The following is a 72089-nucleotide window of genomic DNA, read 5'->3' on the forward strand; positions in this document are numbered from 1 at the left end:
TGCAATGGGAGGAAAAGTTTGCCTGGAATGAAAAAAACAGGAAAGTTTGGCACTAATTTTCATACAAGAGTAATGCCTCACTTTTGACAGTCTCTCTTTCTCTTTATCTTCCTTTTTCTTTTGGTGCCCAATCATATTTACAGCTCTATCAGTCTCCATATATTTCTTCCAAACTGGCTGCGTGAAATCAGGAAAGATTGCATCAAGGTTTAACATTTTACGGGACTTTTCTACGTGAGGCTGCTATCCCACATCATCTGCATGATCAGAGATAGCAGCAACTTAGGCCCCATCTATACGGACCATTTAACGTGGTTTGAAGGTAGTTTCAAATGGCGTTGGCCAGATGACAAACTCTCACAAAAACTCTTCATGTGCATTGGTGCTATGTGGTTTGTGTAATCACCCTCTGGGCCTCAAATTGGTTCCAGAGCTTCCTATGTAATCATCTGCATAGCAATTTTTTTGAATTTTTTTTAAAGAATCCCACTGGAGCATCACAGCACACCAAAATAACTGGGAGTTACTCTGGACCATGCTCTTACTTACAAAAAGCACAGCCTGATTATCAAAAAAAACGTGGATGCTAGAAATAGTATCATACAAAACCTGACTGGCACAACCTGAGGATCATAACCAGATACAGCGAAGACATCTGCCCTTGCGCTTTGCTACTCTGCTGTAGAATATGGATGCCCGGTGTGGAATACATCTCATCACACATAAAACAGTGAATGTGGCACTTAATGAGACTTGCTGCATTATCACAGGATGTCTATGCCCAACACTGCTGGAGAAATTATACTTTTTAGTCAGTATTGCACTACCTGATATTCGCCGGGAAGTAGCAGCCAGTAATGAAAGGACCAAGGCATTGACATCTCTGGCCCATCCTATGTTCGGATATCAACCAGCAAACCGAAGCCTTAAATCAAGAAATAATTTTCTAAGATCTATAGAGACACTCGCAGAAACATCTCAGTAAGCAAGAGTCCAAAAATGGTAGGCTAAAACTTGGAACTTCAATCACTGGCTGAGATCGGGTGAGAAACTCCCTCCTGGGCACACAGAAGAAAGGGTGACTTGGAAGGCGCTGAACAGACTGCACTTTGGGACCACGAGATGCAGAGCCAACCTTAAGAAATGGGGCTTCAAAGTGGAGTCCACGACACACGAGTGGAGAAGAGCAAACAACAGACCACTTACTATAATGCAGTCTGAGCCCTGTCACAATGGAGGACCTTCTTACAGTAACATCAGAGGCACGCCAAGTGACCAGCTTCTGGTCAAAGAACATTTAGCATAATGCCAATTTTTAAACTTTGTTTGTGGGCTTTTTTATACATTATAACTGTAGTATCAATTTGTTTCTGACACGATAAATAAATAAATCTGCATAGCGAAATCATTTTCTTCAATACCAGTTTGAAATTGCATTAAATGGCCAGCATAGGGACATAGTGTTGTATGACTATGACACTTCGGCAGTCCGATGTCCTGTGGATACATTTTTGAATATGCCACTTTTGATCAATTATGCTAGATGTTAACTTAGAAACGCCCCACAGGGCACCTTTATGTATACCTATACAAAGAAATGTAACTGCATCATTGATCTTTCCAGTTTCCTGGCATTCACAGCTCCCCTTGTGTCCTTTCTTTCCTATTTTTCTTCTTTCAAGTTTTACTTAGTTTTCCAATATAAATCATTTCTTTTGAGATCAAGAAACATCTGACTATTGTCTGTTTGCATTTAAAACTGCACCTTTCAGAGGCTGGGGTGACAAATCCACCAGTCTTCCAGCTGTCAGTTGTTTGCCATTGTTGTGAGCCTGGCAATCTGATTTGTTTCGTGCTCAACAAGCCACAGAATAAATCAATAAGAAAGCAGGTGTTACTTCTCAGACTTTTTAGAGAGGGAAGAAAGAAGCCAGCAACTTGGGACTGGATGTAATGACAGGCAAACCATAGAAGAACCATGAGTTGTGCAGCTGTTCCCACTGTCAGGAGGAATCCTGGAGGCCACTGGTTCATTCCCAATAAGCCAGAGATATGGTTCTCACCAAAGCCATCTGGCCACAACTATTACAAAACTATGAAGCAAAACTTGATTTTTGTTCTGTTCCTGATTTGAAAGTGTCATTTCCTGTTTAATTGTGTGGTACTTACTTTGTATCTAGTTGTTATACCCCAGAAACTTTTAGTTTTTGTGGCTGCCACAAACTATGTTGAATTGGTTGAGACTCTATGAGATATTCACTGAAAAACTATATCAAAATGTGCTGCAGGATGTCCTGCAAAAATAAAGTGTTTGCAGTTTAATAAACCTTTCCCATTTTTAATGATAGAACCAATTAGGAAATGATATTTATAACCCAGGAACAAAAACCATGCCACATAGTGTTATTTCAATGCACATGTTGAATCAGTTCTGAAGACCGCTTTCACAAGCAGTAGCACACATCTTATGTGATCATTGCAACTAGCTATTCCAGACTTATGTCGTAACCCATGGGATCATGGTACAGTATAACAGCTGCATGTAGGAATGTACCCAACAATAAAGACAAACCTTGTAACAGGACAATGGAGAAAATGAATATGCAAACTTTGTGCCGTGCACAAAATTATTCAAAATACTGCATAGCATTATCTTCAGGCTATGCATATGTCTATATGAAGCATAATGAATTTTATGTTTAAAGTATCTCATTATGTATGTGTAAATACAGCTATTCCAGAATTGTGTGGTCGAAGGGTTTCATGGTCGGAATCACTGAGTTGCTGTGAGTTTTCCGGGGCTATGGCATGTTCCAGAAGCATTCTCTCCTGATGTTTCGCCCACACCTATGGCAGGCATCCTCAGAGGTTGTGAGGTCCGTTGGAAACTAGGCAAGTGGGGTTTAATGTATATATCTGTGAAAATTCCAGGTTGGGAGAAAGAACTCTTCTCTGTTTGAGGCAGGTGTGAATGTTGCAATTTATCACTTTGTTTAGTATTTCATGGCCTTGCAGATTCAAAGCCTGGCTGCTTACTGCCCGAGGGAATCCTTTGCTGGCCCTGATTGTTTCTTGTCTGGAATTTCCGTTTTCTGAATGTTGTTCTTTATTTACTGTCCTGATTTTAGAGGTTTTTTAAAATATGGTAGCCAGATTTTGTTCATTTTCATGGTTTCTCTGTTGAAATTGTCCACATGCTTGTGTTGTTGAGCTATTTAAAACAGCAGTGAATAGTGAGATCCAGGCCGCTGTGGGTTAAGCCTGGTGAGAAAAAGAAGCCAATATTGCAGAATAGATCTCACCAAGTTGAAGTAGAAGCCACCAAGGTGTTTTATTTAATTTCAGCTGAAAGTGATGCCAGCCCGTGATATTTGCCAAAAATAAGCCGAGATACATTATACAGCAAAAGAGGCATTTTTATACATGTCAGATTCAAAGTTCCCACTGCCCCCAGCTGGATCCAGCTTGCCCGTGATTGGCCAAGCCTTAATGACGTCAATGAGGTCTCCCTGCAAAGGCGGGAGTCTGGCACGCCACAGCCAATGGGAGAGTGCTGCCTGTTTCGTATGTAAATTTCCCTCGGTCCAATGATGAAAGAGGTGCTGGAAAGTCTCTGAACAATCTCTGAGGATGCCTGCCATAGATGTGGGTGAAACGTCAGGAGAGAATACTTCTGGAACATGGCCACACAGCCTGAAAGACATACAACAACCCTGTGATCCCGGCCATGAAAGCCTTCGACAACACAATGGGTGAGACGATGGCCAATGATGGGATTAAGTATCCCTGATGTGTGGACACAATGACCCCGATGGGTCCCAAAACCTTTATTGTCTCTTAGTTACTGATTAAGCCCAGTGTCCTGAACACCAGGCGGAAATATTGTTCATGTCAATGTTCAGTGGCTGGGAATAATAAAAGGGGAAAATAGCCTTTCCAAGATGGTGGCATGGTAACTCGTGACTGGAAACTCCATGCCAGGTTGGTAGATGTTATGTGTCAAAGCAGTGACACAAAGAAAGAGTGGTCCATCCGGCTCCGGTTATCCCTTGTGTCACCTGGTTTGCATGGGTTCCATTCAAGGTAGCTGGTAAATCCCAGCCTTCCCAGGACATGAAAATGCAAGCAAAGGTCATCACAAGATTTCAGCTGGTTACTTCTCCAATAATGTATATAAAGTGATACAAAAGCATAACAAGATTATACATAAACACACATGAGGGGCCATACTTACAGGGGTATCCTCTCCTGGGAACCTGGTTCCCATGGGTTTGAGGTTACACACAGATGGGGTACACAAGGTTGCCTAAGGGGATCTTATCTCCCTTAGTCCTCTTGTGCGGAGGAAATATGAAATTATAGAAAAGGATAGTGGGACACCCACATGAGGGTCCAGGAAGGTGAGGACATCTAGACACTAGCCCCCCCTCCCCCCGGGAAGGAAAACACACACAGAAAGAACCTGTGGGTGAAGAGGGGAGATCCTTAGATCTCCATATCCACAGGGGGCTGGGTTAACACAGGTGATGGGACAGGGAATCCGGCACAAGGGAGGGGATTATGGGTTAGGTAGTTGATGAGGGAGAGAGAGAGAGAGTGGAAATGAATGGCAAAGGAAAAAGGAAGCAAAATGGGGCATGGGATATTTTTGAAAGACTTTCTGGTGGATGATAATTTAAATATATGTAGATATAGATATATGTAGTAGGCAGAAAGGATGCATTTTGGATTTGAGAAATAAGTGCAAGATTATAACATATATATTCCTAAAGCCTAGAAATATAATTTTTCTGGCCCAGCCTTAGACAAAGGCCTTGGAGTTTCTTTGTTTTACAGCCATTGACTGGGGCAGGAACTAATTAACAGAGTTGTTAATTCTTAGCTCAGGTGAGGCTCAGACTTTTGTGACATCGTTTCCAGTAATAAATTTGTTACCTTCTGCTATAAATATATGATTTTTTTTCGTGTCAGGAGCAACTGGAGTTGCTTCTGGAGTGAGAGAATTGGCCGTCTGCAAGGACGTTGACCAGGTGACGCCCGGATGTTTTTGATGTTTTGCCGTCCTTGTGGGAGGCTTCTCTCATGTCCCCGCATGGAGCTGGAGCTGATAGAGGGAGCTCATCCGCGCTCTCCCCAGGTGGGATTCGAACCTGGCAGCTTTCAGGTCAGCAACCCAACCTTCAAGTCACGAGGCTTTTATCCCCTTGGCCACCGAAGGCCAATATAGGACATAAAGCCATGATTAAATGTACACACTATCTAACATGGGAAGGGTCCTTGTTGTTGTTAGTCTCTTTTGCAAATTGTCCAACATTTAACTCTTATTATTATATCATTCCAGCCTGGTGTCCTTGGCAAAACTATAAGTTCCCTATTATAAACTATCTTTTACTGGGGGTGGGGTCACCACTGATATTACTTGTGAATTTCAATGGCTTCTCTGAGTGGTCTGACATGGTGGCTGTCAGAGCGGTCCAACATATTTTAGAATTTTTTAAAAATCCAAAGGACTACTGGACCCAAGATATTAAACTTGTTCATCCATGACTTGAGTATACTGTAATTTAAAACACATTGATCATATTTTATTTGCCCTGCCTTCATCCTATGGCATGCTGGGATCTGTAGTTTCATGAGTTACCAAGGACTGAACTAGACCTCTGTAATAAAGAATGATGTCTTTGACTGAACTACAAATTCCAAGTTGATGTAAATGAACGAAATAAGGGCACATCTGTGTCATTGTTTGCAAAGGCACTGTGCTGTGTGTGTTAACTGGAAAATGAAGTGCATGAAGCCAATTGGTTAAGCCTGCAAAAACCTGGGGTTTGATTTGATACTGTTTCTGTTCTGCTGCTGCAGAACCAGTTTGGACAAGTTTTTCAGTGCTGGCTGAGTACTGCTGGTGAAGGGAGCAGTGTGTAGTCAGAGAAGCCTTGCTATTTTGAGGCCTGTTGCTGAGAAAAGAGGGTAAAGAACCAGGACTGTATTCTTCTCTGAAGCAGACTGAGAAAGGACTGTTATGACCGTGGACTTCTGTAAGTGATCAGCGGGACCATTGTAAATACAGTAGAGTCTCACTTATCCAACATAAATGGGCCGGCAGAACGTTGGATAAGCAAAAATGTTGGATAAGGAGGGATTAAGGAAAAGCCTATTAAACATCAAATTACATCATGATTTTACAAATAAAGCACCAAAATATCATGTTTTACAACAAACTGACAGAAAAAGCAGTTCAATTCACGGAACGTTATGTAGTAATTACTGTATTTACGAATTTAGCACCAAAACATCATAATGTATTGAAAACATTGATTATAAAAACATTGACTACTAAAACTGCGTTGGATAACACAGAACGTTGGATAAGCGAGACTACTGTACTACTGGATTTTTGATCTCTTGGAATCAGTAAAGTTCCTGTAAACCTGAGTGGCATGTTACTGTTCCATTTATCATCATCAATCTGTAATAATCTGCACTGCATCATGGATGCAATTTCACAACCTCTTTTCAACTGCCACGGGCCAAAGCTATTATGGAATCCTAGGAGTTATAGTTTCACAAGGTCTTTAACCTTCTCTGCCAGAGTGCTGAGTTTGCACCAAAACTACAACTCCCATGGCACCATAGCATTGGTGTCAAGCTGCACTGACCCTTCTGTCAAACGAACGGCAACGGTGTGGTTCAGATGCGCTCTCTGAATGCAACATCCAACAAAACCACAATCTATTTTTGCCTGGATCCAAGGCTGCAGCTACACTGTAGAATTAATGCAGTTGGGCCCTACTCTAACTGCCATTAATTCTGTATATGCACTCCGGGTTATCTATTCGGGGTGCACTGTGCTTGCGGTGGAGTTGACTCCTTGCAGGAACTTTTTGCACTCCCAGAACCAGCCTGCAATTCAGAATAGAAGCAGAAGCAAAGGCGCTCGAGCGCCCCCTTGTGGCCTCGAGCTTCCTCTGGCTGCCTCTTTGCCTTCGGAGGCGGAAGAGGAAGAGGCGTTTTTTCTCTCCTGGCAGAAGCAGCGAAGGCGAGCCCTGGCTCTTGGGGGCTGCAATGTCTGGACTGGCCCTGGAAGAGCTCTCGGCCATTGCCGCCATCTACTGCGGGCAGGAGGAGTGCGAGGTCCTGCGGGTGTCAGGTGACCCCTTTTGTAGAGAGTAAAGGAAGGAAGGAAGAGCCCAGATCAAAAGCAGGGGGCCCTTTAAGACAGTGGCTCCTTCTCTCGGCTCCTCCAGCGTTTTGGACTTAAACTCCCAGAATTCCCGCCAGTTGGCCATGCTGGCTGGGGCTTCTGGGAGTTGAAGTCCCAAAGTCTGGAGGAAGCTTTAAAATCCCACCAAGGCGGCATTGTAGAATTAATGCAGTTTGACGCCACTTGAACTGCCAAAGCTCAATGCTATGGAATGCTAGGAGTTGCAGTTTGGTGAGGCACAAGCACTCTTTCACAGGTCCCATCTACACTGACCTATAATCCAGTTTCAGATCCCAGATTATCTGCTTTGTATGGATTGTATGGCTGTGTAAACTCAGGGGGCCCTTCCACACAGCCCTGTATCCCAGAATATCAAGGCAGAAAATCCCACATTATCTGAATATGCACTCAGATAACCCAGTTCAAAGCAGATACAGTAGAGTCTCACTTATCCAACACTCGCTTATCCAACGTTCTGGATTATCCAACACATTTTTGTAGTCAATGTTTTCAATATATCGCGATATTTTGGTGCTAAATTCATAAATACAGTAATTACTACATAGCATTACCGCGTATTGAACTACTTTTTCTGCCAAATTTGTTGTCTAACATGATGTTTTGGTGCTTCATTTGTAAAATCACAACCTAATTTGATGTTTAATAGGCTTTTCCTTAATGCCTCCTTATTATCCAACATATTCGCTTATCCAACATTCTGCCGGCCCGTTTATGTTGGATAAGTGAGACTCTACTGTATTGTGGGATTTTCTGCCTTGACATTCTGGGATATTTTGCTGTGAGGAAGGGCCCTGGGTCCTTCCACACAGCCATATAACCCAGATTATCAAGGCAGAAAATCCCACAAAATCTGCTTTTAACTGGGTTATCTGAGCCCACACTGCCATCTATTCCAGTTCAAAGCAGATAATGTGGGATTTTATTCACCCATGTGGAAATGACCTCATATAATCCAGTTCAAAGCAGATAACCTGCAATTAGATACTGGATTATACGTCACTGTAGATCCAGCCACGGAGAAGGCTCAAAATCAGGCAAAGGTACAGTTCCCATCATTGCATAGAACAGACCCATGACAGTTAAATCTGTGTCGAACTGCACTCATTCTTCAGTGTAAATATTAATTGTTGTTGTAAAGTGAGCTGTCCACTGTGTATTTAATTTTATAATGGAGATAGCTTTCGCTACTGTCTGTTAAGTTTTTTATATTGTTCTTTAACCCTTGATGCAAGCTGCTCCGGGGTACAGATAAAAGGTATTATTATTACTATTATTATTATGCAAACCCTTGGAAGTGTTGCAGTGATAACAAGGATTGAAAGAAGGAAGGGAAGGCAGGAAGAGGAGGAATTTGTAACTTAGCATCAAAGCCTGGATCTACACTATTGGAATACTGGATTATGACCTGTTAGGATCATAACCTATTGGGTAGCAGAGTTTTCAGAGGCGTTCCTTTAGTTTATGGGGTAATGGAAGATCACTGGGCACATACATATCTTGCTATCCGCACATAAAGATTCAAGTAGACTTCTTTAAAATAACATGACTTTTTTACTCATAACTTTATTGTATTTAAATATACAGGTACATTTCTTGTCAAGTTAAACTTTAAAATTGTACAGTTTGTATCTTTAACTTAAAGTCTTTAACAGTCTCTTCAAAACCTTATTGCTCTGTTCAGCTCTCTTTCATGACAGTCTACTTCCAAGGGACTCAAGCCTCAACTGTCTTCTAACTCCTAACACTGGCTTCTGTACTCAAATAGACTCAAGCCTCAACTGACTTCTAACTTCCTACACTGGCTTCTGTACTCAAGAAGACACAAACATCAGCTGTCATTCCTCAACTGTCATCCTTTTAAAACTGCATTCTAAACAGTCACATAGTCTGAAGCCCCTCTCATGCTTTAAGTACATAGAGCTAAGAAAACTGCACACCAAATAAGACGACATACACTTCAGGAAATAAACCGACACATTATAAAACAGACAAAACATTAAATAGAGGAGTCTTGAAAAGGTTGCCATCTCCAACATACACTGCCATATGATCCAGATCAGGGGTCCCCAAACTTTCTAAATGGGGGGCCAGTTCACGGTCTCTCAGACAGTTGGAGGGCTGGACTATAGTTTTTTTTTAAAAAAAATTATGAACAAATTCCCATGCACACTGCACGTATCTTATTTTGAAGTAAAAAAAAAGGAACAAATACAGCCTCAATGTTAGTAATAATAATAATCATAATAAAAATAATAAAGAGGGTTGGAAGAAACCCCTTGGGCCATTTAGTCCAACCCCCTTCTACCTTTGTGCACCAAAAGCACAAGCAAAGCACCCCTGACAGATGGCCACCCAGCCTCAATGTTAATAATAATAATAATAATAATAATAATAATAATAATAATAATAATAATATCACACAGTCCTAAATGCTTGGGAAGTGTTCAACTTGGGATTTTGTGATATGAAGTCCAGCATATATATCTTGTTTGCTGTGTTATACTGTGTCCTTCTGTCAATAATAATAATAATATAATGATAAAGAGGTTTGGAAGAGACTGCTTGGGCCATTTAGTCCAACTCCCTTCTACCTTTGTGCACCAAAAGTACTAGCAAAGCACCCCTTAATAATTAATTAAATAATAATTAAAATATCATTATAAACAAGCAAAGAGGAGGAGGAAGCTGCTGCCATGAGGGCCGGATAAATGGCTTCAATGGGCCACATGTGGCCCCCGGGCCTTAGTTTGGGGACCTCTGATCCATATTATCAAAGCAGGCAATCCAGATCTGCTTTGAACTGGGTTATATGAGTCTACACTGCCATATAATCCAGTTCAAAGCAGATGATCTGGATTTTATATGGCAGCGTAGATGGGGCTAGAGATGATCTTTGGTTTGCTCATGCTCTGTAGCTGAAAACTTGACTTATTTTGAATCCTCGGTTACAAGAGTGAGCTTGACATCAGAAGTTCCTTCATTTTCTACCCAAGTCTTGAGTGGCATTTTTGATGGGCAAAGATTGCATTCTTATTATAGGGAAGCTTTTTATCTATTGTATGTGGAAAAGCAAAGAAAAACAGACATTTGTTTTCGCCTGTTGCTTATGTTGTTATAATTTGTTGTTGGTAGATATGTATCTCTTTTTTATTTTTTCAGTTGATGCTACTATTTCTGGATATGATACTTAATAAACACACATAAAAATAAAGGAAAGCGCATTTTTCAACATGCACAGTGTCATGGTCTCTCTACTATGGAGGAAAGCTAGCGGTATATCTTCCCGAATAGTCAGATTGGCCTCCACTTGAGAATGATATGAGCCCAAACTTGCAGGCAGAGTAAATTCCCAGTATCTCTTACTGAAAAATTAAGCAACATCACTTGGCATGAGTTCTTGAATTCATGAATTTTTAGGGGAATGCATGTACAGCGGTTGCCAAACCACAAAACAACAAATCCATTTGGCCTTCCCCAGTGATATGCTGGCTGGGTTTAATGAAAATCATGGTACATCTGGAGGCCACCAGACTGGGGAATGCTAGTAAACATTTTATTCGTCTTGTTTACTGTTAAGAATTTAGCCTCTAAAACAAAAACATCTCCTCACACTTCCAAAATTGTTTTGGTTCTAATGTGATAAGAGGAATATTTTTATCAACAGAGATGAAGGTAATGGTTTAATTTAAGATAGAAGTGGTTATGGTTAGAAGGTAACCTACTTCTGATACCATATTTCAATCTTGCAAACTTTAATATAGATCCCTATATACCAGTTATTCCCAACCTTGGCCCTCCTGAAATCCCAGCTAGCTAATAAGATGGCTGGGATTTCAGGAAGATGACGTTCAAAACGACTGGAGGATCAAAGGTTGGGAACCACTGCTATATATACGGTATGATCTCCTTTCCCATTTACTCAATATACATGATTTCACTTGTTAATATAATAATGATAATAATAGTTATAGCAATAATAATAATACTGGTAATATAAAATTTTCCCCACCCTGCAAGTGTTTTTGGCCTCTGTAGGTGCTCCAGTGCAATGGTATTCTTCCGACCCAAGTATAGTCAAAACATAGCGCTTGGTACTGTATTTCTTCAGTTCTAAAACACACTTTCTCCCTCTATATCAACATCTCTAAAATGGAGTGTGTCTTAGAATTGCAGCTGTATCTTACGTATTTTTGTTGGTGGTGGTTGTACTGAAATTAGGGTGCTAGGGAATGCTAAGCTGTATTTTCCCCAAAACATTTTAAGGATCATGTCAAGGTGGATACAGGGGGCAGGATGTATTGAACAACCATGTACTTCTCAAAACAAAGCAAAACAGCAGAATAATGCTAAAATAATTAAATAGACCCTTTCTTACATGACTTGCAGTCTACTGTTAAGTGATTTAAATCAATCCTAAGGGAAGTGATTTAAATCAATCCCAAGCAGAATAGTGCCGATTTTTAAATTGATATATTATATACCGTTATGTTGGGACAGAAAATTATGTAATAATGACTGCATGGTGATTTTTTTTCATGTCAGGAGTAGCTTGAGAAATTCCAAGTCGCTTCTGGTGTGAGAATTGGCTGTCAGTAAGGACGTTGCCCAGGGGACGCCCAGATGTTTTTGATGTTTACCATCCTTGTGGGAGTCTTCTCTCATGTCCCCACATGGAGCTGGAGCTGATAGAGGGAGCTCATCCACGCTCTCTCCGGGTCAGCAACCCAATCTTCAAGTCAGCAATCCTGCCGGCACAAGGGTTTAACCCACTGCGCTACAGGGGCATGGTGATATATTTTAGCCTTCACATGGAAGGTTTCTTGTGCTACCAATCAAACATCATTGTGCTGCTATTCCATCTTCCCACTCCTTACCCTTTTGTGTTGTATGGAAATAAAATGGAAAGAAGTGATAAGAAAAAGAAAGGAGAGTTAGAAATGGGAGATGACAGAGTCTGGATCCTCCCCACTTTGTTGATTTTCAGTTACAATTCTGTGTGCAAGACGAGATAGCTGAACAATGAAAGTCTTGCTTTCTGTGAGACTTTTAACTGTCACTCACATTAAAAGCAATATGTCTGGCTAGTCTCATTTTCCTTTATGTGAATGTGAATGTTCATGCACATAAGTGTATGAGTTCTTTAAGGAACCACCACTCAAATGAGCTAGCCTAGCTGTTAGGAATCTGAGGTGGAGAGAGCATGGTTTCATGCAGCTTGCTTTATGCCTTTGAGCTAGCCTTCTGCCTTCAGGTAGGATGGAAGATACACTTCCCTTGCCAAGCTTGATGCAGATTCTGTTCCATTGGTTTTCATAGCTGGAAAGGGAGATGGAGGCAGCTATTCTTTGCCTTAGGTGCAAAATACTTTGGGCTGAAACTCCAGAGCAGTTCGGCTTTCAAAATATTTAGTGTTTGTATTACGTTTTGAAACTATCTCCCTTTCTCCCATTCCATCTTTATTTCCTCCCCTATTCTCTCTCTCATTTTATCTTGTTTCTTTCATGTCAAGCAAAGGGAAAATCATGTTTTCCTACTGGATGTGTTTGCTCACATGCTTTTTTTCCTATCTCCCTAGCCTGGGGATAAATTAAATGATGTTTAGTATTACTTATTTATTTTCCTTCCTCTCAGCTCAGATGCCTTGTAAACATGCAAAACAGTCTCGCTTAGTTCTCCCTTCTCATGTTGGCGGTGCCCTTTTACCCGGCTTCTCTCTCAGCATCTGCTGGCAAGTTGAACCATGGGCTCTCCTGTGTTGCCAGCAGCCTCAGAAGACCCCAAGGCTGCATGGCAAGAGCTTATGGCTGGACTGCTAAACATCACGACTGCCCATTAAATATGTATCTGCTTATGTCACAGAAGCCAACGCTTCGCTTCTGCAGATGGCAATGTTTGAAAAGCATGTTTCTCTGTCCAAATGTGGTTTATGTGTAGCATTGTTGTTTCCAAACTGTGCTCCAGGAAACCATGACCTATCAATATTTTCTTAGTGAGAAGTCAGTATTGCCAGTGAGCTCACCCACCCCCAAAACAACTTATTTGTCACTATGATCTTTGTTTCACTCATGTAGCTGATGGAGAGTTTGGGGTGGTTTTTAGGATAAAGATGGGTTCTCCTTTCTTTTTGCTGAACTCTTAGGAACTTTTAAGAACCACTGATTGGAGTATGATGCAAGACAGGCAACCTTCACTTCAAAGTGACCTTGTGTAAGTCACTCTCTCAGCCTCCAGGGAAGACAAAGGCAAACCCCTCTTGCCAAGAAAACTATAGGTTTGTCTCCGGGTCGCTACAAATCAGGAAAAAAAAAACTTGAAGACACACAGAAACAACAGATTAATCATATAGTTCTCCAGATGTTCTTAGACTGCAACTCCCAGCAGCCTTCTCCAGCATATCCAATGGCAAAAGATTCTGGAGATTTAAAAATATCTGGAGGGCCACATGACTACCTATTCCTGATTTAAAGATTTCTGAACCTAGAGAGTTTCATTTGGTGCAAGAACTTGTCAGAGTTCATAATCTTTCAACACCCAAATCCATTTCTGGCAACTCCTAAATATCTTCATCATGCAATCAGAAGTTCAGTCTAATATAATACAGAGGTCTGTGACTATAGCCAGATCTGCCTCTTTCCATCTCTATTTCATGGCATATTCTCACATTACAAGGGGCATCTCTGGCCCCACAGGACTAGTAAAAGCCTTGCATGAATTGATGAGAGTCTCACTGTTTATCTAGTGATAATAACTCTGTGATGCTGTTTATCAAATCAGATTTGGGGTAGTGTTAAAAGCAACTAAGACAGTGGTTCTCAACCTGAGGTTCCCAGATGTTTTTGGCCTACAACTTCCAGAAATCCCAGCCAGTTTACTAGCTGTTAGCATTTCTGTGCGTTAAAGGCCAAAAACATCTGAGGACTCATTTTGAGAACCACCGAACTAACACAAAACATGTCTAGATCCTTCTTCTCAATTAGGATGATAAAAGAGATGGAGAATGAAATATATGAGGAAAAGCTGAAGGAAGGTTCAGCTTGGTGAAGAGAAGACTGAAACATGACATGATTGTTCTCTTTAAATATCTGTTACCCCAGAGTTTGACTTGGTGGTCTCTGCCAGCTCTATGATTATATAATACTATGTAACACATTTTTTGTTCTAGGTTGTAAATGACATTTCCTAATTGGTTCTATCATAAAAACATGGGAAAAGTTTATTAAACTTCAAAATCTTTATTTTTGCAGGATATCCTGCAGGACATTTTGCTAGTTTTTTCAATGAATATTTCATAGAGTCTCAACCAATTCAACATAGTTTGTGGCAGCCACAAAAATGAATTTTCTGGAATATTTATTTATTACTGCATATATATCTCATCCTTCTCACCCCGAAGGGTTTCTTGGAGCACAGTTTGAAAACAACAATGCTACACATAAACCAAGTTTGGACAGAGAAATATGCTTCTCAAACAATGCCATCTGCAGAAGCGAAGCGTTGGCTTCTGTGACATAACCAGATTTCAAAGTAAGCACCACACAATAAAACAAGAAATAACATTTTCAAACCAGGAACATATTTTTTTCCAATTTTGTTACGTTGTGTAATTTATAACATATTCTAAAAATATTGTGGTTGTAACAATCATCTGACTGAGCTATACTTCTAATAAGTCAAAAGGATAATTTTGTACCAAACAATATTGTATAGTTGTATCATATGATGTGTATAATGCATTCAATGCTTCTAAAGTAACAAAGTGATTTTTAGTCTTTAAAAGATTCTAAAAATCATTTTGCTACTTTGAAACATTGAATGTATTATACACATCATATAACACAACTGATTTTCAGTCTTTAAAGGATTCTGGAGCCCTCAGTGGCGCAGTGGATTAAACTGTTGAGCTGCTGAACTTGCTGACCTAAATGTTGGTGGTTTGAATCTGGGGAACAGAGTGAGCTCCTGCCGTTCTCCTTAGCTTCTGCCAACTTAGCAGTTCAAAAACATGCAAATGTGAGTAGATAATAGGTATTGCTCCAGTGGGAAGGTAACAGTGCTCTATGCAGTCATGCTGGCCACATGATCTTGGAGGGGTCTATGGACAATGCTGGCTCTTCAACTTAGATGAACACCAACCCTCAGAGTTGGACATGACTAGACTTAATGTCAGGGGAAAACCATTACCTTTACCTTAAAGGATTCTAATTTCACATTTCCCCAATTTTTCTAAACGTTTCTACCTTCCCTCATGTATAAAAAAATATGTATGGGACTACAAAAGTTTTAACAATTTCCAGAAATTTTATGTCTTAGTCATTCACTGAAATGAAATGCTCTGAATATCTCTACAGGAACAATGAAATTAGTACTGACGGATGTTTAAACATCTGAAAGTACTAGAAAAATTGGACGTTAGGCCTCCAAAACTTTGAGCTCTCCTGGTCTTTAGCTGCAATAAACAGCTAGAAGAAATAAAAACCTCTCCAGAATAGCTATTTCAAGATGCAATACAGTTGGAAAAGTATAGGGTTGCCAGGGTTAAAACTGGAGACAACTCCATTACTGTTGATGATTGTGTAAAGGTGGGGATTTCAGTAGCTGTTGCTTTTTATCTTCTTGAAATTCCCTCTCCACCGTAGTCATTAAAGAGCCCTGTCCAGATTTTACGGTGACAACCCTAAAGAACTATCATGAAGCGCTTCCTCGGGAGAAAAAGTAGATGTGTGCACATTGGGAGGAAAACTTCCCTAAAGGCACACAACTTAAAAAACATTACTTGGGAAGATATTGTGACAATTGATCTAGATATGCCCCTGCATTATGCACATATGCACAACAGTTCTCCAAAGTACCTAATTCCATTCTCTTTGCCATTTGTAGTAGCGGTGGCAAATTCAGTTGGGCTCCTTTTACCTGTCAGTTTTCAAGGCTGACATCTTTACCGTTGGCAGCTTTTGACATGGAGCAGATTCTAATGGGTGTCACTTTCCTGTCATAGTTTCCTCTCTTTTTTCTTTTTCCTTACCTTCTCTGATGGTAGGCAGCAAATTGTGATGGGTGAATGAATGACACTAGTCAGAATTCGCCTGACATGTTAAAAGGGATCTCTGAAAATTTGAGATGTATGTTCTGTTTTTCAAGGAGACGTTCTTGATATTCAAAGGAAGAAAGAATAGCCTTGTTTTTTGGCTGTTTATATTTGCTTGTTATGCTTATTTATATATATATATAAATTTCCCATGTTGTATTTGACTCTGTTCACACAAAGGGGACCTCAATTTAGCACATATATTTTGTCTACAACCCAAGACATATTAAGTCGAAAAAAAGTCCACTGAACTCAGAAAGGTTTACTTCTGAGTAGGCAAGTCCTACCTAACTATATAACTATATATGGGGGTGGCACAGGGGAGGAATAATAATCAGTCCCAAAGTACTGTAATGAAAAGCAGAGTTTCTAAGTAAAAATTGCTCCTCCTGTGCAGGAGTTAGCACTAGGAAAAATCCAGTTAGCACCACTGGCCATTTCCTCTCTCAATTGCAGTTGCTGTATTAGGGATTTTATTTTCTCCTTCTACTTCCTTATATGCTGTTATACCTCTTACCAAGCCTGATATTTATTTTTTAAAGAAAAAAATGATATTGAGGCTACTAATTATACTCTTGTCGTGTTCACAGAGAACTAGAGTGGTGTGACAACTCTGGAAACCAAATTTCGATGCCATGTAGGCCACTGAACCCAGTGGGGGACCTTGAGCAAATCACATATTAACAGCCCCAGAACCCCTATAATTGGGTCACCTTAGGGTTGCCATAAGCTGGAAATCACTTGAAGGCACACAACAGCAACATGTGGAATAGGACATAAAGCAAGAAAAGAACAAAGTAAGAACGCTGGGACTCCACTGATTAGGATGCTGGGATTTGTCATTATACATTTCAGAGGATCTGGCAAAATGGTGGTCACTGTTTTAGGAGAGACATTGCTCTTTTTCCACAGTATCCTATGGCTGTTTTAGGATGGTTCTCAGTGAAACATTTTTATTTTGCATCTAACATATTTGTTCTTTTCCAAAATATGCACCAGTGGGGTTTTTTTAGTGTGTGTGTGTGTGTGTGTGTGGGGGTGGTACTATGGAGAACATTTTGGCAGGGATGATCAAGGGGAAATGAATACCCTGCTAAAATAGAATTTAAATGACACTCAGTTTGTCAGTGTAGATCAGGGCTCCCCAAACAAAGGCCTGTGGGCCAGATGTAGCCCTCTAAGGTCATTTATCTGCCGTCTGTCCTAAACTTTAGACTTAGGGTTGACCTAAGTTTGAAAGGACCTGAAGGCACACAGCAATCCAGCCAGCTTACCAGCTTTCAGGAACTGAAGGAGCTAAGTTCAAAACACCTGGAGGCCCAAAAAGTTGGGGACCACTGAACTAAAGAGTACATAGTACTTGTGGATCTTCTATATCCAAAGTGCTGTAAGACACAGTGTCTGTATGTTATTAATTCCTTGCCATTCTTCTGATACTAGTCCCCATATAAGCAACTAGCATAATCTTAAATGTACTTATATGTGCACCTTGCGTGGTGAGAAAGTTCTTCCATTTCTCCACCATTAAGAAACTTCTGTGCTGCTCCTTTTAATTTCTTTATATTTATCAGCAACCTGTTAGGAAATAACTTTGCAACAATCTTTAGTTAATTAAAAAATGCTTGGGAAATATACTTTTACTACACGACTGCCTTAATGGTTGTGACAGAGTCAGAAGAGATGTTTCTTGAAGACTGATGAGTTTCAGAAAAGAAAGGAGATCTCTCCCTCTGCTCAGTATGTATACAAGTTTCTCAAAGTTTCTCAAAAGCTCACCAGTGGCATATTCAAAATTTAAAAAAAAAACACGATTTATTGAAAATGCTGTGTATGAATTTAAATAAGCTAATTAACAAATGTCCTATTGCATTTTTTCTTATTTGGGCTCCAAAGATTACTGTTGCAGATATAATGACATAATTTACTTGTTAATCCGCTCTTTCCTCCTTTCTAGTTTGCTCAGCTCTCTCACCATGAAATATATATTTGTTCATCAAAACTTAGATTCCAGGAAGTAACTCTCAGAAATGCAAAACGGGTGTGCGACAATGACAGCTTGTAGGAGAGGGAAGACGAACCCCTTATAGCTGACACTAAACATAGGAAACAGTTTGAAGTGTGCCGACACTAAATTTACTGATGATAATAAGAATGGAGTGGTGGGGAGAAATGAGTGAGATTGTCCTGGGTTATTAGCACAGCAAATGCTAACAGAATGGTAAATGACTGCTCACTGTTTTATGATTTGATAGCACCTCATATGATAGAACTGTGCAAGTATAAGGTGCTGTTATTGGTAGTCAAGTGAGGAAGAGTTGTTGTCATCCACCAACTTTAATTTTACCTGCAGTGCTACTATCTCCACTCACCCCTAGTCAGATTGTAAATATAACTGACATAGAAAATAGATCAAAACTCAAAGAGACAATGGTGGCGTTTCACATCTGACTGTGGATTCAGTGGCTGAGGCTTGGTTCCAGGACCCCCTGTGGATACCCAAATCTATGGATGTCAAATCCCATTACAGTAGAATCTCACTTATCCAACATACACTTATCCAACATTCTGGATTATCCAACACATTTTTGTAGTCAATGTTTTCAATACATTGTGATATTTTGGTGCTAAATTCGTAAATACAGTAATTACTACATAGCATTACTGCATATTGAACTACTTTTTCTGTCAAATTTGTTGTCTAACATGATGTTTTGGTGCTTCATTTGTAAAATCATAATCTAACTTTATGTTTAATAGGCTTTTTCTTAATCCCTCATTATCCAACATATTCGCTTATCCAACATTCTGCTGGCCCGTTTATGTTGGATAAGTGAGACTCTACTGTATATACAATGATGCAGTAGAATCATGTCCTTATATAAAATGGCAAACAATCCAAAACAAATGCTGGAAAGAGCCTGTTGATCTGTGAGATGATAGACGACTATAGCAGGGCATGCCTACACATCAGCATAGTGATGGATGTGTGGCAAAATTAACTTTTGCCTTTTGGGTTCCCCCATTTTTTGAGACACGGGTGACTGAATCTGACATAACCTATGGATAGAGAGGGCTCACTGTATAGGGTTGGGTCCAACTTTATCCACGCTTACAAGGAATCACAATTCACTTAAGTCAGTTGACTTCCATGGGTCTGCTTTGGGTGGCCAGGATCCAACATCATACTTCAGAGACCAGCATAACAGAAATAGAACATTCTTCCCTTTTCTCCTACTATGGATGTAATCTTTGGCATCGGAAATGTACTCTTGAGAAGTCCCAGCCTTTCAGAGGTAAGATCACCATTTGTGGAGGAAGTAATGTGGTCCTACTGACATTTGCAAATAGATTCTGATTGTTGTGCTAAAGTCTGGATCCAACCATTCATGCAGTGACCTTTGTGAGTTGTAACTAGCGCCTCATCTACACTGATTATTTAATGCAGTTCAAAGCAAGCTTCAAACTGGTGTCTAGACTAGGGGTCCTCAAACTTTTTAAAGTGGAGGACCGGTTCATGGTCCCTCAGACTGTTGGGGGCTGGACTATGATGAAATAGTCCAAAATTAGGATTGTTATTGTTGTGTTCCTTCAAGTCATTTCAGATTTAGGCCAACCCTAAGTCTAAAGTTTAGGATAGGGGCCAGGTAAATGACCTTGGAGGACCGCATCCGGCCCACGGGCCTTAGTTTGTTCAGCCCATGGGCCTTAGTTTGGGCACCCCTGGTCTAGACAGTGAACACAAATGAAAGTCTACAAAAGAAAACTCTTAATGTGCATCACTGCTTTGTGGTTTGTGTAATCACCACCAGACCTCAAACAGTTTCGGGATTTCCTATGTAATCATATCTACAACAAAACCACCTTTTTCAGTATTGGTTTGAACATGACTTATGTGGTCAGTGTAGATGTGCCCTTGGATAGTTGTGGCAAAAATCCAATAGAGTCTTGTAGCACTTTGATTACCAAAAGGGATACAATTGTTTTAAGATTACAAAATACATACATGGAAGCCTGTGCCATATTTATCTGGCTAGCATTTTTGTAGAAACATCTTGGTTTTTCAGACCACTAAGTTTGTTTTTCATACAGGCTGCTATATGGTAGGCTCCTGAATTAAAATCCAAATGTAGTTCTACATTTTTGCATCTAGAAATGGGTTGAGAGAAATTGAAGGCTTTCTCAGTGTGTGATGGGATTATCCCATCTGTTCGGTGGCAGTTTGGACAGTCAGAGCAAAACTGGGAAACGTCTTATCATGTCTGAAAACTAGCCCATCAAAAGCTCCTATATACATATTTTGTTGTTGTTGAAGAATATTCTAGTGCTTTCTTCTGATTTAATTTCCCCTTTATAGCATTCCATCACAACACATAGACAAATGGAGGATTATTGCTGCTTTGTTGGTTATTACTGAAGTCTTAGCCAGAGGAATATGACTGTTTCACATTTTTATTTGCCATGCTTTATGTAGCAAAAAGTGCTGTGGTTAAAAGTAGTCATGATAGTTTGTTAAGGAGATTTGAAGAATGATATTTAGGTGGGCATATACCCTCCACTTAATTGTAAGTCTATTTAGCTAAAAATATACACTGGTCAGTTGATGGATTATTGTGTGATAGTGACTATGCTGTCAAATACTTAGCCACTGTGTAGGTAATAACTTACTTCTGGTCTGCACAACATGTTGTGCTGCTTAGTGAGAAGTGCTGCTTAGTGAAATATTCACATTTGAAGAACCTTTAAAGTATCATATATGTAACAGCTTTACAACTTTGCTGTATTATTTTGGTCTATATCGAATTCGTAGTCTAAACTAGAGTAAATGAATAAAATACTGGAGCTGCCGGTGCTGCAGTGGGTTAAAACCCTTGAGCTGACCGAAAGGTTGCCGGTTCGAATCCGGGGAGTGGGTGAACTCCCGCCTGTCAGCTCTAGCTCCCCATGTGGGGACATGAGAGAAGCCTTCCGCAGGATGGTGAAACATCAAACATCCGGGGGTCCCCTGGGCAATGTCCATTTAGACGGCCAATTCTCTCATACCAGAAGCGACTTGCAGTTTCTCAAGTCACTCCTGACATGGAAAAAATAAAAAATAAAATATTGAACGGTAAATCAACATGTATGAATATCTCATTGAATAGGCTTACCTTTATTTGGACTAGCAACTGGATTTTCACCAATGTTTTTGTAATTCTTAGAACTATCAAAGTTCAATGATGTTGAAAATATGTGGGTGAGTGAGCAAGTGGGATTCAAATGAAATACTTTACTTTTTTTTCATAATATTTAGTTGAGTAACCAAATCTTTTTGGACTAATCAGATTTCAGATTAATCAGGCAACAGTGTATGTGCAGATACATGAGCCTTGTGAAGCAATTGTTGTTGGAGATTCTTTGTCAACAACATGTTGCCTTGTTCAGTTAATAGTACCCAATCTCTGAACCACTTCAACCCATCCCATTCATGGAAGAGGCTTTGTCTGTTGTTTTACAGAGGGCACAGAAGGTTTTAAAGCCAGATCAGTCGGGAGGGCAGGGGAGAAGAATTCAAACATCTTTCCATTGCCGTATCAGGTGGAGGGGAGGGTAAAACATAGGCGGGAAGGAAGAGACAAGCCACTTCAAAAGGATTCATCTGAAACTTAGGAGTGCTTCGCTGCACCTTTCAGATCTGTCTCTTCCTACCTTGTAGGATGAATCAACTTGACATTTTAGCAACTTTTTTCTAAGAATTTGGGGTGAAGTGGTTGGAACACATCAAAGAGAAGAGGCAGTGAAGATCAGAAAAAGAGTACCTTTTATCTTATACTCTTATCACTCCCCCATTTTAGTAGAAGCAGATAGGATCCTTGTCCCCTTTTAATACAGTGGAAGAGCTAGAATTGTTTTTCCTCAGCTATACCTAAAACCAGTCTGACACGAATGGTGTACCATGATGCTCTTTTCCTTTAGTTATATGATAAAGCTATTGATATTAAAGAAACTAAGGCATATGACACATTGTAAGGATTCAAAACATTTCATGCACATCTTAACAGCATCTCCTCCAAGAGTAGCCCATCTAGGGTTCTGCTAAGATTTCTGGCTTACAGTTTAAGTGGTTAAATATTATACATATATGATTAGTTTTATTTATGGTGAATACTTTTAACTGTGATCAAGTTGACTCTGACTTAGGGGGGCTACATGAATGAGAGACTTCCAAGCAACTCTAACATCAGCATCCCTGCTGAGTCTTGTAGACCCAGGGCTGTGGTTTCCTTGATTGAATCTGTCCATCTGAAATGCAGTCTTCCTCTTTTTCTTCCATCTTCTCTACCTTACCAAGTGTTTTATCGAAGGCTTTCTTGGCCGGAATCACAGGGTTGCTGTGTTTTCTGTGGCCATACAGCCTGGAAAACACACAACCCTTACCAAGTGTTGTTGTTTTTTCTAATGAGTCAGGCCATCTTACAATATGCCCAGAGTACAACAATTTCAGTTTGGCCACCTTGACTTCTAAGGAGAGTTCAGGTTTGATTTGCTTTAGGACCCATGTATTTGTCTTTTAGCAGTCCAAAGTTAACATAGAACTCTTCTCTAGAATTATCAATTAGTTGATTTTCTTCTCAGGTTTCTTTGCAATCAACTTCCGTCAACAAAGGTGCGAGTAAATAATTAAATAAACAAATGGTGTGAGAAATAAAAATATAGTCATGTGTATAAATCACCTTTAATATAATATTTGATAATAAGTGGCTCTGGTTCAAGCAACTTAGACAACTAATAGTTGAGTTTCAGTGGATAACCTAAGATTTGGGATTTCTGTTTCATCTTTCTTATTTTGTACTGGGAGAATACTCATCATTTTGTCAAGGATTTGTACATCACAGGCTCATACAGAGTAACATCTTCTGGCATGGTCAGCGTAGACTAAGAAGAACACTGTTGGATCAGAATGTATGTCCAGTTAGTCCAGTTTCTGAACAGTGGTATTCAGGCACATTAAGAATGGTCACAGGCAGGAAAGCACAAGAGTAGCAGCGCTCCCCAGTAGTATTTTGGTCTCTTGCTTGTCAGTGTTTAGGTTCCCTCGCCTGAACATGGACTTTCCATTGATCTGATACAGACCCAACTATATTAATTGATTTTTTTGTCCACCCCTAAATACGTTTTTATTTCAGCTGTGAAAAGTGTTTATCATTTTAAAATAAAAATGCAAGGAGAGCAAGAAAAGCATATCTTTTGATGTTGTTCGTCATTGTGTGCCTTCGTCATTAGATTAGCTATTCACAGGACTTCACTGGCATAATTTGTTCAGGGGTTTGCCCTTGCCTCCCAATGAAGTTGAGAGAGCATGACTTGCTCAAAGTCACCCAGTGGGTTTCCATGGCAAATGGGCACTTCACCGTGGTATCCCAGTGTCCAAGTTCAAAACTCAAACCACTATGTCCCGCTGGTACCCACTCTGTCCTTTGCCTAAATGTAATTAACTGGTAAGTCATTGACTATACATGCAACCACTGTTTTATCTATTTTATCTTTAGTCTTACCATCGAAAATGCTTTAAGAAGCTTTAAAAACTGGTTTAAATTGGTGCTGTGTTTATAGGAGCGTTTTGAAATGTTCTTTAACCGATCGCTACTATTACCATTACTTTTACATTATGACATTTTAGTCCATATTGGAGGCTGCCTTGGGCCTCTTACTTGTAGAAAAAGAAGCTGCTGAATGAATAAATAAATGTATAAATCTTAGAACTAAGACCAATTGAGATGAGTGGAGCTTTTACCTAGCTAGCTAGAGACAGGATCATAATCTTGGCCACTGCAGAGTGCCTTTCATACCTGATATGTGCATTATATATGTGTGTATCATTTCGAAGTACAAAAATAATTTCATGTCAGCTGGCCCTTAGTCATATAAAATATTGATACTGCTCAAGAGAGCAGGCAAAACTTGCCAGAGTTGTTGTGAATATTTCAGTGCATGTTCAGTTGACTTTATTGCTTTTGGATGTTTTTTTTTAGAGACTGAGGGGATCTCATTTCGAATTCAGACCAGTGTGGAAGGACCTTTGGGCACAGATGTATTGTTAAAGCTGCTTTTTCATTTACCGAGCAGTTACCCGTCAAGCCTGCCTAATATCTCTGTTGATTCTGAGCAGCTTACAAGGACACAATGTATAGCTGTGAGAGGAAGATTACTTGAGGAAGCAAAGAGACATTTTTCACAACCCATGGTACACGAGCTGATTCTCTGGATACAGCAGAATCTTAAGCATGTTATCGAGCAAGCTGAAACTTCAGTCTGCTGCCAGAAAAGCACTCTATCAACATGCACCGCTGAGGATGTCGCCGTCTGGACCATCCTTTTGCATTTAGATCATATGAGAGCAAAGGGCAAATATGTCAAAACAGTGGAAAAATGGTGTTTAGATCTAAATCTGACTGGAAGACTGATGTTCATGGGCAAGATGATTCTGATTCTTCTTCAAGGAGAAAGGAAAAACATTAAGGTGAAAACTTTCAATATGTTTTTTGTGGATTGGGTGAGTGGGTGGGTTCTTAGAGATTCCTACTAGACACTGGGATACTCTTAACGTTTTAGTTTTTGTCTAACAAATTGTATTGCTCTCACTTCTTTCCTCTTCTTTGCCCCGCAAAATCTTCATTGTTTTGGAACATATTTAACACAGCAACTTCTGGACAGCAGCTTCTTGAATTGTAGACACCACATTGATTTCACGTAGTCGCTATATGGGCTCCAAGTAGAGGGCTGTTTTGATCTGAATGAACAGGAACTGTTGGCCTATGGCATATCTCTCTTTGTTTATATCATCTGACGGTCTACTGCCCACTGAGTTTGTTTCACACTTAGGAGTCATTAGCTGAGATACATGATGGAGGAAACTCTGTGGCAATTTGTACTAAGGGAAAAGAGTCTTGAAAACCCATGCCAGCACCTTAGCTTAGATAAAAGAACTCTTGTTGTGAAGGATAAGCTGGTTTTCAGATGGGAGATCAGTGCCCCAGTTATTTATTCTAAATATAGGAATAGAGGGAAATATTTTAAGAACTTTGTATCTGGAATAACAAAATATGTGCATGTATTCCCAAGAGAACCATGAAAGCCAACTCTGTATAGGCAGCTTTTATATGGCAATGTTTGGGGAATATATTGTCTTCCAGATGCTGTTGGACCAGCCAGTATGGATGATGATGATGATAATAATAATAATAATTGAGGAGAAACAACTGGAAAAGCTGACACAATATAAGGATTTAAAGATAGAATTACAAAGACTCTGGCACAAGCCAGTCAAGGTGGTCCCAGTGGTGATCGGCACCCTGGGTGCAGTGTCTAAAGACCTTGGCCTGCACTTAAACACAATTGGTGCTGAGACAATTACCACCTGCCAGCTGCAGGCCACCTTACTGGGATCTGCATGCATTATTAGCCGATACATCACACAGTCCTAGACACTTGGGAAGTGTCCGACGTGTGATCCAATACAACAGCCAGCAGACTGTCTGCTGTGGACTCATCTTGTTGTGTTTCAAATAATAATAATAATAATAATAATAATAATAATAATAATAATAATAATAATTTATTTATATTCCACTCTATCTCCCCAAGGGGACTCAGAGCGGATTACAGAATACATACAATGCAAACATTCAATGGCCTCACAATTAATAACACAGACAACAATACATAGGGGCAAGGCTTCCTGCTTTTTATTTCTGGCATCTGGAGGCTGTGCTCAACTTGGCCATGGGGAGGTGTTGTTGTTCCATTTTCAACGCCGAGGAGGCTGATGTCCATGGACTTCATGGACCAATAGATGAGGACTGATGACATTGCAGCTGAATATCTGATGGGCTGCATGCAATGCACAGAGCTATGGATGAATTGTATTGAATTTTATTCTGTCCTCAAGTAACAGATTTCTCCACAGGCAGTACAGTAAATCCATGATGTTATCTTACATGGATTATATTGTTACTATTGGGGTGAAATGATTGTGCACCTAACTAAGAGTTGTATAGGGAGAAATACAATACCACTTGAGGTAGAAATTCTGTAAACTGAAGGATTTGAACTTAGCTTTCCTTTGCTCAATTCCAGGTCCCATGGCCCCCCTAAATTCTACTACCTTCCCCGAGTCTTCTTGCTACTAATATCAAGTTTGCTGCTGTGATTTTTTTTTAACCGATTGGGTAAACCAAACCAAAATGCAAATGACTGCAAATGCATGAATACATATAATTACAAAACTGTAATTATAGAAAGATAATGGTGAACCAAATATCACAAAGCCTATAAATCATGGATAAATACAAAGGTGTGAACGTCAAATTATCTACAAACGATGTAGGGAGCAATCGATATGTTACAAAAACATAATGTAAAATGATGAACTAATTAAACCACATGTTGAACTAGAATAGGTCATGTTTTGATATATTCTTCTCAGTAAACTTCCAGTTACACTGCTAAATTTAAGAAAAACTTGCCAACTATCTTAAAACATTAAATGCTGTGGTAAAGGGTCAAGAGTTAATTGTCCTAATGTCCTTCAGAAAGCTGAATCCACTGAAATACTGAATTACTTCCAAAGTGGCTGGCAAATCTCATGTGTATGCTCTTCGCAAATAGAATGACAATTTCACTTGCAGGCAAAAGTGTCCAGGAAATACATTCATTGTTTTAAAGAAAAAAATGATTTTTTTTCACTGCTGGCATAGAAGCAGCAAATTTCAAAGTGGCACACAGGACATCAATACAACCCCACAATCTTTGCACACCATGGGTCAGACTAGTACATTACAATGTTTTACAATGATGGCTGCAGTTCTAACCTTCATACTTGGGATAAAGCCCAGTGATATTTGCGTCAGTGGCAAAGTATGTACAGTAGAGTCTCACTTATCCAACACTCGCTTATCCAACGTTCTGGATTATCCAACACATTTTTGTAGTCAATGTTTTCAATACATCATGATATTTTGGTGCTAAATTCGTAAATACAGTAATTACTACATAACATTATTGCTCATTGAACTACTTTTTCTGTCAAATTTGTTGTATAACATGATGTTTTGGTGCTTAATTTGTAAAATCATAACCTAATTTGATGTTTAATAGGCTTTTCCTTAGTGCTTCCTTATTATCTAACGTATTCGCTTACCCAACATTCTGCCGGCCCGTTTATGTTGGATAAGTGAGACTCTACTGTAGTTAGGTGATGCTCCGAAACCTTTTTAATTTTATTTTTTCCCAGCCTTGGTGATGGGAAACTGTAGCCATTATATTGGTGCTTCTGTTTTCCCACTCTGAATAATAATTAGTGGCTTCTACTGGTTCTGAATTGCCAAAACTTATTTTATTTTAGGTGCTCTAAAGTTTTTAGGTCCTCCGTATGTCCCTGTGGTGCCTCTTGAAAGTATTTTAGAATAATTCTCACAATTAAATTAATCTATGTGGACCAAGGCTGAGCTAGATGTGTATTGCCATTTGCTAGAGATTTAGTGGTTGATTTTATATTTAAAAAATCATGTAATCAAACCATACAATAAATAATGTTAGGAATAAGCTGTTCACACTGTGCTAGAGATAATGACCTTGGATTGTGTCATGGAGTGGATAGAAGGAGCCTCTAGGAAATTGTGGCAGCCAAACTCACACTTCTGTAGCTTATATTTTAAGAGATAAAAAAAAGATGCAAATATCCGGTGTGGTAGCATGATCCAGTAATTGTATATCTCTTTCTATCTCCCCTTAGTTAACTGTTTGGAAATTGAGTAGCTGGAATAGAACTACTAACTTTAGATGGAATCCTGCATTTTTACAATTTGGACATTGCTCAAATTAATATATGGGTTGCTTTGATAGAGATAACATGGAATAAGTGGTGTAACTTCACATCTTGCTTCAGAAAACACAATCAAGGAGACACACCACTGTTACCTTCAGTGGCCATGAACATATATACCTTCCACAATTTTCTCCCATGCATGGGAAATGTCTGAAGGTCCAGGGATCATTTTTATTCACCCTTCCTGGACCTTCAGATATTGCCAAACATGAGAAAAAAATTCCTGAAGATCTACACTCAAGGTATACATGTCCATAACCACTTTGCAAGTTTGTGAGGTCTAGGGGGGCATTTTTACTCTCCCTTCCTGGACCTTGACAAGCTTACCAGAATGCTCATCCCTGCCAAATTTATCCTTAACCAAAGTATTTCACCAAGGAGAAGTCTGGAGGGAAGGAGATTATATTTAGAAAGCAAATTATACATTCTTAGACTTCTGGGGATTCAGTTAACCATTTGAAGGGCTCAATGGGAAGTGTCAGAAAGGGTCTATAACAGCGGTCCTCAACCTGTTGGTCCCCAGATGTTTTGGTTTACAACTATGGGAATATCCCAGGCAATTTATCAACTGTTAGGATTTCTGAGAGTTGAAGGCCAAAACATCTCGGGACCCACAAGTGGAAAACCACTGATCTATAAGGTCCTTGTGAGGTCCCATGATAATTTACCTGGAAGCACAAGTACAATATAGACAGACACAAAAGGACCGCATTTCCACCTTCCTTTAACAGAATTGTTGAGACTTGATCTACCGATTGTAACAAAAGCATAAATGGTTTTTCACTCCTTATATATCATTTTCCAGGGATAATCTTTATTAGAGATGATGTCAAATGTTCTGATATTAAGTCTGTTTTGTAATTTAGGAATACCTCATCCTTCATAAAACTAGCAAGGTGGACGTGGATTCAAGTGGAAAGAAATGTAAAGAGAAAATGATTAGTGTGCTCTCTGAAACAAAAGTGCAGGCGGAACACAGGAGGTATAATTTAGTACTGTTTCAGCTAGAAAATCACCCTTGAATTGATAATTACACTCTGCAATAGGCACAGCATATTCATGAAGTCTCTCTTGTACAATACAGGTTTCAAGAATTTCAAGTCAAAGAGTATTTGACTCTGGATGAGCTGCAAAACGAATTCAAGGTTGCAGGTCTCGCAGAACTGTTCAGTGAATTTGTGCTAGATCGGTTAAAGTAAATTTAAAGAAAACACATCTGGTTGTGACTAAAGCTGTCATTGAATAGAGCCGGTGGATGCCAAGAGAAGACAAAATGAAGGCTTTGGTAGTGAGCAGCATTTAAAACGTTTCTCTATTGCAAAATGTCATGGGGAAGAAAAGTCTTCTTCGCCAGAAACAAAAGACTGTTATACAAGGAACAGACAATGCTTTTGCCTGGTTGCCCTGACATCTTCTTCAGTGTATTTTTGCAGTTTCTCATCGGTTGATATTTAAGAGCTGTAGGTCAGCTGTGAAAGACGGTAGGGAAATCTCTTTTCTTTGGGATTTGGCTGATTCCTTATTCTTCTGCAATTAAAAATAATTTAAACTTGTTTTCTGATAGTTTTAACACTGGTTCCATTACAATCATTTACTTCTCTCTTTCACTTTCATTAAAAAGGTAATAGTGAGATTAGGTTATGGCATATTTATCTTCTGTTTGTTTATTATCTTATATTTTTGTCCATGGAGCTTCTAATTTAGCTTTATTTGTTAACTTCTTTACGTCCCAGTATTAGTGAAAAATATCATAGGATATAACAACATGATGATGTGGTGATGAGAGATGTGAAGAATTTTAAGTTCAATTTTATTTAAAATTTGGGAAGCTAAGATAAAATCACTGTCAGATTCTTTTCTGCCTTTCTCTACTTTTTATACCCAGGCTTTCTGTTCCTACATTGCAAAGTGTTGTGTGCCTTTAAGTCATTTCTGACTGATGGTGATGCTGAAGTTTACCTGTCACCGTGTTTTCTTGTAGAATTTGTTCAGAGTGAGTGTGCCCTTGCCTGCTTCTGAGGGCGAGAGAATGTGACATCCCTAAACTTCCCAAGTGGTTTCCATGGCTAATCAAGGATTTGGACCCCAGCCTCCATTGTCATAGTCCAACACTCAAACCATGCCGACTCTACCATTACAACGATGATTTTTTTGCCTTTTTTCCTGAGCAACTTTACACAATGGATTTGGTTGTCTACTTAGCCATACTTCTATGAATGTTCTGCAGATTTCTCAAACTGAAAAAAAAACTATTTATCATACTCTTTCCAACATCCATAATAATGGTGATGTCTGCTGTCCTGATGTATATATTATAGAGGTATGCTTACATAAGAAAGTACTATTATTTATTACTATTTTATTATTTTACATCCTGCCTTTTCCTCACCCCTGGAATTCAGAGCAGCTTACAAAAAATCAAGAGTTATAGACAGAAGTTCAGATCAATGAAAACATACAAAATGTAAATATTACGGAATTAACTATAGAGTTAATAACAGTTTAAAACCAAACTCATTAAAATGCAGACAATCAAGTGCATTATTAAAAGTGTAGTTCCTATGAGCCAGGCTTCTTCAACTTGTGGCTCTCTAGTGGTTTGGATTTCCAACTCCCAGAAGCCCTAGCCAGCTTGTTCAATGGTCTGGAATTCTGGGAGCCGAAGTTCAAAACACTTGGAGGGCCACAGACTGAAGAGACCTGATCTGAGGAGTTCCTAAAAGTCCTGCCAAGTAAATAGCTGACAAACCAACACCTAAATCTGTCAGAAGGGAACATGAGCACGCTCAGCAATCTAATCTAATCTAATCTAATCTAATCTAATCTAATCTAATCTAAATCTAAATCTAATCTAAATCTAAATCCATAATAAAAGTGAAAACCCATATGTGTGTATGTGACACAGGTGTCCGCTCACACAGACAGCCTCCAGCCTCCACAAACAGGCTACAGTTCCCAGTGCCAAGAAGCCAGCAAGTCACTCCTTTGCACTGACATTGCGGTTACAGCGACCTCTATGAACATGCAGCCCAACCCCTGCCAATGTCTTTCCCAAACACTACGCCCCCCCCACCCAAGGAATGCTTTATTTGGGGACCATTTCATCCTAAATTTGGCATTTTTCTCCACCACAGGCAGGCATCCCAGGGTTCTCAATTGCTGTGGAATTTGCATGGCCCCGCCCACTGCCCTTCCCTTTCAAATCTGGCAGAGCACAATTCAGCTGCAACTAAACTTACTGGAGGAGTTTGGGGGATTGACTGCACATGGTGGAAGTTGTAGTTCACCCTGCATCAAGTCAGAGCACTGTGACTCCTACTAGGGAATTTAGAGGAGTTGTAGTTCATCAACACCCAGAACGCTATGAACCCAAATAATGATGGGTCTGGATCAAACTTCCCATGTATACCTGATATGCCCAGATTTGAATACTGGTGGGTTTTGAGGGGAATTGGCCTGGACATTTGGTAGTAGTAGGTGCTGAGATTTATAGTTCACCTGCAATTGAACCCCACCCAAGATGGACCAGGACCAAACTTGGCACACAGAGTCCCCATAACCAATAGAACATATTGGACAAGTTTGGGGAAAAGGGACTTATAGTTCACCTGCATCCAGAGAAACAGTGACCCCCACCGACAATGGACCAGGACCACACTTCGCACAGAGAAACCACATGACCAACTGAACATAATGCAGGTGTTTTTGGGAATGGACCTTTATTTTAGGAGTTGTAGTTCACCTGCATCCAAAGACCACTGAACCCAGCCAGTGACAGATCTGGACCAAACTTGGCACACAGACTGAACATTGCCTGCTGTGGATACTGAGAGATGTTTCGGGGCAATTGCCCTGGGACCCTGGGAGTTGTATTAGTTCACCCCCATCCAGAGAGTACTGCAGCACACCTGGTACACAGGTCCTAAATGACCAACTTATAATACTGGCAGGGTTTGGGGAAGATTGAGCCACGATTCTGGGAATTGTACTTCTCCCATTCCAAACAGAATACATAACATTGAAAGACAAATAATACCATTCGCAAATGACCCAGGCACTGCCGGGTCCCCAAGCTAGTACACAATAAAATACAATCACAATTAAAACATATAGACAAAATCATAAAACATATAATACATTAAAACATACTTGAGCAATAGCTAATAGGTGCAGTGAGCATATTCCACTGGGGGCAAGGCAAATGTTGTTTGTGTACAATATCTTATAAACCTCAACTGAATGGACCAGAAGAAGTGCAGTAACTGGGTCTAGGTGGAGGTAAGGGACAGTCAATGTATGCCAATTTAATCAAACACACATTTAAATAGCCAGGTTTTCAGATGTTTACAGAATGTGGCCAGCGTGGGGGCTAGTCTAATTTCTCTCTGGAGGGAGTTCCAGAGCCGGGGGGCCACCGCCGAGAAGGCCTCCTCCCTCGTCCCCACCAACCATGTTTGAGACGGCCGGAAGCGAGATGAGGGCCTCCCCAGCAGATCTCAGAGACTGCGCAGGCTCGTAGTAGGAAATGCCATCACAAAGATAAGCCAGACTCGAACTGTTTAAAGCTTTATAGGTGATAAAATGTCTTAAATGCCCTTATATACCCTTTAGGGGGACATGGTGGTATTTCCATTGCGTTGGTAGGCCATTTTATGCTTAAGAGAGGCCTTTTTAACCAACGTGAAGTGCTTTCTGAAAAAGGTCTCTTCTGGAATTAAATGTTGTTGGAACCACATGCAAAATGGCATACAAAAAGGCATGCATTTTTTAAAAAAAATTCTGGCTAAATTTTTTGAAAACCCTTTTTTTACCCTGGGGGTGCAGGGCCTCTAAATATACATTCTAAAATTTTATTTTGGGGATATTTTGTAGCAAAAGAAGTTTGGGGAAGGAGACATTAATTTTTTTTTGCAAAATAATGTTTAATGCCCTAGTAACTACCACATTTTGCTCACCCTGTTTAAAGAGTGTTTTAAAATAGGATTTATGTTGTGTTTTCAAATTTCTTGTAACCAAGATGGCCTTATGCTGGAACAAACCATTGATTCTTCTGTCGAAGTTATATCATGGAAGTCCAGGATCTCAGATGAAATCATTCTTATCCCTTCAATCTTGATAGTACTAAAGTTGACCATTGGGCATTCCCCATGCAAAGCGTGGGTTCTTTTATTGACCTGTTGCCCTTTGCATTTGAAAAAAAATAACTGTAGTAGCTAGCAAGACACCACAGCCATATCAAAAAGAGAAACTGCAAACAACGTGTGATTGTTAAAAAATTGGCAATATTTGGAACGAGTCTTATTGTTTCCATCCCCCAAAAAGAGGCTGTGCCCATCATTTTTCTATATCAAGAGATGATATTGAAACCTCTTGACTGTAAGTCTGAAAGTTGTGGTCTCATCTAATTCAGTGGAAATGCTTTTGAATTTAAAACCTGAAGCAGAACTAAAATGTTGTTTAATACTAGATGTGAGAGCTGAAAAGGTTACTTTTTTGATCGCAACTTCAAGAACCTGATACTACATTTCTGTGCTATAAATGTAGGAAGCATTACACTAGATATTTCACATTCCCAATTCCATTGCTGGAAATTTTCATTCTGGATCAGAGCTGCTTGTTTTTCCCTTGGTGCCTGATCTGTCACTTCTGACACTGCAGACCTCATATGGGAATGGTTGGAATAAGTTTCTCCAGAACAGATAAGAGTATATCCCCGGATGTTTTGGCCTTCAACTCCCAGAAATCCTAACAGCTGGTAAACTGGTTGGGATTTCTGAGAGTTGTAGGCCTGGGGACCCACCTGGGGACCCACAGGTTGAGAACGACTGCTTTAGAAAGCTGCATCAAACAGCTCTACATAGTAAATGTAGCTCCAGCTAGTAAGTCCTCAGCTCAGTTATATCCCCTTGCACCCTCTGATTTGTATTTCCTAGAGATTAATCCAAGCTGCTGTTGGTGTGTCTTGTTTTTCACTTCTCTGTGTGTCTTGCCCTTAACAAATCATGGATCACTTCCCCACATTCTTAGTGATGTTGAGAAGTACTCAACTGCATACAATATGGCTGAACTTCTTTGGAGTTCATCAAGCTTTAATGAGCTTCATAATTTTTTCGGCAGTGTTCAATTTCAAAACATATGGTAAATGTCATTTTAATCCACACTTCCTTATTTAATGAAACGACAATAAACCAGTCTCTTTATAGGTTTTTGTGGTAAGACACTTCAGCATTTTGTCTATTGATCTATATGATTTTGAAACAGATTTTCCACATCACATTTATACCTTACGCATTTCAGATGGCAACATCTGTTTTTCTGACACTTAAGAAACACAAGCAAAACATGAAATGCATGGAACATTTAAAGGGGAGGCGAGCATGTGTATAAAACATTTGTGGAGATGTGACATGGTACATTGGACTCAGGCTATGGATATCAAGAAAGTTTGCATATTTTATCTTCCTTGACTGAAATATACCTGTATATCATCTCATTCTATTTTCATAGTGATTTTTTTTTTGCATTTGGGTTTTTCCCCCCAAAATTGTTTGTTAAAAAAATCAAATGTTTTTGTGCGAAATACAGGGTTTTGCACAAAAAATGTGTTGTGCAAAAAATGTTCTTGTACAAAGAAATGTATTCTGCACAAAGTACAATTTTTTTTTTACAGAAATGAAATTTTCACCAGAAACACCTTGCATTTTTTAATTTCATGTGCAGGAACAAAATAAGCACAAATTTATGCTGCTGGCTTACACAATATTCTCCTAAATTGTTTCCTCCTTTTTATGTTCTGAGATAGTGGTGTTGCTCTTGACTGGTAGTATCTGACCAATCTCTAGATTTATGGTTTAGCGGCAGCACTTTATAAAGATTTGAACTTGAATTAGACATCTCAGTGTTAAACCCAGTGCAGAGAACAGTTAATGCTTTTATTACCTGCTACTGTAACTCATCCTTCCCTTCTAATGCAGACTGTGAACATATACTGTTCTAATGCAGAATGTGAGTTCACTCTTATACAGATTGAGCATCCCTTATTGGGAAATGTGAAATCCAAAATACTTCATTATTTGAAATTGTTCTAATTGGTGGCTGAGATATCAACGCGTTTGCTTACTAAAGGTTCACTGTACACAAATTTTCTTTCATGCACAAAATTAATTACAAATATTGTATAAAATTATCTTCAGGCTATGTGTATGTGAAACAAATTCATTTTTAGATTTCGGTTCCATCTCCAAGAGATCACATTTTGTATGTGTATGCAAATTCAGGTATTCCAAAATCTGAAAAAAAATCCAATTCTGGCCCCACGCATTTTGGAGAAGGTATACTCAATCTGTACAAACTAATGCATGTTGTTGTTGTTGGTTATTCGTTCAATTGCTTATGTAGCTTATGCACATGCACATGCTACACAAATCTGCTAAAAACCTCAGACCAATTCAGTGAACCATTTTGCTATATCTCTACAATGAACTTTTTTTTTTGGACTGGCAAAACTCTTTACTGCATTTCCTAGGATTCTTTAAGGGAAGTATGTTATGACTGTAAACTTCAGCTCTGTAGTAGATGATGATAATAATAATAATAATAATAATAATAATAATAATAATAATAATAACAATCATCATCATCATCATCATCATCATCATCATCTTTATATTCCACCACCATCTCCCCAAAGGGACTTAGGGCAGCTTACAAAAGCACCACAAAGTGCAGCATACAATATAAAATGGTAGGTAAAGATAAAGACATTAAATCCAGTCATGTCTGACTCTGGAGGTTGATGCTTATCTCCATTTCTAAGCTGAAGAGCCGGCGTTGTCTGTAGCCATCTCCAAGGTCATGTGGCCAACATGACTGCATGGAGCACTGTTACCTTTCCGCTGGAACGGTACCTATTGATCTACTCACATTCACATGTTTTCAAACAGCTAGGTTGTCAGAAGCTGGGGCTAACAGAAGAAATTCACCACGCTCCCTGGATTTGAACAACTGACATTTCGGTCAGCAAGTTCAGCAGCTCAGTGGTTTAACCCACTGTGCCACCGGGGGCTCCATGTATGAAATGGTCCATGAATATAAAACTATATATAAAATTATAGAAATTATTAATTAAAATTTTAAAATTATAATGGCAGCCATAATGAACACATATAACATAAAATGAAAATGGCACAATTTAAAAAGACAGAACATCTAAGGATAATTAGCTGCCATCAATTCATAATTAAAATGCCAAAGTGTCAACCTTAAAAGCCCGTTTAAACATCCATGTTTTTAAGCGGGATCAGAAGGATTGGAGGGTGTGGGCTAATCTAATCTCCTTTGGGAGGGTATTCCAGAGCTGGGGAGCCACCACAAAGAAGCCACCCCATCAAACCCTTGCCCATCTTAAAGCCCACGCCAGTTCATAGAAAGAGATGTAGTCTCGAAGATAGGTTGTGCCCGAAGCATATCCCATCAAGTATCAGATGAAGTTGTTGCTGACTACAGAAATTTATCCAAAAAAATGTATCAGTCTTCAAGGTGTTTCAAGAGTCAATGTTGTCTTTCTTCATCGGAATAACATATCGACTCTCATGGAAACTGTTATACATCCCACTAGCCACATAAATATCTTCCAATAGTTACAGACCTAAAGCTTCTCCTTTTCTCTATTTTAATGGGTATTACAGAAGTTTCTAATTTCACAATGAGTCTGTGCCAGCAGTTTATACATCTCAAGATTGTTGCCTGCAGTGAAGAACCCCTCAAGAAGGCTCATAGATGCTATTTTTGGAAGCATTGTGGCAGGTGAGAATGTTACCGGGATGTAGTGTTTCATATCTTTATCCTAAAAGATTTAGTGTGGTCTCTCAAAAATTTCCACTTTCTGTGGAAAGTTAATGACAGCCAAAATGAGGGCCTGGAAATTTCTGAGAGTATTTACAGTTACATATGATAGTTTCATCCTGGAGAAAAAGATAAATAAATCCTTTTACAGATGCTAATGTTTCATGAGTCATCCAGGTCTCCTTGAAGCCTCATTCACATTCAAGCCGTATTGCTATAAATGGCAAGAGCTGTGGTTCACAAAAGTCCTTGCTGACTTGGCCTGTAATGACTAAGACAAGAAACTCATTGGAAGTTCTTAAGTACACAGAATGTGGGCTTTGAACATTCATAAATGAGCCACAATGCAAGGAGATGCATATTGCAGCTACTTTATAATGTCTCTTCATTCAGCCCACAAGAAGGTTGATTATTTGTTCCAAGGAACTTGATTATCTGCCAAGTCCAAAGATAATAGCAGATGCTTTGCTCATTGATCTTCTATCACCTGCTTAAATTGTTGCTCACTGTTCTTAAATTATCTAAATTGACATATCTATTCAGCATAAGGAATGACTTGAGGTTTTCTGCTTAATTTGACATACTTTAAAAAGTGCATGATGCAGCTCAGACATCTGGAGGAGGACATCAAAGTAGATGTCAATCTGATTTATCTAAGGAAATGTTCTTACTTCCCTATCCATCAGCTACTGATATTAAAGGGCATGTGAACATCTTGCATTCAGACAAGCAACCAACAGATTTAAAGAGTTGTCCTTTCTCAGCGAAACTGATGGATAATCTGCAGGTATTGTACACATTTTAAAAGAGAAATGAGCAAAAACCATCGGCCCCCATGTGTTAGATCAGGGGTCCTCAAAAGTTTTAAGTGGAGGACCGGTTTACGGTCCCTTAGACTGTTGGGGGGGGGGGGGGGCGGACTAAGATGAAATAGTCCAAAATTAGGACTGTTGTGTGCCTTCAAGTCGTTTCAGACTTAGGTCAACCCTAAGTCTACAGTTTAGGACAGGGGCCAGGTAAATGACTATGGAGGGCCACATCCGGCCCACGGGCCTTACTTTAGGGACTCCTGTGTTAGACAGACTAAAAATACTTCATCAAGGTATCTCCCCAGTTCTAATCCAAAGTAGGAATTTGAAATAAGGAAATAACATTGTTGGCAATTGGAAGATAAGCAAACCAGAGAAAGATGCAACCAATGCATGAGCGATAAAGAGGATAAACGAGATGCTATTACTCATGCCATTGGCATAAATGAAAATTAGTGTGTTAAAAAAGAAGAGTTGTTGGGGGCAGGATTGGATCTGGATTAGCTTTACTCTGTAATTGTATTTAGCATATGTAAACAGACTTTATTGTTTCTGCCTGGATACTCCATGAGATAGGTTGGGACAGAAGTACAGTAGAGTCTCACTTATCCAAGCCTCGCTTATCCAAGCCTCTGGATTATCCAAGCCATTTTTGTAGTCAATGTTTTCAATATATTTTGGTGCTAAATTCATAAGTACAGTAATTACAACATAACATTACTGTGTATTGAACTACTTTTTCTGTCAAATTTGTTGTATAACATGATGTTTTGGTGCTTCATTTGTAAAATCATAACCTAATTTGATGTTTAATAGGCTTTTCCTTAATCCCTCCTTATTATCCAAGATATTCGCTTTTCCAAGCTTCTGCCGGCCCGTTTAGCTTGGATAAGTGAGACTCTACTGTATGTAAATAAATTGATAAATTAGAATTGAGGGGAAATGGGTTTAAAGCCTATCCAACTGGGTTCCAGTCACAATTGTTCATCTTCACAATAACTTCCCTCCCTCTCTTGAAAGAAATGCCATGGTTCGTGCTATGTCGAGTTCTAACTGGAAGGCCAGATGACACTCGAAAACATTCCTTATTGTCAAGTTCCCCTGCAAAGCCACAATAATCTGAGTTGCTCGAGAATAGTAGTTCCCAAACTTTGGTCCTCCAGATGTTTTAGACGTCAGCTTCCAGAATTATTGACAGTTGGCAGACCTTTGGGAATTGAAATCTAAGGCCCCATCCACACAGTACCTTAATCACGAGAGCTCCCATTTCCAAATGGGGGCTGGCTAGATGATGTCACTGGGAAAAGTTCAATGATTCACTACAAAGGAGGGAAGCTGTGGGATAAAAAGGTCCCCTTCGCTTGTTTGTGTGACCCTCCGTGCCAGAAAACACGTCCCCCGCCCTGTGGAGACTGCTCCAGCTGATGTCCGTCCCTTTTCAAAAGCCTGAAACAACTGATCAGCTGATTGGGCTGTCAAACCCACCGCTGATTGAAAGGAAGCACAAACGGAGAACTATATGAACTCTCTGAAACTCTTTAATTAACATTTTAAACACTGTAACACTATAAACGGAGCTTTAATAAATAATGAGGGAAAGGGAGAAATCCAGAGGATTTAAAAAAAATTCTCTGTTATGCACTGATCTGTATATGTGCACAAGTGAATATGCTTATATTCATTCTATTAGGATATGTGCATATGTGCTAATATGGATCAGCGCATAATCATATACTCTTTTAAAAAATCCGGCTGATGTCCCCCATCCACCCTCCACTTTATCTTGAGCTACAGAAGGGAAGCCAGTAAGGACAGTGGGGGAAGAAATCCCAGGAACGGCAGGTCGGTGTGCGGACCTGCTCTGAAGTCCCAGGTTATTTTGGCACTCTTAGAAATCCCGCGATTTGGCGTTGTCTATAAGTGCCCTAAAATACCTGGAGAGCCAAAGTTTGGGAATCACTGCCATAGAAGAAGAGCAAATGTGGTTCGTCTCCAAGATATCCTGTTGTTTTGGGGATGTGACTGCTGGCTTTTCTTGTTAATTTTAGGCTGCTGTTATAAACCTCTTCCTTTTCTAGCTCAACATTGTAGCACATGTAGGACAGATTACTTGTTGGTGTCCTGAAAAAGTGGTTAAGTAGCAGGGACAACTGCCTTTTCTTTTCCTTCAGTTCCTTTTGGATCAACTGGATGTAAGCAGCAGTTTCATAGAGGTCCCAAGGATATCTTTGACTCAGCTAGGTCACAAGTTTTTTTACGACAAAACCAGCTGCTCTCTGGGTGTCCCCCCTGCTTCTATTCTCTTTTGTAAGGATGGTAAGATGTAAACCTTTATTTGAATTAACAACAGTTCCCTGTTATGCTTGATAATGCAGAACATGCCACTTCCCGGATGTTGTACTGCAATTCCTAACATCTTTTACCACTGGCTATTCAGGCGAGGGCTTTTTAGGAGTTGCAGCTTAATATCAACTAGAAGGTTACATGACTCCCAAGTATGATTTGGATTGTTATTAGCAAGAACAAACTAGGATCAAGAATGACAGTTTGGTCTATAGTATTTTACTGGCCCATTCTATTATTAGTCCTTTTTTGTAGGGTATGTTGTAGGACTCACAATATTCCTTATTTGATAAATCATTTAGTCTACGTAGTGCTTATATTTCTTCATTTTTTTCTTTTAGAAAGGTTAGTCTAGAATCAGGAAGATGAGCCATCCATTAGAATGTGGACTATTGTTGATTAGAAAACATTTATGCTGATTCCTTCTCTAATTGAATTTTCCATTGGAATCTATATGGCAAAAGTAAAAGTGATGATTTCAAAGGCTGACAAAAGTTGAGTTTTGGATTTTAGGTGAGTAGGTAAAGTATTTGCAATTGAGCTAAAAAAAATCCAGCTAACTGAAACCTGAAATCAACAATTAATAAGTCTAGAAAGAAAACAAACAATGAAAGCTGGGTGTGTTTTTTTAATATTATAGTGAGCATTCCTGCGTAGTGTTTAGATGTATATTAATTTCAAAACAAGTCACAGATGCAAAACAGAACATCCATGATCAAACAGCATCAAAGTATGGTTAAGATGGGAAAAATTATGATTCAGAAAGAACACAGATGAGACAGCAGCAGTTTGCTCTTGCCTGAGCCTACTGGCAAAGGCATGATTCCATCCCCTTTCTCCTTTTCTTTTGGTTAATTTAATTGAGTGAAAACATTTCAAAAACAGATTAAAAATGGTGTCACAGAATTAATTGGGATTATCCTTACCAAAGAGAGCCCCCGGTGGCCTAGTGGGTTAAACTGCTGACCGAAAGATTGGTGGTTCGATTCCAGGGAGTGGGGTGAGCTCCCACTGTTAGCCGCAGCTTCTGCCAACCTAGCAGTTCGAAAACATGCAAGTGTGAGCAGATCAATAGGTGCCGCTCTGGCAAGAAGGTAACGACACTCCATGCAGTCATGCTGGCCACATGACCTTGGAGGTGTCTACGGACAACGCCAGATCTTCGGCTTAGAAATGGAGATGAGCGCCAACCCCCAGAGTTGGACATGACTAGACTTAATGTCAAGGGGAAACCTTTGCCTTTACCTTTACTATCCTCCCCAATTTTTCCAAACAGCTGCAGGGTTCCTAACTGTTTTAATAATATATCTGCATTATATCTGGATAAAGTTTACAAAAATGGGAAGAGTCCTAATGCAGAGATAAGTTATATTTTGAACCTAAATTGATATAATTTGAGAAAAGCAATTGAAAAAGATAACCTGAAACGAAAGAGATAGAGAGAAGGTACTACTCTCCCTTTCTATATCTGAAAACAGATAACTTCTTTAAGAAGCTGTTTTATTCATTCCATTTTACAAATTAAAATAACACAACATTGTTGTTGTTCATAGCTATCTCATAGTTCAACGTAAGCCCTATGTTTCACTCTGAATCTAAATTGGTAATTGTCTGTATGACAGTAAGCTGTAATTATTGTAATAATCTCATATATTTCATAGTATTAGACTGTGTTTTGTGCCTTTTTTCATGTTTTACATGAATACCATTCTTCGGCATTTGCATTTTGTGTATTTATGCTTAATATTATGTTATCTTACGCAGGAAATATGTATTGTCTAACTTAATTATAGGATTTATAAGCATAAATGGAACTTGAAATGGAAATATGCTAATAGAGTTTTAGAGTTATTGTTCTGAGCTATTCTGAGATAGGTACTCTTGAATCAATATTAGTTTGGTTGTCTAGACTCATTCACAGCAACATCCTCCAGCAAAGAACTTTCTTTCCAAGAGAAGGAAAGTAAGGAGAAAAAATTATTTGCCTTTAAAAAGAAGTGTGCATATTAATTTATGACATTCTTTGTATTTTAAGAATCAAATCCTTTAAGACTTTGGTTGTGGAACAATTATGTATTCATTGGCTTTAACGTTATGCTAATCAGGAAACAAGGCTTTAATTTTTCCCCTTGGTGTTGTTTGTAGTTCTTCTGCATAATTTAATGCAAATAATCAGTTCATATATGGCATTAGTGTTCTGGTGATCAGTTCTGCACATCATGGTGTGTCAGTATTTCTATTATAAGTCTTGATTATCCTCAGTTTCTAATTTAAAGGATAAAAAGGAATTCCAGAATGGAATTAAACATACTTTGAAGCAGCATTAGTGATTTTAGTGTTACTTCCCATTTCTCTTCTTAGATGCTGCATCTGTGATGGAAAACAAAGGCGATGTGTTTCTACCAGTCTTTAGAGAACATAGCCTTAGCCATTACTCTGAATGGACTCACTTGATCTTTATGTACAGCATGAACTGATGTATTGCCTCCACTAAACTGAGTGGGAACACATTCTGAACGGAGTTTCTCTAATTATGTATCTGAAGGCCAGATTGTTAAGACTGATGGAGGCAGAAAGCTTCAACTTATGCAAAAACAGTGTCTTGTGCAGGTGTTTCATACAGGCTAGAGATGTGCGTGAAAATTTTTCATTTGTTTCCTTCGTTCTATCATTTCACTTTAACTGTTCCTCCACACAAAACGAATGATGACATTTTCACAGGAAATGAGGTAACGCGAAATTGAAAGCCACACAGTTATTATGCTTGCTTTAGTTTTCCTTTCATTTCTGCCCCGTAACAATAAGCAGGTACTGACAGGGGGCTTACAACTGATGTGTACCAATGGGTGTTAATATAATATTATATTTAGGGAAAACAAAAAATTTACTCACTCCCATCACACAGGATCGCTTCTTTCTGCTTCTAGCTCAACCATTCACTTTATTCTCATCACACAGGCGGGCAATGTTCCCTCCCACTTCAAGGATACCAGCACACTTTTTAAAATAGGCATTTTTTAAGACACCACTTTCCATGGAGTTCTTTGCCCTTGAGCCCTATACACTAAAGGAGACAAGGCACTCTTTTTTAAACACTTCTTTCAATGGGACCCACACTATCTTTAAACCACTCATGGAAACAGAAGGAGCATTAGCAGACTATCCACAAGAACGCCCACACTTTCACACAATTAAAATGACCTAAAATGAAGAAATTCGGCAATTCCCATCCCACCTTAAAATAAGCACCTTTAGCCATCTAGGCAAATGGGGAGGTCTTGAGTTGATTGCTCCCCAAATTCAAAAACCCTAAATTCTACATGGAGTTCAGAAACTGAGTCCCATGGGCAACCAACAGAAGTTGTTTGATGGGCTTCGTGGCGCTTTGTTTTTAAAATGTCTTTAAAGTGTGTAGAATTGGGGAAAAGCCAGTGTATGATGAGACCCACAGTCAACTCGAGGTTACCATAGCCAAACATGAAGGAGTATGAGTGCTGCAGTTCAAAAAGATCTAGAGGGTCACAGATGTTGATACTCAGTTGGAGAGGTCTGAATATACTACATGTCCCCACATGGTCTGAGTACAAAATATATTTTTGCTTGTGTCCACCTCATCTTGGTTCAACATCCACAACAGAACACAATGCAGCTCTTATGATAGCTCTTTCTTCACCATTTAATGAATCCATGCCGTCTTAATTATAAAAGTAACTAAAGTTACACCAAAAAAGAGTGATATTATCTTTAGATAAATTACAATGTACAGTTGGTCCTCTACATTTGCAGGTTTGATATTTGTGGATTTGATTATTCACAACTTTGATTAAAATGTTATCTCTAGGAATCTTTAGGTTCTCCAGTGGACAACTATGGTGAACTGCTGGATGTTCTCCAAAAGGCTATGTTTGTGGTCCTAGAGATTTCTAGAGAGGTATACTTTGCGGTAAAAAATATGGCACTTTTAAATATTTTTGTGCAGGTCCCGTGCCCCTAGCCCCGTGATGGCGAACTTATGACAGGCGTGTCAGCACTGACACGCCTAGCCATTTTCGCTGACACACGGCCACATGTGACCGCATACAGAGAAGTATGAGGCTCCCCCGAAAGTAAGATCTAGGAGGACCCGAGGAAGGTGCGTGCCGCATGAAGAAAGAGGGAAAGGTGCACGTCTGGGAATCGTAGTTCACTCACAACCAATGTACATGGTGGAACCCACCAAGGATGGCTGCGTCCTTCAGTTGAAAGAGATGCCTCTGCTCAGGGGCACATGCGCAGGAAAAATCACCAGGTGGGAGTCCTTTTCCTTTCAGCGCCTCATCTGCCCGTGGTGTGTGTTTGCTCAGGAGGTCGAAGCCGATGCCTTCACGGAGGGAGAGGAAGGGGATCCATGAATCACTCCAGCTTCCTCCTCCTCCCTCTCCCTCCCTCCCTGGAACATGGCTGAAGCTGGGCCCGGCTTGCTGGAGCAGCTCAAGGCCTCTGTCACCTGCTCGTGGCCCTCCCTGTGGGCCTGTGGCTCTTCGTCGTCCTGCTCCTGGTCTAAGCCCTGAGGGTGCCTGCAGGTAAAGGGAAGACAGGAAGGAAGGAAGACATGGAGTCTCTTCGCCAAACTTTTGGATGCCAAGCAGAGGCAGAAGGAGGGCACCTCTGAGAGAGGGAGAGGGAGAGAGAAAGCTCCCTCATGGGGATGATGGGGGAAAAACCCACCTCTCAAAGTTTGATTTGATATGCTCTCCCAGGCTGGAAAGTCATTTTGCTTTGAGAGCAACTCTTTCTATTACAGCCTCTCCACCACCACCCCTTCTCTTTTCACCCTTTTTATTTTTAAGTTTGGTTTTTAAAAAGGAGTACAGTAATAGAGATTAGGAAACACAGCCAACTCTTCTACTTCCTCACAGCAGTTTTTAAAAATAAAATGTGTACAAGTACAACATTCTGTATCCACGGGTGGTGCATCCACTGATCCCACTATCCACGACTATCTATATATATAAAATGATAAAGTTGTTTGCGCAGTGACTATAACAACAAAACTAAACATCCTAGAAATATGAAATTTGGCAACACAATGCAAAAGGCTTGCCTCCAGGTTACAACAACACAACCACACCACAAAACCACAATCCAGACCCACAAAACTCACAACAACGCATCATGCGATAACAACACAACTAAACGCCCCAGAAATACAAAACTTGGCAACACAATGCAAAAGCCTTGCCTCCCAGTTGTAACAACACAACCACACCACAAAACCACACAGGACCCACAAAACTTGCAACAACGCATAGTGACTATAACAACACAACTAAATGCCCCAGAAATACGAAACTTGGCAACGCAACGCAAAAGCCTTCCCTCCAGGTTGTAACAACACAACCACACCACAAAACCACAATCCGGACCCATAAAACTCACAACAACACATTGTGACTATAACAACACAACTAAACGCCCCAGAAATACGAAACTTGGCACACAGCTAAACGCCCCAGAAATATAAAACTTAACAACACAACGCAAAAGCCTTGCCTCCAGGTTGTAACAACACAACCACACCACAAAACCACAATCCGGACCAACAAAACTCACAACAATGCATCGTGACTATAACAACACAACTAAACGTCCCAGAAATACAAAACTTGGCACACAACTAAACGCCCCAGAAATATAAAACTTGACAACACAACGCAAAAACCTTGCCTCCCGGTTGTAACAACACAACCACACCACAAAACCACAATCCGGACCCACAAAACTCAACAATGCATTGTGACTATAACAACACAACTAAACGCCCCAGAAATACGAAACTAGACAACACAACACAACACAAAAGACTTTTCTCCCGGTTGTAACAACACAACTACACTACAAAACCACAATCTGGACCCACAAAACTCACAACAACGCATCGTGACTATAACAGAACTAAACGCCCCAGAAATACAAAATTTGACAACACAATGCAAAAGCCTTGCCTCCCAGTTGTAAGAACACAACCACAACACAAAACCACGATCCGGACCCACAAAACTCACAAGAAAGCATCATCGCTATAACAACACAACTAAACGCCCCAGAAATACGAAACTTGGCAACACAACACAAAAGCCTTGCCTCTCAGTTGTAACAACACAACCACACCACAAAACCACAATCTGGACCCACAAAACTCACAACAACGCATTGTGACTATAACAAATACAAAATCTGACAGCACAACTCATCCACCTCCCCAATCCCTACATTCACACTTGGCCTCCAAAAAATAATAATAATAATAACAATGACAACAACAATAAGAATCAGCACCATCACAGGCAAGAAACAGCCAGGCACTGAGGCTGAGAGGCCAGTCAGTGCTACACTGGGCCTCCAAAAAACAATACAGTAGCATCTAACTTATCCAACGTTCATGACCACTACAACAACAATAATAATAAACACCTACACAGGCAAAACAAAAAAAAAGACAATTGTACCACAATAAAAATATAAACCGCACTTAGCAGAATCAGACTTTACAATTAACAACAATCCAAAGACAACAGGGATCTCAAGCAATTATCAATCAACACAAAAATTGAAGAAGGTAACAGACTTCAAATACTACTACTAATGTGAGTATAAAGAAGGTGGAGGTCACAGCATAAATACAACCTAATGTAGACTGACCAACACCACCAGACTCAGACACAGCAACGCGTGGCCGGGCACAGCTAGTATATATATAAAAGGGTAATGAAATTTCGGCCTAGGACAAAAAAAACAAAACTACACATTCCAGAAACACTAAACTTGGCAACACAACCCCTCATCCATGCCTCTACGTTCATACAACAAAAAGAAAAGAAAAATTAAGTCCTAATTAGAGGGAGAGGAATAATTGTTTTTATCCAATTGCTGCCAGTTAGAAGGCTAAGCTCCGCCCACTTGGTCTCCTAGCAACCCACTCAGCCCAGGGGACAGGCAGAGTTAGGCCTCACTTAGGCCTCTTCCACACTGCCTATAAAATACAGATTATCTGATTTTAACTGGATTATATGGCAGTGTAGACTCAAGGCCCTTCCACACAGCTATATAACCCATTTATAATAGACTTAATGTCAGGGGAAAACCTTTACCCTTTACCTTAACTACCACCAATTCCTCAATACTTTATTTCCCATACCACCATACTTCACCACAGCAACGCGTGGCCGGGCACAGCTTATATATATATATATATATATATATATATATATATATATATATATATATATATATATAAATAAAAGCTTGGGAAGGAACCTTTACCTATCACTGATTTGAACACCACTACTGCCAAATTCAGTGACAAAACGATCTGTAGTGCAGATGTTCACAGAGAAATTCTGAGACCCAGTGCAATGTTTGGGACACAAACACCACATTTTCTCTAATAATGTCCAGACAGTTTGGATTGGTTATGCTGGTTTGTGGTGACAACTCTTTGCAGTATATAATAAATTTTCATTTTTTTTGCTCAACAATAAATGTGAATTCTTCTTCATGAAAAAAATAAGACATCCCCTGAAAATAAGACCTAGCACATCTTTGGGAGCAAAAATGAATATGAGACACTGTCTTATTTTCGGGGAAACAAGGTACCGAGAAGGACGTTTCATCCTCGGCTCCTGCACGGCCAGGTGCAGAAGTCGAGGATGAAACATTTGCTGTAGGGTAGTGTAGACACTCTGTGCCGGTGGTCTGTAGGCCAAAACAACAGAACTCCGGTACAGAGCATCAAGTTCTGGGACTTCTGGTTAGGCCTTTAGGGGATCTTTGACCTCACTTCTGGCCGGTGGAGCAGCGAGCAGCGGAATGGCACAGTGGACACATCTCTGGGGGCCCTGTGATTGCCATTACCAGCAACTACATAACCACAGAAACCATCATCCAATCTACTGTTCTGGGGTGTCATGGATTTCTAATTGACCATCATTACTAAGATAAGTGAGAGGGAGGCTGGGAGAGGCGAGGGCCTGTGCTATGGGCGCTGTTTCCCACCATTAGAAATAACGAAGTGACACACTACCCGAGTTATGCTCGGCTTTTTGGCGAATTTTGACACACCGAGCTTAAAAGGTTGCCCTATTGAATTTGTAGGGCTTAGTGTAATTTAGTTGCAGTTTCTTACTTGAAAAAGAATTAATCACAAGTAACTAGTTATAGTTATTTTCAACTTTTGACAAGAAACTACCATGTATATAGATAGCTTCACACTTTCTACTTCCCATCTCTTATCCTTTAATAAATCTCATTCATAGAGTCTAAGTCTAAAGTCTCCATGAATTTAGCTATTCCTTAGAGGAGGACTGAAGTTCCAGCAGTCTTGGAAGACTTGTTTTATGGCACAAAAGATCTATTGCAAGATGATATTCATTGTCTTTAATTAAACTGGGAATTTTCACTTGCTGGGAGCACTATAGTGATATATATTTGTGGCATTATTTCTCCAATATTCTTTCACATCTATAACAGAGCACAGATAAATAACTTTTAGGTGGTTGCCATAAACACTGTTTCAAAACAGCAGGATGCTTCAGATCCCTGCTTCCTTTCAGCTGAATAAAAAGAGCAATAATTTTAACTAGAGCTGGCAAATCTGAATTAAATCCACTAATAGTCATTTTCTCAACAAGCATTATTAGTACACACCAGATAATAATGTGAGAACAGACATTCCTTGTTGTTGTGTTCATAAAATATGGAGTTCCAGTTTCATTAGTTTTATTTGCAAAATATTACAAAATGCTTGCATGGTAAATTATGAATTGAGTGTCTATTTTCACTTAAAGGACGTTGCTCCATTTGTCAACATGACCAAGGGGTGCATCCTAATGCAGTGTCTCATCTGTCGGGTGCATTTTACATAAATGCATGTGTTGTTAATTGCAGATGACAATGGATTCTGGAGAGCCAACCGGATGCTATGCAGTCTGTAATACAGACCGAGTTAGAAAGACCAAGCTGGACGTTTGTACTTTTTCTGTTCATCTTGCAAAGTCTTTTTTTTGGGGGGGTGGTGGTGGTGGTGGAGGAAACTAGTTCCTTTAATATTCAAAGGTGACATGCAGATCTATTCTCCAACATCTCATTGTTGCTCTCCGTTCCTGTTGAATGCAGGATCCAAAAGGGCTTATGACACAGATCAAAATGGAATACAGCTGAAAAACAATCACAATATTAAAGATAACCTCCAACATTTAACAGATAAAAACTGGGACATGTGTGGCCAAATAACACCAGAGTATGGTCAGGATGGTTTTTTGTGTGTGTCAGGAGCAACTTGAAACACTGCAAATCGCTTCTGATGTGAGAGAATGGGCCGTCTGCAAAGATGTTGCCCAGGGGACCCCCAGATGTTTTGATGTTTTTACCATCCTTGTGGGAGGTTTTTCTCATGTCTCCACATGGAGTTGCAGCTGATAGAGGGAGCTCATCCAAGCTCTCCCCAGGATGGATTCGAACCGGCAACCTTCAGGTCAGCAACCCAACCTTCAAGTCAGCAGTTCTGCTGGCACAAGTATTTAACCCACTGCACCACCGGGGGGGGGGGGGGGGTCCTGTCAGGATGGTAAAAGTTATTAATGAGGAACTAAACACAAGTGAAAAGAGGTTGTAGCAGTTTGCTTTTGCCAGAGTCTTACAGGAAAGCAAGATTTCACCCCCTTATTTCCCTTCCCATTGCTGAGTTAATTCAGTGCAAACTGCTTTTGTGCTTTGAACCTAGGGCAGTCTGACACAGGCACATAATGCAGTTCCAACCAGTAAGATATGTAACAGTTTGGGACTTCGCCATGGCCACACAGGAGTGTGGTCACCCGCCTCTGAGGGCCCTTCCACACAACCATATAACCCAGAATATCAAGGCAGATAATCCACAATATCTGCTTTGAATTGGATTATCTGAGTCCATATTGCCATATAATCCAGTTCAATGTGGATTTTATACAGCTGTGTGGAAGGTGCCTGAGGCAGTGTTAGAGAAATATCAGTTTCAGCATGGACAGAGGAAGCAGATGGACAGCAGGTGTTTTATATCAAGGTAATTTACCATTTGCCAAAAGTAAATGATGCCAGGCCAGCTGAAATCTGGATCAAAACTGCCACACCCACACTGAGTCAATTTAGACCATCGTTACAGACATGATTTCATACATACTTCCTAACAAGGTTGGCATTACCGTATTTGGGGTCGCCGTTGCTTAATAAATATCTCATGATATTGTACAAAGTTCAAATGCAAGGGTCAGCAAGTTATCTAAAGTACAGAGATCAGCAACTTATTCAAAGTATAAAGACCAGCAACGTGTTCAAAGTACAGAGATCAACAAGTTATTTAGAGTTCAAATAATAATCTCCCCACATAAAATTTCCCCAATTTATTCTGATTGATTCAGCTCCTGCAGCAGAACAGTTCGGCACAGTTGGGAATTGGGAAAGATTCTACCTTCCTAGTACCCCAAATTCCTTCCCAAGCTGCCATGCTCAGTCACATGGAAACAACCAGGAAGTATAGAACCTTCCAGTAGGTGGGGATTGTCTGTCTTTTGCGGGGAATTTGGGGTGCTAGTGGGCAAGGGAGACAACCACCCCTCCTTTCCAGGCTGCCTGAGTGTGAAGAGCACATGATGGCTGTGGAGACATGATCCTGGATCTCGCATAGAGGTCCGGGATAGGTGTCTCCATTGCCCCATCACAGGGAAAGCTCTGAATCCTGCAGCAGGAGCCATACTTTCTCATCTGTTTTTTTTTTAACCTGGGGTGCAGTCTCATTAAGTGTCTTATCCCAGATTAACTCACATAGCTGATGAGACCCCCACACTGCATTTAATGGCAGTGTAGGACTAGGGATCCATCCCCAAGACAACAGAGACGGAGGACCATCATCCTCGAACTACGAGGGATCGCCTAAGTAAGTAAGTAAGTAGGACTACTCTCACTTGTCCCAGTTGACGTAGGATGAGCGTAAAGGGGAAAGATGGGAGGATGAAACTGAACCATTTATAAGCAAAGTTGCTCAAATAAATGGTACAGTCATCCCTCCACATTTGAGGTTTTGAGTTTTGTTGGATTTCATTATTCACAGGTTTGATTAAAAATGTCTTTTCTAGGAATCTCTTAGTCCTTCGATGCAGGCAACTCATTCCAGTTATTATGGACCAAGAGATTTCTTGAGAGGACACCTCTATAATAATGTCTAGGTTATCTAATGCGATTCTGTGTTTACTTTCCAGCGGAAATTGATTGTAGAGTTGTGCTAGAAGACTTAAACATTCCTAGATAAGTGTTCTCGTAGTTTAAAAAAAAATTAGCAATTTCTTAATTTGCAGTTTTTCTCTTTCACAGGAATTTTGAGCCCACAGTGAATGTTGAGGGATGAGTGTACACTAGATGAACGATCTTCCCTGCCAAATCAACACAGCTGGAAGGTATAAAAGAGCAATGTAAAAAAACCCAATACATCTCCATATTTTAAAAAGTATGATATTGCAAACATCTTAAAAGAATATGTAACACATAACAAATGAGTGCCGCCCTAGCACTCTTATGGAGTAATACAGTCTTTCCGAAAACCTAGACCCAAGCAAATAATGAATAATGTTATTTATGGTTTTGACAGTATGCTGCTGAAGATTTTAAAATTGAAAGCTGTTTTTTTAAAAAAAAAAATCTGTAGAATATAAAAATAAACTCATGGTTGACAAAGTTAAATTCTTTGGTGTTCTAATGTTCTCAGCATGAGAAAGTCAAGCTTGTGATCTGTTTTCATTTTGAAACTGGGGTATTAAAAACAAATCATTTAATCAATGTAAAGACCCACTTCATTATACTGTTGCCACCTAGTGTCCAAATAGCAAATTTATTCTCCAGAGAAGTTAATTCAGAGTTGTGCTTCTGGGGCAGTTTTAAGATATGTGATGGACTGTATTTTAGAAAGGACAAGGAAATTGAACAATTTATTCTTCTAACCACAGATTGGAAAAAGGGTTTTGCACTTGTAACTCCCAGATGCCATACTAGATTGGGGGATTCTAGGACCAGTAGCGCAAAAACTGAGATTTTAAATTTTGACTCTACCCCTGTAGAAATCCCACTACCACATTACTCCAGGGTGATATGCTAACAAAGCAATGAAAACAATGGAACCATGGTGGCACAATGGGTTAAACCCTTGTGCCAGCTGGACTGCTGACCTGAAGGTTGGGTTGCTGACCTGAAGGTTGCCGGTTCAAATCTGCGAGATGGCGTGAGCTCCCATCTGTCAGCTCTAGCTTGAGAGAAGCCTCCCAGCAGAATGGTAACACATTTTGGTGTCCCCTGTGCAATGTTTCTGTAGACGGCCAATTTTTTCACACCAGAAGCGACTCGCAGTTATGTTCTCAAGTCGCTTCCGACACAATTTAAAAAAGTGAAAATAATAAGAATGCAATTCTATGCAAACTTGATTGGGAAAAATCCCATTAAACACAGCAAGACTTACTTTGTAAATATGCATAGGCTTGCACTGTAACATTTTAAAAATATGTTTGGAAAATGTCATACTTCAGCCAAGTTTGTTCTAAACCAAGGAAAGCAATAGAAGAAATAAATTGCCACAGTGTTTGAGTATCTTTGCTTTGTCAGTTGCACTAATAAACAAATCAGATAAATACAATATAAATATACAGGCAACAGTTAAGAATCAGTAAAATAAATAAATCTATAAAATTTAACAAGTTATGCTAATGCAACCCTGTTTGTCTCCATAACATAGTAGGATACTGGATGCTAAAAAACCACACCAAAACTTGGTACAAAGCAAGGTTTTCTGGGAAGTATAAGACCAGGAGTGGTTGAATTGTGGATTCCTTGAGTACTGATTGTAGCCCCATTCAGTTCTCTAGTGTGTCTACACTAACATTTCAGTGCTACTTTGCCTGCCAGGGTTCCATCCTACAGAATCCTGGGATATGGAGTTTTGTGAGCTACTTGGAATTCTCTTCCCAAGCGTGCTAGGGGAGTGCTTCTTTGGCTATTCTCCCCCAAAGGGCCAGGGATAAATCCCATATTAGTATATTATTATCAAAAAACCTAGTTCTTTGGAAGCCCACTGTGGAAGAGCAGCTGATGGCTCATGGATCAACATCAGACTACAAACCATCACTTTCAGTGCACTTCTAAACTATAACACTAGCAATCTCTAAGAAGAGAATTCTACATATCTCACAAAACTAGACACCCCAGGATTATGTACAAGCATGTAGTGTTGTTAACCCATTTCAACACATGTTGTATCACCACATGGGGAAGAGTCACTCATTAGCCTCTGTGTTGTTATTTCCGTTAACATCTCAAGAACAGAGGGCAACTGGATTGATGAGGAGAGCCTCTGTTGCCCAAGGGGGTTCTCCATGTGTGAAGTCTTGGCTCTGCAAACTACAGTCATTAGAGGCCTGGTCATTGTCTGGTAACCTTAGGCCCAGCAATCCTTAGCACTAATCATAGAATCATAGAATCATAGAATAGTAGAGTTGGAAGAGACCTCATGGGCCATCCAGTCCAACCCCCCGCTAAGAAGCAGGAAATTGCATTCAAAGCACCCCCGACAGATGGCCATCCAGCCTCTGCTTAAAAGCCTCCAAAGAAGGAGCCTACACCACAGCCCAGGGGGGAGAGAGTTCCACTGTCGAACAGCCCTCACAGTGAGGAAGTTCTTCCTGATGTTCAGGTGGAATCTCCTTTCCTGTAGTTTGAAGCCATTGTTCCGCGTCCTAGTCTGCAGGGCAGCAGAAAACAAGCTTGCGCCCTCCTCCATATGACTTCCCCTCACATATTTGTACATGGCTATCATGTCTCCTCTCAGCCTTCTCTTCTGGAGGCTAAACATGCCCAGCTCTTTAAGCCGCTCCTCATAGGGCTTGTTCTCCAGACCCTTCAGCAGTATTCATATACCATCAGCAACAGCAGAAGCTTGTGGTCAGCCCAAGTTTCACAAAGTAGAAGATCAAGACAGCCTGCAAGCACCAGTTTATAATCCATCGCTTTACATCAGAGGCAAAAGACTTTCAAGGATTTCAGAGAGATGACTGCAATCAGCAAAATCTCCTTTTGAAATGTATTGTTTTAAGCTACTTTACAATAGTCCTGGGTGGAGTTAGCCCTTTGTTCTTCCTGTTTTCAGTAAACTCATTTGGTTATCTTTTCACCTTGCCTGAAGTGCCTCTGTGTGTTAAGGGTCTTGGTCTTATCAGAAGGTAAAGCCAGAGACCACAGTTATCCCAAAGGCTCGGGCATGCCATCACATCATATGATCCAGGAACCTGGGAAATCATGGTAGTAGTTCCCATTGGGAGCCTCCACAGATACTATGACCTTACATATGTAGGAGGGAAGATGGTGCTGGGTACTGGGAACAAGAAAAATAAAGCTAACACACAACCCTTTGTTGACACAACATCCTTTTTTATGACAGTAATGCTTATGTGACATTCTGACAATGTACAAATAAACCACAGGTATAAACTGAGAATATGATCTTAGAAAGAGGCATTTCCTTAGAAATCCCTTCTCGCTTTTGTCTAATCATATATATGATTGTAGTGCATGATTGCAGTGATGATTTATGGGGATTGTCCCTGCCATCGTATATCCAGTTTCTGTGTACAGTTGTGAAAGTTGGAAAAAGCTGATGGGAAGAAAAAACTGTAAATTCATTTGAAATGTGGTGTCAGAGAAAAGTGCTGCAAATGATTTTCTGGACTGCTAAAAAGACAAATAAATAGAGTAAACCAAGCCTGAACTCTCCCAAGAAGAGCCAATATGACAAAACTGAGACTGACAAACCATTGGCATGTTATGAGAAGCCATGACTTACAAGGAAGGATAGTAATGCTTGGCCAGGTGATACGAAAAGAAGGAAACCTTTCCAAATGAATAGACCCAACCAAGGAAGCCACAGCCTCGAATCTGCAAGACCTGAGCAGGGCTGCTGCTCAATAGTTGACTTGGAGATCTCTCATTCATGGGGTGGCCATATGTCAAAGTTGACTTGGCAGTAGTTAACAACAATTTATGGTGATGCTGTCATGAGTATCTGTGGATCTTAAATCCTGCTTTCCAAAAGGATAAGCATTTTTTTCAACACAATATAGTTCAGTTTTGTTTTGATATGCAAGACATTTTAATTTGGGGATGCATAAATGTTATCTTTGTCAGTCAGCTTTGACCCTGTGGTGATCTTTTAGAAGTGGCACATTTGGCTGGTGGCAGGTACACAGCACTAAGCTATGCTTTCAGTTATATAATGTGTCGTTTTAAAAAAGTTTTTCCCCTCAAAACATTAACCCACTATATAATTATATAAGCATTAAAGCTACTTTAGCAGCTATTAAACAGTATTTTAATTGGGCTGACAAAATTGCTTTTGGCTTGCCTTAAAATCATTAGTATCTTATTTCTAGTAACAAAATAGTAATCAATGTTAAATTCCAAAATGTAACCAAAGAAGCCTGTATTTTTATTAACTTTGGAAAGATAATGAATCTGCCCTATATAAAGATTTGGACTAAATCTTCTGAGATGCTGAGGATGGTGTTTTAATTAAGGTAATCCTTATTTGCATCTAACAAACAGTATTGCTACTTAGAAATTTAAGACCTCAGTGATGCATATTAGTGCATTACCAAAACAAATCTAATAGTGACTTAATACTTGTATTTGAAGTAGCAATCTGTCATAAATTAAGAGCATTTGCATAGTAAATTTACAGGTTGTTATTCCTTGTAGGGTTTTCTATAATTAAGGAACATGCTAAGCCAAACCGTTCATAATTTTAATAGTGCAAGGGAACTAGGTTTTGATGTTAAAGTGGTCCCCACATTAACCAGAATCTATTCTCAAGTCTTTGAGAATAATAATCAGTGCAGGGCCTGAATAGCTTCTGTAATCATCAAATAAGAAAAGGAGGAGGGGAAACATGTCTTTAAAAAAAGGAATAACTTACAATGAAGATTAGGCAGTTTCATTGTTTGGGTATCATGACCACTAGGCAATTTATCCTTATTTTATTAATCCATTTCGATCTGTAATAGCTAGGAATGAATAGGGAATAACCAGTGATGGTTGGTGTATTGAATCTGGGGAGTGTTTACTTCCTTCAAAATGGTGGAAGGGGGTGCCCACACTTACAATTCACTTTTGGGATTGCACAGGTAAAGGTAAAGATTTCCCTCTGATATTAAGTCTAGTCATGTCTGACTCTGGGGGTTGGTGCTCATCTCCATTTCTAGACTCCTCCAAGGTCATGTGACTCCATGACTGCATGGAGCACTGTTACCTTCCCGCCGGAGCGGTACCTATTGATCTATTCACATTTGCATGTTTTCGAACTGTTAGGTTGGCAGAAGCTGGGGCTAACAGCGGGAGCTCACCCCACTCCCCAAATTCGAACCGCTGACCTTTTGGTCAGCAAATTCAGCAGCTCAATGGTTTAACCCACTGTGCCACAGGGGGCTCCACATAAGTACCATCTAATTGTGAGTGTCAATCTTGCTAGTTCAGCATGACCCACACTCAGAAGTCAACTCAGTACAACCTCTCATTACCAGAACACAAGGAGTTGTGACACTTTTATCATCGTGATAGACTTTTGCATTCCTAGGGCAAGGTTTAAGTGAAAGAAAAGAGAACAGCTTTGGCAGGAAAAGCTGAATGACAAACCAACCTGGACACAGCATATTATTTGAGAACACAGAAATGCTGGACCATTCTAGCCACCACCATGTCATATTACAAAGAGAAGCCATTGAAATCCACAAGTATCTGGACAATTTCAACAGAAAGAAGGAAACCATGAAAATGAACATAATCTGGCTACCAGTATTTAAAAAACTTTAAAATCAGGACAGTAAATAAAGAACAACATTCAGAAAACAGGGGGAATCCAGACAAGAAACAATCAGGGCCAGCTAACACCTCCCAACAAAGGAGTCCCGCAGGCAGGAAGCAGCCAGGCTCTGAAGCTGCAAGGCCATTAAATGCTAATCAAGTTGGCCATTTGCAACATTCATGCTTGTCTCAAACAGACAAGAGTTCTTTCTCCCACCCTGAACATTCCAGATATATACATCCCACTTGCCTAGTTTCCAACAGACCTCACAACCTCTGAGGATACCTGATGTGGGTGAAACATCAGGAGAGAATGCTTCTGAAACATGGCCATACAGCCCAGAAAACCCACAGCAACCCACTGAATTGAATTGATTAAAATTTGTTTAATCAAACTCTCCAACATTTCATGAATGACAATTGGGTTTCATGTGGACAGGTGACATCATAGTGTCATCAAGATGGCCAAAAGAAAAAAAATACACAGGTTATATTATAGCAGCTTGTCCTACAGTCATCCCTCCTTTCATGGAAATTGGGGAGATGCTCCCTGTGAAAGTAGAAGAAATGAAAATATCTTTAGTGTTGGGGAAAATGGGGTGCCACCACTGTGCTCACTGGAGGGACAGGGCCTTCTTAGTGGTAGCTCCCCGGCTGTGGAACACCCTCCCCAGAGATATTAGACAAGTTCCAACTCTTTTGGGCTTTAGAAGAGCCCTAAAAACATGGCTATGTTCCCAGGCTTTCAACGAATAAACGATAAAGATGATACTTATGGATAAAGCACGAGGTTTTTGGACGAACGGATCTGAGCATACGTATTTTTTAAATTTTTATACTGTAATTTTATACTGTATTTAATAGTTTTTAACTGATTGTATGTATTGTTGATAGATTTTATATAGGCATCTAATTGTGCCAGTGTTGTAAGCCGCCCTGAGTCCCTTCGGGTGAAAAGGGCGGGATATAAATATTGGAAATAAATAAATAAATACGGAAGGGGAGAGGAGAAGCTGGCCTCATACACCACTTCACTTTCCTTGCAGATCGTGCCTCCTTTTCCTTTTTTAGGTTGCATAGGTCTCTCTTTCATCCAGAAAAAGGCAGGAAGATATTGAGAAAACCAGAACTAAGTGGCACACTGGAAACGCACCCATATTTACCTTGTAGATCTGGGTCTTCCTCCTCTACCTCTGTGCTGCATGTTCCTCTTATCCTGGTACTTCTTTTACTTTGTATGTGCAGAACAGAGATTGGCAGAACACAGAAAGAGGGAAAGGAGCCAGATCAGGGTAAGTGAAGTGACATGTAGGGCTGGCTCCTCAACTTCCTATATCTGTTGTTGTGGTATGTAAAAATCAGTTGGGGTGTGTGTGAACAGGAAAATACAATGCACCAAGCTGATTGGCTGGGCCACACCCAGGAAGCTAACTGAGCCTGGGAGTTTTGGCTACAGGTACAGTTTCTGCTGGAGCTCAGTTGCACTTTAGAAAGCTTAGCAAGAGAAGAGGTTTTGTTCCTAGGCTGCTGCTGGAAGGAAGACATTTTACATGGATACTCAAGGATTATTTGAATCTCTCTCAAAAGGACATTGTGTGAGTCAATGCAACTGTTCACATGATTGTATAGATGTTGCTCTGCTTTTCAAAGAATAAAAGTTCATGTTTGTTGCACCCCTAGGCTGCAGAGACACCTTAAAACCACACTGGAGTCCTAGACTATAAGCAAAGCAAGTTGTTTATTGAAAAATATATGCAAGCAATAGCAAATCAAAGTTCAGAGTCAATGAAACAAGGTTTTAGTCCACAAAACAAGATATTTGAGAATCTTGAAGCAAGGGTCCATGAAAATCAAACACAAAAATAAACTTCACACAAGGTATCAAAATTAGTCCAAGTAACAGGATCAAAGCTGGAACAAAGAACAGGATTTTTAACTGGAACAAGAGATCCAAACTGCAAAGCTTTCAGGAGCAATGACTTGATAATCCAGAATCCCCAGGAGCAAAAACAAGAACTGGAACTGAAGGAGCAAAGATGCAAAAAGTACTCCTTTAATCCAAAATCAAAAGCAAGAGCCCCCTTCCAGTGGAGAGGACGAGGAAGGACACCATGAAAGTTGGATCTTCAAATTACAAAAAGCTGTTTATTGTGTGGCCATAGCAATAACGACAAAATGCATACAGGAATGCAGTCAAAGGTTTTGTCGCCCCTTGAAATGGGTTGCAAGCCTTTTTATCACTGGCCCCAACCCAGATTCATCTGACAGGTCAGGTACAGGTACAATCATAGGCTGAACAGGACCAACCCAAGGCTGGGCTACAACACATCTTTATTGATCATTTGCGTGGCATATCTTTTCTTTGGCAAGACAGTGTGTGGACTGGTTAAACACGAACTATGCATGATTTTCGTTTCATCACGCGTGTCTGTGTTTGTTTCACCCAGGCAAAGGAAAAGAGATACTGGATGGAACAAAGACTTCCCAAATGCTTCCCAAATAGTATCAGCTCCCGAGAACAGGGCTGCCATGAGAATATTCACATGGTAGCCCCAACTTCAGGAGGCAGCGCCATTTCAAATCTTAAAATAATCAATACTGTGAGTGTGAAACCAACAAAAGTGGAGTGCTGACCGTACAGGAAAGGTCAAGACCCCACCCTCTTCTATTCCCCAGCAGAATTAACTGAGTTCAAACTACTTTCACTCTTTGAGCTAAGTTTGTAGTGACTGATGTAAGTAAGCTAAGGATAAAAGGGGAAAGTGGAGGATGAGAGAGAAACTGGTACATTTTAAAAGCAGCTCAAAATGTGTAAACTGGGGTTGCCTCTGCTAAATCAAGATAGCTGGAAGGTGTGCACAGTAACAATGTGGTATAGCTGCACCTTTTCTTTTTGAACTGTTTATAGTCCTCCCTTCAAAGAATGGAGTTTGTTTAGGGACTTCCCAGATGTACAACCTTCCTGGAAAACATGGAATTTTTACCCATGCAGTTTTCCATAGTACAGTAGAATCTCACTTATTCAATGTAAACGGGCCGGCAGAACGTTGGATAAGTGAATATGTTGGATAATAAGGAGAGATTGAGGAAAAGCCTATTAAACATCAAATTAGGTTATGATTTTACAAATGAAGCACCAAAACATCATGTTATACAACAAATTTGACAGAAAAAGTAGTTCAATACACAGTAATGCTATGTAGTAATTACTGTATTTACGAATTTAGCACCAAAATATCACGATGTATTGAAAACATTGACTACAAAAATGCGTTGGATAATCCAAAACGTTGGATAAGTGAGACTCTACTGTATTACAAAATAGAGTGCTAAGAGCATTTTGGGCCACAACAAGAAGCAGGATAGACAAATTAGCAAAGACGCTATTGGAGTTATTAAAAAAACAACAAACAAACAATGTTCAGAACTTCAAAGGTCTAGATGAGAGGGATGGCAAAAATTCTGCAGTCATGACAATGCCACCCCACTCACCTTGTAAAGTTTGATTTTACAAAGGCAAAAGTACACCTTTTTGTACATGGCTATGTGGTGTGGCCTTTTCTATGAACCTCTGGATCACTAGCACCTACTATGAATGAGCACATTGTGGACACAATGGATATCTAAGGAACAGCTTGCAGGCATGCCTGTATTTTCTTTACCTTGTTATGTCTACGTATTTAACAACAGCTTGGCCTGCAATCAGACCATTTTGAATATTACAATATAGTTCTACATATCTTTTGTAAAAAGTTCAAAATAGTATGTGGAGGATTTAGTTTCTCTGAAGGAAAAAAACATTAAATACTTCTGGTTTTAAGCAAGAGAACTGTGGTAAACTAAAGGAATACAACTTTGGAGACTAGAGCCTACTCGTGCTTTTTGAAGTTGGCAATGACAGTACTTTTGTGGGGTGGGGTGAGGATAGTAAATGATGGACTTTATCACATGAAGCCGCTATTCAGTGACAGGCACCTTCAATATTGCACCTCTCTTCATTTGTACAACTGCACTGCCTTGATAATTGTCCTGTGATTTTACTTTATAACACTGCCTTTCTGCACTTCTGTTGTCTGTAATTTTAAAAAATATATATTTTAGAGCAATTTTCAATTTCAGCAGTAAAAAAGTAAAAAAGAGGCAAAAAAATATAAACAGCAGAGAGCGCAAGAATAGTGAGTGGGAGAAGAGAACCCTGCCTCCTCATATTACTTCCCTGCTGGCATGGACCCATTGCATCAGGTTGGTGATGGGCTATTTATGAGGTTTGTCCATCAAGAGAGGATGGGCAGCAGTATGCATGTGATGTCATGTGATAGGGACTATACTTAGAGCACACTTCAATTCCAATTTGTCTACTTCTTGCAATAAAGTCCTAAAAGTAGAAAGCAGATGCTGTGAAGCAATTTATTTTCAATTTATATGCACAGATATTAGAATTAGACATATTGCTAGAAATGCTCCCAGGTAATATGCCTATTCAGAGAATACCTGCATAGATGGGTGGACTAAGTATAAGTTACACCATTTAAGAACTTAATTACAGCAGGGAGTTGGAGCCCCCCATGATGCAATGGATTAAACCCTTGTGCCAGCAGGATTGCTGATTGAAAGGTTGGCAGTTCGAATTTGGAGAGCGGGGTGAGCTCCCATCTGGCAGGTCCAGCTTTACATATGGGGACGTGAGAGAAGCCTTCCACAGGATGGTAAAACATCCAGGTGTCTCCTGGGCAATGTCCTTGCAGACAGCCAATTCTCTCACACTAGAAGCAACTTGCAGTTTCTCTAGTCGCTCCTGACAAGAAAAAAAATCAGGGAATTAGTTTAACTCATATTAACATATATAAATTATCAGGAAATCTCCTTGGTATTTCAGAATATGCAAATGAAATTTACCAGGAGATGATCCTTTCTTTTATTTTGAGCATAAATACTGAAAGATCATTATCTTTTTGTCAGGATCAGTAAAGGTCAGTGTGCTTCATTTTATATTTTTTTCTATCAATATATGGTTTTTATCCAGTCAAGCCATTCATTCTTTACACTGACTGGATTGTCATGACCTTAATTGGCAAATTACAGTATTCACTATGTTGACTACTTTTCTTAGGTCGGTATTCCTCTTTCCTCACATTCATTGGGGTGGAAGGATCAGAATGAATTATAAAAATTAAAAGTTAGATTTATACGTATTTATGCATTTGTTTCATTTGTAGGAAGACCTTCACTGTTAAGGTCAACAATTTGCAAACTTTACAGAGTTACATGACAAATTTCTTTCTTGATCTTTAGAAAGACAACTTGAAATAAGAGTTGCAAGAATAATTGTATGAGTCATAGGGTTAGGTCTCGGGGTCTACAGAGAATTTGTTTGAACTCTTGGCTGTATGCATTGATGATTTTCCATTAGCAACGAATTACGGTAGTAATTTCATTAATTTCTTCACCTCTATAAGGATATGTTAGTATGAGTTGCTTAACCGAGCATCAAAGGAACCATTGCATTTAACCTTTAGTCCTTTACAGTGTAACTAGGACCAGTTAAGAAGTAAATTAGTGTAGCATCCCTGGAAAAAAACCTTTACTTTAGATAAGCAGGGAACATAATTTTTGTGTGTCTTTAATTTAATAGGGGGTTTATAGTTTTATGCAAAACCATTCCCATTACATCTGAACCTCTGGGAACTCGTCCCCCCTCCCACTAACTTGTATAATTTGGTGTCTAATAATCTGCTGCCTGTTAAATCCAGCACAGTTTTGATTAATGAATTGTGATGAACCAATGCATTCATTTACAGGTTTGCTCTAATACCCTGAAAGGCTACATCGAAGTGCCTTCAGTTATTAATGCAAATAAACTGCAAGAGGGAGAAAGGGAGAAAGCTACGTGTGTGGATGGGGGTGGGTGGGTTACAAATAGACAGCATTTCCTTTGATTTGTAATTTCGTGAATGATCTTTTTTCCATCCCTGCTGGATCTGCAAATGGATGGAAATCTTGTACGGAAAATAAGGCCCAAAGTATATATTTTTCTAGAACAGTGGTCCCCAAGCTTTTCTAGGCTGCTGCCCCCTTTCCTCTTGGGTGTCAACCCTAGGGTTCCCCATGACAATTTCTTGATATTACGTCTACAGTTCTACTGCAAATGAAAAACCACCAATCTAACACTTTGAAAATTAAACAAACGTATCTATTTCACAAATGAAACTTGTAAGACATTTGTCTTTATAAGACTATTTAACGCTTTTATCAATAATAATAAAAAAATAAATTTGCATATCATCTGTAACATATTGTCTTCTAGTCTTGTGCTTTTGTATAGAATTCCTATCTGTTTCTGTTTGTTTCAGACATTCGTATGGCCCCATTTTTGCTTTTGAGTACTGCTTCCGGAAACGGGATTTCTGAATGAGCTGTTTCATTCTTTTGTCCGAATTAATAAAAAAAGATTGTCCCATTGGCGGCAATGTGTGGGCTTCCCACGCTTCCCTTCCCCTCAGTTTTAGGGCTAGGAGGGTCTCACTATTTCACTGATCCTCAGGCTCTCTCCAGAATTCGTTTGAGTTGTTAGATTTGGTTGGGTAAACCCCTGTCTCTGAATCCGGATAGACAAAATGCAGTCTGTGATGCATTGATGCTGTTTTTGCAGCCCTTGGCTGTTCTTCAGGCTCTATTATCTTTTTAAATGGCAGCAAGGCCTCCCTGTACTTTTCAACACACAGTAATTTAGAAAGAGTGTGTGTGTGTGTGTGTGTGTGCGTGTGGCCTGCAAGCCCAAAGCCTCAGTGACTGCCAGGGCCTGCAGCTGAGTGCCGGGGGGGGGGGGGGAGTGTGGAATGTCTCTTACTAGGCACTTGGCACTCAGCACTCGCCTGCAAGTCCTGGCCAGGCAAGTGCCAAGCGCCAATGCCTAGTAAGATATGCTGCGTGCTCTGGCCAGGGCTTGCAAGTGAGCACTGAGTGCCAAGTGCCTAGTGAGGGGTGCTCCATGCTCCACTTGGCACTCGGCTGCAAGCCCTGGCAGTTACAGAGGCTTTGAGTCTGCAGGCCACACACACACACTCTTAAAGAGAGTCTCTTTCTAAGTTACTGTGTGTTGAAAAGTACAGGGGGGGGGGCGGTCTTGCCACCCTTTTAAAAAGATAATGGAACCTGAAGAACAACCAAGGGCTGCAAAAACAGCATCAATGAGCCACAGACTGCATTTTGCCTGTCTGGATTCAGAGACAGGGGTTTGCGCCATCAACCTAACAACTCAGATGACTGCTGGAGAGAGTCTGAGGATCAATGAAATTGTGAGACCCTCTAGCCCTAAAACGGAGGGGAAGGGGATGAAAATCAGGTGACTGAACAATTACCGTTCCCACTTTCTTTTCATTTCACTGCTTCCGTTTGGGGAGAGGTCTGTCATGTTGTGACAAATGAATGAATGTCACAAAAGAAAAACACAGATGAAACAAATTTTGGGCCCATCTATTGTCTTCACAGTTTTAATGGGACGGATGTAATTGAGGCAGGGATATTATTTTTTTAGCAGCAAGCTGGACGACAGTTAGATCCCTGCATTCCGTTATTTTCAGTCTGTTTCTTGACAGTTCAGAGTAGTGAGCAGAAATATTTATTTTTTGTAATCCAAAATGAGTTTTTGAAGTTTGTCCTCAACGTAAGTCATTTTAGAGTGAAATCACTTCTTCCTCCACCATTCCTGTTTCCTCCCTGCTGATACCTAGGAATGAATTAATCATCCATGAATTGATCACCCAAGCGAAAAAAATCAAACTCAAAAAAAATCTTGAGATGTCTCAGAAATGTCTTTGTGCAACTTAAGGCTTAAAACAAAGGTAATAAACATGAGGTGGGAGAGCTGGCTTTTGTAATCCATCTTCCACACATGCCAGGAAGGGCCTGAAACATGCTCGAGTAGCACTGCCATGAGAGCAGGAGTCAGCCAGTTCCTCCAAGAGGAGTACATGTGCTTTGTGTACCATGTCCTCCACAGGGCAAAATAATATGTGATCCAAGAGCAGGGGATTAATACATTACATTACCTGTATTGTGTTGCAAGGCTGACTGTTCCTGTTGTCTTCCTTTGAGACTGAGAATGTATGACTTGCTCAAAGTGCCCCCATGGGTTATTTCAAAAGAGTTTGCTCTTCTGAAATCTTAGTGACCTTCTGTAAGCTACAGGTGGTGAAATTCCAGCTAGCAGACCACCCTACAGCTCTGGATTGCAGCAGCTGAGGGGTTAATGAGCTTCTGAAAATGGTAGTAAATCAGTGTTTTTTTCTAACTCAGGTCAGAAGAAAGGGCTCTGTTGATGTCAGGTGACTTGGGCAAATTATATAACCATCAGTTCCTGAATTAGTCCACATACTTTTGCAAGGTTTTGGTTTAAACTAAGTTTTTTGTTTGGTGTGGACAGGTAACTATGTTTTTCCATTGTTTGATCCAGCACAAATTTGCCAAAGAGCAAAATGTGCAGCTACTCTGCACCTGGGTGACAACTTCCCAGTTATAGAGTAGCTGCACATTTTGCTCTATGGGATTGATCTCTCCCCCACCTCAGCCAGTTCTAGTTATGTCCTGGCATGTGCTGATCCAGCTGATTTAAAGCTCTCTGTGCTGATCCAGCTGATTTAAAGCTCCCTGCCTCATCACATCCCTGTTATTTGTCTCTGTGCCAGAGAAGCATTGCTTCCAGCTGAATGAGGCAGTTACCTCATTTCCACCTAATGGTGAGGCTATCCCTGCCTTTGACTTTGTGACCTCAGTTCTTCTCAGCCATACATCTTTGTCTAGCTGAAGAGGGGAGCCTCAGACTCATTGCTGTTCATCCGCATTATCGCATTCTTTTTCCTGCTTCCTTCCATTTACAATTGAAACTATCATTCTTTTTGCTGCAAGTTTCCGGCCAATTTACATCTGTATGTTATTCAGTTGATGTTACTGCTTGATGGCTTAGCAAATAAATGAAAAATAAATAAAAATACAGTATATATCTTGTGGGATACTTTCAAAGATCCCACATGAATACCTGAAACTGTGGTTAATAGTGAATCCTATATTTTGACTATCCTACACTTGGACTGGAAATATATCATAGAATTGCACCGGAGGACCTAGAGAGGTGCACAAACACTTCTGGGGTTGAGGAATATTTTTTTGGAGTTTAAGTGAAACTATGGATATTAAATAAATGGTGATTGATCTCATGTCTGGTCATGATCCATTTATAGAACTTGCTTAGCAACTGCTTTCCTGTGCCCTAGGCATACAGTTCTCAACATTTGCACACTGCATAGGGAGATTGGTCAGGATGGCTGAATTACCTTATACATAATTTCTTGCCTTCTAATTGAGGAAACCCTCATAAGCTTCCAAGAATCCTCAGGAGTTCGGAAGTGCAATTTTAAAAAACCCACTGGATTACAGTGATCTCCATTGTGATTTAGCCTGAGTGCAATTTCACTCCAATTATACTATACAACTTCAATATCCTTTACTTTTGGAGAAGGACTAATTTATGCTGCTGTCTCATCTCTCAGCTTTGATAGCATTGAGAGCCGATGATGATCCCATTAGATATTGTACCCGAGGCAATGTCTTTTTAGATTTGTAATAACTACATGCAAAGTTACTCAAGTGTATGGCAATTAATGCTGATGAACTTTTATTAAATTCTATTGTCAGTTGCCAGATATTGAGAGTGATCCCTAACTTTCAGTCATTTGAAAATCCCTTTATGATTTTTTTCCCCTTCACTAAATTTCTGTCGGGGGATAAGCAGCTTTTGAAAGTGTTGGATTAATATCTGTCAATAATCTTTTCTAGGACTAACACATGTCAAAGTGTGATGTCATAAATCAGTACATCTATCAAATTCATTCAGATGACACATATTACCAAAGAAGGGAAGAAGTGAGAATAGGGAAAACTCCACAATGTACAGATTGATTAATTATCTTCAGCTAACCATGTAATCACCGGTGGCGCAGCGGGTTAAACCACTGAGCTGCTGAACTTGCTGACCGAAAGGTTGGAGGTCCGAATCCGGGGAGCGGGGTGAACTCCCACTATTAGCCCCAGTTTCTGCCAACCTAGTAGTTTGAAAACATGCAAATGTGAGTAGATAATAGGTTCCGCTCTGGCGGGAAGGTAACAGCGCTTCGTGCAGTCATGCAGGCCACATGAACTTGGAGGTGTCAACGGACAATGCTGGCTCTCAGTTGAGAAATGGAGATGAGCACCAACCCCCAGAGTCAGAAGCGACTAGACTTAATGTCAGGAGAAAACTATACCTTTACCTAACCACAAACAGCAGTCACTGGACTATCACAACAGCCTGCTGTGGCTTTGCAGTTGTGTTAATACTGAGTTAAGTACCTTTAATCTTGCAACTGTTTTCATTAGCACAACTGTTTTGGTTTGCCAATCTGTGGTCCTATGATTAGCTTTCCATACACCCTTGTAACCCCATCTTCCTGCATTATTTCCTATCCAGCAAAGCAACCACTTTGGGAATAGTGAGGAAGAAATGCAAAGGAGGAGAATGCCATATACTGATATCATATTACTGTCAGTGCTAGCACAGAAGTTGAAGGGACCCATTGCACTATAGTAGTAACAGGGAAAGCAACAGGATGGGGCTTAGTGGTCAATAGTTAGGGATGAGAGAATTGAATTTGGGGGGGGGGAGCAAAATGGTAGCAGGGTGCACACAGGATTGTATGATAGCTACCATCACCAAAGCTAAAATGCCAGTTTGCCTGCCTCATATGATAAAGTCCTAGATCCCTCTCCTCAAGTTTTCTTTCCTCACAAATCTTTTTATTGACAGTTTCATTATTTGTGGAACAACATAGATGAACTTGTTGCCACGTGTGCACATGATTTTTTTTCCTCATTTGTGAGAGAATTAGCCGTCTGCAAGGACATTGCCCAGGAGACGCCTGGATGTTTGATGTTTTGCCATCCTGTAGGAGGCTTCTCTCATTCTCCGCATGGGGAGCTGGAGCTGACAGAGGGAGCTCACCCACTCTCCCCGGATTCGAACTGCCAACCTACTGGTCAGCAGTCCTGCCGGCACAAGGGTTTAACTCATTGCGCCACCTGGGGCACATGATTGAAGATCCAGTTCTGACACCAGGTACACACATAGGCTCCTGAGCAAGTGATCTTCACACACTATGAGAAGGGACAGTAACATCCAGGAAATGTTCAGGCATTGGGAAGGTCCTTGGCCCCATCCTCCCTCTTCTCAGCCCCTATCTTGCCAATTTAAGCAGAGTTTGGAAATGTGACCTATCTGTACAATTGCCATGCTCCGAGCAACTGACCACGGTGAGAACCAAAATCCAAAAAGTAACATTTTCCCAGCTTTAGATTTGAATTCTAGCTGCATTTACTAGCGCGAGAGGAGCCCACTTAGTTTGAATACTTTACCAAAGTCCCTGAGTGCTTAGGAGATTCTACTTATGCTCAAACAAATGCACATAGAAGCTCATCGAGCTTTCCCTGTTCAACTCATTTTAAATTGGTTATGTTTATATCCAGCATTTTATCCAGTGAGCTCAAAGTAATGTACATGGCTCTTCTTATCATGTTACTAGCTGTGCCCGGCCACGCGTTGCTGTGGCATAGTCCTAAGTGGTTTTTTTTTCGTGGCATTCAAGGTGGCCAGGAAAGGATTCCCCTAGATATGAAGCAGCCAGGCTTTGAAACTGCAAGGCCATTCAATGGTTTTTAAGTTGGCCAACAATGGAGTCCCCTAGGTATGAATCAGTCAGGGTTTGAAGCTGCAAGGCTATTCAATGCTATTCAAGTTTCCCATAAAATCCCACATTATCTGGTTTGAACTGGATTATATGGCAGTGTGGATTCCACACTGTCTTTCTGGGCCTGGGTGCTGGAGGACTTGCCTGACCTGGCCGAGTATAGCTCCATCAACCAGGCTGTGCTGCAGATGCCCATGGGCATGGAGAAAGAAGTGCACTGGAAGTGGGCAGGGTAAGTAGTAGATGTCTTGCACACACACAGAGTGGTATTTTATTTTTGGGGATTTTTCTGGTCTTGACTCTGTTTTCTTTCTCTTTTTTTAAATGGTCACTCCTTGGAAAGTGATGAATATTGTGGCCAAATTTGGTGTGATTTGGCCCAGTGTTTTTATTGTTAACGAGGTCCTAATTAGGCACATTACGTTTTTATTTATATAGATTCACACTTCACTCAGTGAGATATGTCATGATAAAAATAGTGAAATGCCCAAGGTCACCCAGTAATGTTTGTGGCTCATTGTAGAGCAGTGGCTCCCAAACTTTAATTCTTTGGGTGTTTGGACTTCAGAGTTCCTGATAGTTGGCCAGTTTGGATGGATCTTTTGGGAGTTGAAATTACAGACACCTGGAGTACCAAACTTGGGAACCACTGGTATACAGGGACTAGAATTAGGTCTTCTTAAGTCTCAGCCAGGGACTGAAACACCAGCACACGCATTGGATGGTCTGACAATATGCATAGCCCTATGCATCTCACTCTTGTTTGCATGCTCTGTTTTGGCATAATGCTTGAGATGAATTTGTATGTGAGAATATCTCTGGGTTGAGGCCAATACATTTTATAAGCTGGGAAGCAGAAAGCTACTTTTGATAGGTCAGTACACACATCCATACTTGAGATTTCAAAAACAGTTTACCTTGTAATGCAGTTGTGGGATATCATTCAAGAAACACCTGCCTCACAGCCGATTCGGATATGTACAACTAATTGCATCTTGAATTTTCTCCATAATATAGGAGTCTAGTAATAGTTAAATGAACACCAGCATTTTGTATTTGAATTATATTTCTCTTTTTGCAAAACAATTAACAATCAAAATAATAATTTTCAGCTTTTATTTTTGGCTTGCCCACCATGGGCATCCGTAGCACTTTTAGTTCCATGAGAAATTACACTGAAGCTCAAGCGAGCCAATCACAGTAATTGAGGTCTGGTATTCCCTGCTGGGAGTTGCATTGTATCCGTATCAGAGCAAAAGGTATTCAAATAGTAGAAGGGTGAAGAATAACACGAATGAATGGGGAGATCACAAATAATAGCTTTGCTTCAAAGCGGCCGTGATGGATGCTATGATACCAAGTGAGACTTAACAATTTTATATTCTAGCTGGTTGAAGAAAAACGACGTTTGAAATTCTAACTATGGAACTTTGCCTCTTTAGTTGAGTCTATTTAGCTTACATTCAGTGACTCCATTTCCCCCCTTCATTCATCTAATCCCCAAGTAACACCAGCTTTAGATGGTGTTATTAGGAACACTACCATCCAGCCAGTTCTCCCTCCCCCACTGTTGATGTAGAAGCACTACCCAGACATTTATAACTTCAGATATTGAATTCCACTGAGTTCCCATTCATATCTCATTGCTTTTTTGTACATTTCTTTTATACTGAATGCATATGAAAATTAGATTTCTCTTCAGTAGAGATTCCTAATAACAAATGCTATTCAACTGTACCTATATAGGGAAATGGATAACGTTCATTTCCTTGAAGTTAATATTGCTTTTAAAATGCTGCCATTAGTTTTTAACTTTGAACATTATTGATGACCTAAGTCATTGTGGTCCAACATGCGGGCCGTGGGCTGCATGTGGCCCACCAATTCATTTTTATTGGCCCTTGCCCTTCTTACTAAAAAATATTTTAATTATGTAATTAAGTATTAATATTTAAATTACGTAATTCAATATTAATTATGTAATTTGTTTTCTTTCTGGAATGTCTCTGACCCTCACATTCCTATACTAAAGTTGGGTTGCTGACCAGAAGGTTGCTGAAGGTTGGGTTGCTGACCAGAAGGTTGCTGGTTTGAATCCGCTAAACAGGGTGAGCTCCCATCTGTCAACTCTAGCTTGTGAGGGCATAAGAGAAGCCTCCCAACTAACACATCCTGGTGTCCCCTGGTAACGTCTCTATAGACAGCCAATTCTCTCACACCAGAAGCAACCTGCAGTATGTTCGCAAGTTGCTTCTGACATGATAAAAAAATATCCAAAGGATTTTGTAAAAGCTACAGTATAGACACTAATTGTCATTGCTATGCCTTATCCACAGTGTTAGCCAGAGCAATAAAATGTTATTAAGCAAGGCATTCCTCTCCAACCTAATGTCATCCAGATGTGTTGAACTATGTATTTAAATATTTCTACCTCACCTTGTATCATGAGACTGCAACCACTGTCATCCCTAGCCAACATGGGAGTAATGAAGAATTAAGGTAAATGCCATGTCTTGTTAATAGCGATCTCAATTTAATACCTTTGTATAATTTTCTTATGGGGAAAAGCAAAGAGGATTACATACTAGATCAAATATTTATCCATATTATTTTGCAAATAACCAAGATTGGTTAAATAAATTATTAGAGGTTGGGGAAAAGGATGCTCCAAATAGTTGTTATATAAGGGGTGTCATAAACTGAAGGATTTTCAGGTTCAGGAAAACCCTGCACACAAAAGGAGTTGGCATTCTGAAATGTTCCACTGTCTTCTATTCCAATAAACAGTGTTCAAATATTAGTAGCCAAAGGTTCAAGCTGCTATATCATCCACATGTTCATGAGTCTATTTCAGCCCAGCAGATGTTGCTGAATGAGCCAGTTTTTAAAAACCTCTTAAAGTTGGTTTTTAATAGTTTTATAGTATTTACATGTTTTTATTTGTTTATGTATATGATGGATTGAATGTTATTCTGTCTGTATATGCGGCATTGAATATTACTACACTGAGTCCCCTTCAGGGTTAGAGGGAGCAGAATATAAATATAGTAAATAAATAAAGAGTAAATAAATAAAGCTTTTAAATATCTCTTCTCATCTTGTATAATTACTAAAAAGGAATTGAGTTCAGTCGACAAAACTGTGTGACTCTGTGTTCTTAATCCAAAATCTTGTAATTTTAGATAATTAAGCAAAGACAGTGATGGAATGCCCAACGGCAAATTTCATCTTAGGTCACTTGGGACTT

The 72089-nt window shown here is 39.9% G+C and overlaps 1 protein-coding gene across 2 annotated transcripts; it reads left to right on the forward strand.

The window, feature by feature from the left end:
• Nucleotides 1-6982: 6982 nt before the first annotated feature.
• Nucleotides 6983-35762, forward strand: rwdd3 (RWD domain containing 3). 2 transcript variants are annotated; one of them, XR_506227.3, is made up of 5 exons: nucleotides 6983-7150; nucleotides 24320-24807; nucleotides 29040-29155; nucleotides 29258-29654; nucleotides 30155-35762. XR_506227.3 is itself a non-coding variant. In XM_003220061.4 (4 exons), exons 1-4 carry the CDS (start codon nucleotides 7066-7068, stop codon nucleotides 29370-29372), a joined length of 804 nt encoding a protein of 267 aa, XP_003220109.1. In that variant the 5' UTR covers nucleotides 6983-7065; the 3' UTR covers nucleotides 29373-30027. The 2 variants fall into 2 exon arrangements, 1 of the variants encoding a protein (XP_003220109.1); XM_003220061.4 differs by lacking the exon at nucleotides 30155-35762 and having other exon boundaries at nucleotides 29258-30027.
• The last annotated feature ends 36327 nt before the right edge of the window (nucleotides 35763-72089 follow it).

Source organism: Anolis carolinensis, chromosome 4, assembly GCF_035594765.1.
Source record: "Anolis carolinensis isolate JA03-04 chromosome 4, rAnoCar3.1.pri, whole genome shotgun sequence".
In the NCBI taxonomy this organism is placed as follows: Eukaryota; Metazoa; Chordata; class Lepidosauria; order Squamata; family Dactyloidae; genus Anolis; species Anolis carolinensis.

Coding starts and splice junctions, on each gene's coding strand:
- rwdd3 (XM_003220061.4), top strand. CDS start 7,066: ATGTCTGGACTGGCCCTGGAAGAGCTCTCGGCCATTGCCGCCATCTAC. Junction 24,808..29,039: donor GAGAAAGGAAAAACATTAAG/GTGAAAACTTTC, acceptor TTTGTAATTTAG/GAATACCTCATCCTTCATAA. Junction 29,156..29,257: donor GTGCAGGCGGAACACAGGAG/GTATAATTTAGT, acceptor TGTACAATACAG/GTTTCAAGAATTTCAAGTCA.